This window comes from Eulemur rufifrons, chromosome 30 (assembly GCF_041146395.1).
Source record: "Eulemur rufifrons isolate Redbay chromosome 30, OSU_ERuf_1, whole genome shotgun sequence".
Classification (NCBI taxonomy): domain Eukaryota; kingdom Metazoa; phylum Chordata; class Mammalia; order Primates; family Lemuridae; genus Eulemur; species Eulemur rufifrons.
The window spans coordinates 82,699,468-82,771,556 of record NC_091012.1 but is presented as its reverse complement, the minus strand read 5'-3'; positions in this window follow the sequence as shown (position 1 = coordinate 82,771,556).

The window sequence follows — 72,089 nt, the reverse complement described above, 5'->3', positions numbered from 1 at the left end:
GATTTGTGGGTATTGATTTTGTATCCTGAGACTTTACTGAATTCATTTATCAATTCTAGGGGTCTCTTGGTTGAATACTTGGGGTTTTCTAGATATAATATTGTGTCATTGGCAAAGAGCAAGAGTTTGATCTCATCTTCCTCCATTAGGGCACCCTTAATTTCCCTCTCTTGTCTAATTGTTCTAGCAAGGATTTCCAGTACTATGTTCAATAGAAGTGGAGATAGTGGGCAACCTTGTCTCATTCCGGATCTAAGTGGGAATGGTTTCAATTTTTCCCTATTGGGTATGATATTGGCCATGAGTTTATCATAAATGGACTTGATAATTTCAAGGTATGACCAATCTATGCTTATTTTGTTAAGACTTTTTATCATAAAGGTGTGCTGGACTTTGTCAAATGCTTTTTCTACATCTATTGAGAGAATCATATGGTCTTTGTTCTTGCTTTTATTTATGAGGTGAATTGCATTTATAGATTTGTGCATGTTGAACCAGCCTTTTCCTCCCTGGAATAAAGCCCACCTGGCCATGGTCAATTATTATTTTGATGTGATGCTGAATTCAACTTGCTAAAATTTTGTTGAGGATTTTTGCATCTATATTTATGAGGGATATTGGTCTGTAGTTTTCGTTTTTTGTTGTGTCCTTTCCTGCCTTTGGTATCAAGGTGATATTGGCTTCGTAGAATAAGTTAGGAAGGATACCATCTTTCTCAATGTTGTGGAATAATTTCTGCAGTATAGGTATGAGTTCTTCTCTGTAAAACTCTGAAGTGTAGCCATATAGTCCTGTACTTTTCGTTTTGGGAGGTTCTTAATTGCTGCTCCAATTTCTGAGCTTGACATTGGTCTGTTAGGAAATTGTATTACCTCCTGGGTGAACTAAGAAGGTTGTATGTTTCCAGGGAGTTGTCTGTTTCCTCCTGATTATGTAGTTTTGGGTCATATGGGTTTTTATAGTAATCAAAACTAATGCTTTGTATTTCCATAGTGTCTGTTATGACCACTCCTTTTTCATTTCTAATTGAGTTTATTAGAGTCCTTTCCCTTCGAATTTCTGTCAATCTAGCAAGAGGGCTGTGAATTTCGTTTATCTTTTCAAAAAACTGGCTTTTGGTTTTGTTGATCTTCCAGATAGTTCTCTGGTATCAGTCTACCAGATGTCAAGCTGTACTTCAAGGCGATAGTAACTAAAACACCATGGTACTGGCACCAGAACAGAGACATAGACCTTTGGAACAGGATTGAAAATCCAGAGATGAAAACATGCATAGAGGGTAATCCAGTATTTGACAAAACAGACAAAAATATAAACTGGAGAAAAGAATATTTTTTCAATAATTGGTTCTGGGAAAACTGGATAACTGCATGCAGAATATTGAAACTGGATCCCCGCCTCTCACCTCACAAAAATCTATTGAGGATGGATAACAGATTTAAATCTAAGGCATGAAAAATTAAGAATTCTACATGAAGATGTTCAGAAGACCCTTTCAGACATCAGCCTAGGCAAAGAATTTTTGAGGAAGACTCCCAGAGCAATCACAGCAGCAAAAAAATAAATAAATGGGATCTGATCAAATTAAAAAAACTTTTGCACTGCCAAGGAAATTACTATTACAGCAAATAGACAGCCTACAGAATGGGAGAAAATATTTGATCTCTACACATCCAATAAAGGACTGATAACAAGAATCTATCTAGAACTTAAAAAAAATTAATAAGAAAAAATCAAACAACCCCATCAATAAACGGGCAAAGGACATCAACAGAAACTTTTCAAAAGAAGACAGAATAATGGCCAGCAAACATATAAAAAATGCTCAACATCTCTAATCATTAGAGAAATGGAAATCAAAACCACAGTGAGATATCACCTAACCCCAGGGAGATTGGCCTCTATCAGAAAGTCCCAAAACAGCAAATGCTGGTGAGGATGTGGAGAGACAGGAGCACTCTTACACTGCTGGTGGGACTGAAAATTAGTGCAACCTCTGTGGAAAAGAATTTGGAGATACCTCAAAGAGCTAAAAATAGAAATACCATTCTATCCAGCAATAGTACTATTAGGCATCTACCCAAAAGAGCAAAAGGCATTCTGTAATAAAGACATCTGCACCCGGATGTTTATGGCAGCACAATTCACTATTGCAAGGATGTGGAAACAACCCAAGTGCCCGTCGATTCATGAATGGATTATTAAAATTTGGTATATGTATGCAATGGCATATTACTCAATTGTGAGAATCGACAGTGATCTAGAACCTCTTATATTCTCCTGGATAGAGCTTGAGAGCATCCTCCTATGTGAGGTATCACAAGATCAGAAGACTAGGCTTCACATGTACTCGTCATCAAATTGGCACTAACTAATCCACACTATGGTGCTCACATGGTAGTAATATTCTCCAGGGATTAGGGGGCTGGGGAGGTAAACTCACAACTCTTGGACATGGTGAGCATTGTAGAGGGGAAGGGCATGCCTCTAATCCTCACTTGGGTGAGGCAAAGTCATAAAATGTAACCAAAATGTTTGTACCCTCATAATATCCTGAAATAAAAATAAAAATGTAAAAAATAAAATTCAGATTTAAAGTTTTTACTGTCCTCCATTGGCTGAGTATACCTCTGAGTGTGGGATGGAGGAGAGAAGTAGACTTGGTGTGAAACCTAGCCTTTTTCCTTATGAGTAGATGTACTTTCTTTAGTATGATTCAACTTCAAAGAACTGAGAATGTAGAAGATGAAAGCAGTGAATATAAGAGGATCGTAGCTCAACAAAGATCACATTTTCCAGTAAGATTTCTACACCTTTACCAGTATTTCATAAACCAGGATGGATGTGCCCTCTTCATTTCAGCTACATTTAATTTGGCATTCTAAAATAATGCTGAAATGAAAATAAAATTGCCTGACTTTAAAGTGCCACTATTTCCCTTGCCCTTTTCTGGTGCTCTTTTTCTGTCTTTGCATTCTAGTTTCCTCTTGTTTCTTTCTGTTCAATGCATACTGTATGGCACTTCTCTCTCCAGATGAAGAATAATTCTTAAATTTTCCTCTTCCTTCCCTCTATTCCTGGCCCCAGACTTTTATATTCACTCCTTTTTATGTGTTTTTCTACTGGACTTCATATATCTAATTAAACAGACTAGGCCTCATTTCCTTTATGTGTATTATAACAAGATTTCAAGAACCTCTAATAAAGAACTTTCTACCACCATCAGTCAAGAAATGAGAGGGGGAGGTTTTTTTCAGCTATAACTTTGAATATATCATTCTGCCCTTTTCCTCTCTGGCGAGTCCAAGTTTTCTCACATAGTATCAGCTCCCTGGAATGCAGTATATCTTTATTGCAGTGTGGATGATCTCAAAGTGCAAAGTGTACTATTATTCTCAATGTGAAATTCCAGCCCATTTCTGAGCCTGACTTTTTGCATCCTCACAAGTTCCTAAGTTCCATTGACCACCAGTTATTCTCTAAGCCATGGTTATTTTTTAATTTTTATTTCAGGATATTATGAGGGTCAGACATTTTTGTTACATTTTATAACTTTGCCTCACCCAAGCGAGGATTAGAGGCATGCCCTTCCCCTCTACAATGCTCACCATGTCCAAGAGTTGTGAGTTTACCCTCTCAACCCCCTAATATCTGGAGAATGTTACTACCATGTGAGCACCATAGTGTGGATTAGTTAGTGCCAATTTGATGGTGAGTACATGTGAAGCCTAGTCTTCTGATCTTGTGATACCTTACTTAGGAAGATGCGCTCAAGCTCTATCCAGGAGAATGTAAGAGGTTCTAGATCACTGTCAATTCTCACAATTGAGTAATATGCCATTGCATACATATACCAAATTTTAATAATCCATTCATGAATCGACGGGCACTTGGGTTGTTTCCACATCCTTGCAATAGTGAATTGTGCTGCCATAAACATCCGGGTGCAGATGTCTTTATTACAGAATGCCTTTTGCTCTTTTGGGTAGATGCCTAATAGTACTATTGCTGGATAGAATGGTATTTCTATTTTTAGCTCTTTGAGGTATCTCCAAATTCTTTTCCACAGAGGTTGCACTAATTTTCAGTCCCACCAGCAGTGTAAGAGTGTTCCTGTCTCTCCACATCCTCACCAGCATTTGCTGTTTTGGGACTTTCTGATAGAGGCCAATCTCCCTGGGGTTAGGTGATATCTCACTGTGGTTTTGATTTCCATTTCTCTAATGATTAGAGATGTTGAGCATTTTTTATATGTTTGCTGGCCATTATTCTGTCTTCTTTTGAAAAGTTTCTGTTGATGTCCTTTGCCCATTTGTTGATGGGGTTGTTTGATTTTTTTCTTGTTGATTTTTTTAAGTTCTAGATAGATTCTTGTTATCAGTCCTTTATTGGATGTGTAGAGATCAAATATTTTCTCCCATTCTGTAGGCTGTCTATTCTCTCTAATGATAGTTTTCTTGGCTGTGCAAAAGCTTTTTAATTTGATCAGGTCCCTAATGCATGGGTCTTGAGAAAACAAGCCAGACTCATGATAGTTTAACAGAGTAGTCAGATATTAGGAGATGTTAGTCTCAGACATCTCTTTTGGCTGACATGTGATTATAAAATTTCACTTAATTAAAACTTCAGAATATTACTGGCTTTTCATGAACACTAAGAATTTTTTTTTTTCAATTTTAGGCACATATCCTCACATGGCAACAATCAGCTGGGGCTGGTTTTTGGTTCTCCAGATTTATCAACATAACACCAAGTTTGCATTATTCATTTATGTTGCCCTCCAGGCTCATCTTTTCTAGGCCTTTGGTTTTCAACCAGTTGTTTGCTCTAAATCCTCTCCTTCGGGAATCCCCGGACTCCCAAATGGCAGTCCTATCCTACCTAATTATAGTGCACAGAGTTTTCTTGAAGTGTATTTTTCTAGGGCTCTGCTCCAGGCTTCCTTTGTCAAAGTCACACTTTCCAGCTCTTCCTTTTTATTGAGCACAAGCTTTTTCCTCTATCAACAATATCTCCATCATCTTCCCTTTTTTCCCTAGTGATTTCTTTATACTTTCCCAGGCCTTCAGCCACATAAGCAACATATTTTCTCTGTTATCGTTTATCATTTAGCTTTTGGCTCATGTGCTGTTATCATTTATCATTCAGCTTCTGGCTCTTGAAAATGTAAGCATTTATTTAACCCATAATGATAAGATGTAAGCTTTGTCTCCATTGAAAGAGGATTCCAGCTAATGAAAGGTGTCTGTTCATTACATTAGCATGATCACTGTTTGTTTACTTCTCTAGACTTCTGCCCATTTTACATTCTCAATATGAAGGCAATTAAAATTTTCCTCTGTTTGAGCAAACATAATTATCCCAGAATATTATTCTGACAGGTACTAGAAGAAATTTAAAGTCGGGCAAACACAGAGTTAATACAGTTATACTCCAACACTCTATTAACAGACATCTCTTCTGTATGCCTATGGCATTCATTTCTCTTTCTGACAACAGTACCTCAATCTTCCTTTAGGGAATCACAGCCCTACTCAACTCTCAATTCATATGGCTTAGGTGAGATTACCTCTATCCTCAAACAGAAGGTATACATATGACCCTGGCCCAGTTGATCAATACATTCCATCTCTATGACAATAGTGATGGATTCAGGATTGGGCATGTGGCCAAACACAGTTCATTAAGTCTCAGTCTCAGGATTTTTCCTGGATGCGTTCTATTCACTGGTAGTTATTAATGTAGTAGGATGTAAACTTGAATATTCGGAGGAAAGACACTTTAGACACTTTGGAATAACTTAACTAAGAATGGAGCAAACACAGAGGAGTAAGAGAAGGGGAAAGTGATGGACAGAGAGAGAGATAGAGAGAGAGACATAGATATATGATGAAGTATCAACACAAATGTCATTTTTATTTAAGCCAGTCTTAGCAAAGTTATGTCATTTGTAAATCTTAGATACATGATTAATAAATACACAATTTGATAAATGAATAAGCCCTTCCAGTCTATTATACTATGTCAATTTTTTTCAAACATTAATAGGAAAAAGGTAGAATATATTTGAAGTATCGCAAGAATGGAAAAATAAACACCACATGTACTCACCATCAAATTGGTTTCACTGAACATCACCTAAGAGCACATTTAGGAATAATAGTAATCAGATGTCGGGCAGATGTGGCAGGGGAGGGGATGGGAGTATACATACATAATGAGTGTAAGGTGCACTGTCTAGGGGATGGATATGCTTGAAGCTCTGATTGGGGGGAAGGGGGGGCAAGGGCAACATATGTAACCTAAACTTTTGTACCCCCATAATATGCTGAAATAAAACAAAAAAACTAAAAGAAAGAAAATATTTATTTAATAAACACAAGTCCTAAATTTAAAAAAAAAAAACAAATTGAGGATATTCTTTCAAGATAACTCCCTTATACAACCGTAAATTCCCAACCCTTTGTTTGTTCAGGAACTTGGTCTATTTCATCGTTTATCCTTTAATCTTGAATTCTTTTCCTCTAACATGTACTGTCAGTTTCACATTTTATCACCATGTTCTCTCTCCAGTAAGTCACCTCCCTCCCCAAATTACTTTAGAGCACTTCTGACAGAAGTATTTCTGTGTAATATCTCTGGCTACTCAGTGATTACTTTGCTTTTGACACAGTGTCAAAATCTCCAATATTTTCTGTAATATCCAATACTAATTAAGAAGTCCTTGTCTCTCTGGATCCTGTTATGTAGGGCTTTGCCTGGGACCTCAATCTCAGTGAATGCACATAATAATTCTGAAGGGGAAGGGGTTCAACTTCAAGAAATTAAATGTGACAAACAGAGGTATAAAAATAGAGAGCAGAGAGTATAACCTCTACTATCCAACAGGCCTGTACTATTAATATTTCCACCTTGACTGCTATAATCCATTTACTGATTCACTTCCCTGTGTGTGAGCATGTCATATTATTTCCTTTTATGTTTATGGCTAGTCAGCCTTACTCACACGTTCCCAATCTTGTCTGCCCTATAATTGATCATTTATTTGTTTTCTGTATCAAATATCCAAGGTGACACCCTTTTATTCCAGACTCTTGATCACCTCTTTCTATCTAGTTTGCCTGAGAAAATGTTCTTTAACCACATTTCTGTTCTTGACAGTTCCATCATCTCTGCAAGCTGGAAGTTTGTCATCTCTTCTTTACATATGCCCTTTGATTCTTAGTTCCAACCTTAAAAGCTGTCTCTGATTCACAATACCAAAAATCAATGGCTTAGTACTTTACTAATTGACAGCCCCCATATTCTTATAAGATGCCTCTTAGGCAGTTTTGTCTCAGTTTTGCCTTAAAAGCAACAATGGTTGCAATATAGTTTAGCTATCATTTCATAACTTTTAATATCAATTTTTTAATTTTTCTTTTTTCCCTGTGGCAACAAGTAAATGGTTTAGCCAATTTTTTTCAGGTACATGTGATTATTTCTCTACTTGCACATAGTCTGTGGATAACTACACATTAGTACACACTCACTGTTTTGACATCACAATTCTAAGTTAAGGTTACTTTGCTGTGATCATGTGATCACTGCACTCATTAGTGGCTGATAATACATTAATTGATAATAGGGAGCTGCTAGGTGTTTGGGAAACCTGAAAAAATAACAAATTGTACATATATGTTTTTGTTGTTGTTGTTCTAAAAGCAAGTTTTTTAAACTCTCTTTTTTCCATTACCTGTTCTTTGGTGTTCAGCACATCAAACATTTGGTAGATGCCCTAATGTTCCAATGTAGCCCCACTCTCTTAAGTAGATAACTGATAAACACTGGATATACTTGAAGAGAGGACTGATATGGTTTCAGTTTTGAAACATTTCTCACCAAGCATCTGCTGTTGACACAGAAAGTTATTTGGATCATTAAGCAGAACCTGGGAAAATATATAACTATGTGTGTGACTCCAACAAAGGACATACATGACAAACTTGTTTCTGGTCAGGATCACATACCAATATTCACGTTCCATAGAAGCAAAATATTTGCTTCCAGGACTGAATTGCTTAGCGATTATATTTATCTTCAGTAAAAATACCTGGAAAATCATTGGCATAGGCAAGTTTTAGGGATTTCTTTTTCTTTATTTTATTTTATTTTATTTTATTTCAGCTTATTATGGTGGTACAAAAGTTCAGATTATGTATATTGCCCATGCCCCTCCATCCCCCCGAGTCAGAGCTTCAAGTGTGTCCATTCCCCAGACAGTGTGCATCACACTCTCATGTAGGTATACATCCATCCCCTCCCCCACCCCCTAACAACAAAAAAAGTATTCTATTGGTAGGTAATATCTAGGGATCACTTAATGATTTCATTATATCATCAGCTACTTTTATTTTGCTTCTCTCTCATTCTTAACGTATATGTGATTTCTAGATTCAAATTGAATCATGATCACTATGATATTGCTGAAGTTGTAGCCAACGTAGTCACAATCCAAGTAGCAGGAAGGATTAGGGCAAGAATAACAGCATCTATTAGCTGAGTCAGATACTATTCCTCTTTTAAGGAACTTTCACATAATATCTACTTACATCTCATTGGCCACTTCTATCTATAAAACAGCTAAAAAGTATATATTTTCATTGGGTCAGTATCATCCCCTAAAAAAACAGGATCCTGTTATTAATGAAGAAGATAAGAATGGATATTTGTAGGCAATTATCAGTCTTTTCCATAAGGATAGTGTTCAATACTAGAGTCATGCAATGACTTCGAGAAAGTTTTATAGCTTGCCTTACCTTATTCACCAGAAAGTAGTGCTATTAGCCATTATGTTAATCTGTCTTATGCCCTCTAAATAAAGCTCTTCACTTTTAAAAACTCTTATATCTATTTGAATTGCTAACTAACAGTTAGTATCTAAACACCAACCCCAGCTATGGAAGCAATTTTGTTAAAACCGTTACATATTTGGATACATTCTGAATTTAAGGTCAAAATCATGGCATTTTGCAAAACTACAATTATGTTCATGTTAATAGATAAGAAAAGACAAAGAGTAGTTAAATAACTAAATAAGGTCCCACAGATTGTCTTCAGCAACCCTGAGGACCAAGAATGGTTAATCACAGTCCAGCAAGTTCTTTTTTTTTAATTTCAAAATATTAAAGGGGTACAAATATTTTTGTCACATAGATACATAGTATAATGCTAAAGTTAAGACTTTTGTGTGCTCATATCCAAATAGTGTTCATTGTACACGATAGGTAAGTTTTTATCCCTCACCCTCTTATACTCTCCCTTTTTGGTTTTGAATGTCCTTTATATCACTTTGTGTCTGTGTATACCCATCATTTACTTCCCACGTATTAGTGAGAATATATTGTGTTTGTTTTTCCTTTCCTGATATATTTCACTTAGGATAATCATCACCAGTTCCATCCAAGTTGCTACAAAAGGTATCATTTCATTCTTTTTATGGTTGAGTGGTAGTGCATGGTGTATATATACCACATTTTCTTTATCCACTCATGTATTTATGGGCACTTAGGTTGATTCCACATCTTTGTAATTGTGAATTGTGCTGCAATAAACATTCAAGTGCAGGTGTCTTTTTCATAAAATGACCTCTTTTCCTTTAGTTAGATATCCAGTAATGGGATTGATTGATCAAATGGTAAATCTACATTTATTTCTTTGAGGAATCTCCATGTTGTTTTCCCTACAGGTTGTGCTAAATTGCAATCCCACCAATAGTGATGAAGTGATTCTTTCTCTCTGTATCCACTCCAGTATCTTTGTTTTTTACATCTTAATAATGGCCATTCTGACAGGGGTGAGATGGTATCTCATTGTGGTTTTAATTTGCATTTCCCTGATGATTACTGATGTTGAGCAGTTTTCATATGTTTGTGGCCGTTTGTCTATCTTCTTTTGAAAAACTTTTGTTTATATATTTTGCCCACTTTTTGAAGGAGTTGTTTGATTTCTTCTTGCTTATTTGTTTGAGTTCTTTATAGATTCTAGATATTACTCCTTTGTTGGATATATAATTTGTGAATATTTTCTCCCTTTCTGTATGTTTTCCATTTACTCTGCTGTTTATTTCCTTTGCTGTGTAGAAGCCTTTTAATTTGATTAAGTCCCATTTATTAATTTTTGTTGTTGTTGTATTTGCCTTTGTGATCTTAGTCATAAATTCTTTGCCTAGACCTATGACAAGAAGATATTTTCCTCATTTCCTCATTTTCTTCTACAATTTTTATGGTTTCATGCATTATATTTAAGTCTTTAATCCATCTGGAATTAATTTTTGCATGTGGCTAGAGATAGGGTCCAGTTTCATCCTTTTGCAGGTGGCTATCCAATTTGCCCACCACCATTTATTGAATAGGGCATCCTTAAATCAGTGTATGTTTTTATGTGCTTTTTTAAAAAATCAGTTGGACAAAGTCAACTCATGGTGGATAACAGACTTAAACCTAAAGCATGAAGCCCATAAGAATTCTAGAAGAAAATATTGGAAAAACTCTTATAGACATTGCTCAAGGCAAAGAATTTATGAAGAATACCCCAAAGGCAATCACAGCAACAACAAAAATAAATAAATTGGACCTGATAAAATTAAAAAGCTTCTGCACAGCCAAGGAAACTATCACAAGAGAAAGCAGACAACCCACAGAATGGGAGAAAATATTCGCATCGTACACATCTGATAAAGGGCTGATAACTAGAATCTATTTAGAACTCAGGAAAATAAGCAAGAAAAAAATCAAACAACCCTATCAAAAAGTGGGCAAAGGACATGAACAGAAACTTTCAAAAGAAGACAGAAGAATGGCCAATAATCTTATGAAAAAATGTTCAACATCTCTAATCATCAGGGAAATGCAAATCAAAACCACAATGAGATATCACTTACCCCCAGTGAGAATGGCCTTTATCAAAAAGTCCCAAAACAATAAATGCTGGCGTGGATGTGGAGAGATACTGCTGGTGAGACTGCAAACTAGTACAGCCTCTATGGAAAGCGATATGGAGATACTTCAAAGAGATACAAGTAGAACTACCATTTGATCCAGCAGTCCCATTACTGGACATGTACCCAAAAGAACAAAAGATATTCTATAAAAAAGACATCTGCACTTGAATGTTTATAGCAGTACAATTCACAATTGCAAAGGTGTGGAGACAACCCAAGTGCCCATCAATATATGAGTGGATTAATAAAATGTGGTATATGTATACCATGGAGTTCTACTCAGCCACAAAAAACAATGTTGATACAGCACCTTTTATATTATCCTGGATAGAACTGGAACCCATTCTACTATGTGAAGTATCCCAAGAATGGAAAAAAAAAAACACCACATATACTCACCATCAAATTAGTATTAACTGATCAACACTTAAGTGCATATGTAGTAATCATATTCATCCGGTGTTGGACAGATGAGAGAGAGGTGGAGGGGATGGATATATACACATGTAATGGGTGTGGTGTGCACCATCCAGGGGATGGACACACTTGAACCTCTGACAGGGAGGGGGGCAAAGGCAATATACATAACCTAAACTTTTGTAACCCTGTAATATGCTGAAATGAAATAATAAAATAAAATGATATGATAGTTGTCAGACTGATTCATTTTTTATATTTTCATTAAACATATAGGAAAATTTGATTATAATCATTTCTGATTTTTAAATATTTAATTCTTGTGTATTTAAAAAAATGAATATCCCAAAGGCAATCATAACAACAACAAAAATTTTCAAATGCTGATGGAAAAACAGACCACCGGGGCTTAGAGTCCCCATTTCTGAGGCCATGGGAGGAGAGGAGGTGAAGGAATGCTGCCTGAGCAGGAGCCGGACATAAGGGCAGAAGTTAACTGCCTAGTTGCGGGACATTCCAGCAATCTGGGAGTACAGCAAAGCAGACTCCCAACTTAAAGCGTGAGGGGTCTCATACCTAAAAAGTCGTGGAGAGGCTTGACATGAAAGCCACCCACAGCTGTAGAGGAAGATTGCAAATTGTAAGCCCGGTAGAAGGGACATCAGGCTCCAATTCTTAAAAAACACCAGGTTGAGTTCCTTCTCTCCCCTTTTTCAGTACAACACCTCAGTTAAAGGGGAGCTATCCTCCCAATAAGAAGTACTAATCTCTGTTCCTCAATCTAATAGGCCACAGTTTCTGAGTTCAGAGATACTACCTATACATATCTTAAGGTGTGGCTGTGCTTAGTAATGAGCTGTGTGTTCCTGCTTCTATAGATAAAAGAAAAATTAGCTAAGAAATATTGTGACTTTCAGGGGAGATTTGAAACTTCTACACATTGTGACCCATGAACTTTTCGTGTGAAATCATTGTAATGTACAGCATAAAAAAGAGAATAAAAACGGGTGCTAGATTTCAGTCAGTACCACATAGCTCACAGGAATTCTGGTGGTTCCCTGACTTCCCCACACCCTTTCATGTTACTTTTTGTGTCTGTGTCTTTGTCTCTCCCATCTCTTGAGGTGCACACTGCCTGGGGACCTGGTTATATCGGGGGCATCACGAACCCCCAATAAAATGCAACTTGATACGATTAAAAAGCTTCTAGACAGCCAAGGAAACCTTCAGCAGAGTAAACAGACCATCTACATAATGTGAGAAAATATTAGCATGCTATAAAGACCATAAAGAGCTGATAACCAGAATCTACAAGGAACTCGAAGAAAACAGCAAGAAAAAAATGAAAAAAAAAACCATAAAAAACTGGGTAAAAGACATGAACAGATGCGTTTCCAAAGAAGATAGACTAATGGCAATAAATATATGAAAAAAATACTCAATGTCTCTAATCGTCAGAAAAATGCAAATTAAAACCACAAAGAGATATCACCTAACTCCAATGAGAATGGCTATAATCAAAAAGTCCCCAAACAACAGAGGCTGCCATGGATGTAGAGAGAAGGGAACATGTGTACAATGTTGGTGGAATCTCAATCTAGTACAACCTCTATAAAAAATAATATGGAGATGTCTCCAAGAACTAAAAGTAGACCTACCATTTGATCCAGCAATCCTACTATGGATATTTACCCAAAGGAACACAAAAAAAATCTTTTTTTTTTTTTATTTCAGCTCATTGTGGGGGTACAAAAGTTCAGGTTATATATAATTCCCATGCCCCCCCCATCTCCCTGAGTCTGAGCTTCAAGGGTGTCCATTCCCTAGACAATGCACATTGCACTCATCATGTAGGTATGCACCCATCCCCTCCCCCCACCCCATCCCCCCCAGTCAGAACTTCAAGCGTGTCCATTCCCCAGGCCGTGCCCATCGCACTCATCAAGTAGGTATACACCCATCCCTTCCCCCCAGCCCCCACCTCTGTCCCATACCCAATTGGTGTTATTCCCAAATGTGCACTTAGGTGATGATCAGGGAAACCAGTTTCCTGGTGAGTACATGTGGTGCTTATTTTTCCATTCTTGGGATACTTCTCTTAATAGAATGGGTTCCAACTCTCTCCAGGAGAAGCAAAGAGATGCCATATCACCATTATTTCTAATAGCTGAGTAATATTCCATGGTATACATATACCACATTTTGCTAATCCATTCATGAATTGATGGGCATTTGGGTTGTTTCCACATCTTTGCAGTTGTGAATTGTGCTGCTATAAACATTCGGGTGCAGGTGTCTTTTTTATAGAATGACTTTTGTTCTTCTGGGTAGATGCTCAATAATGGGATTACTTTCTTCTCATCAGCTCATGGGACATTCTCCAATATTGACCATATCCTAGGACATAAAGCATGTCTTAAAAAATTTAAAAAAAATAGAAATTATACCATGCATCTTCTCAGATCACAGTGGAATAAAAGTAACAATGAACCCTAACAGAAATTCTCATTTCTACTCAAAGTCATGGAAGCTAAACAACCTTCTCCTGAATGATCATTTTATAAATGAAGAAATCAAGACAGAAATCAAAAGTTTCTTTGAATTAAATGACAAAGGAGACATAACTTATCAAAATCCGTGGGACACAGCTAAAGCAGTCCTGAGAGGAAAATTTATTTCCATAAATGCCTATACCAAAAAGACAGAAAACTTACAAATAGACAATCTAATGAATAGACTCAAAGAGCTGGAGAAGGAAGAACAGACCGACCCCAAACCCAGCAGAAGGAGAGAAATTATTAAGATTAAATCAGAACTAAATGAAAAAAAACAAACCATAAGGGAGATTAATAAAACAAAAAGTTGGTTCTTTGAAAAAATAAACAAAATTGACACGCCTCTGGCTAGACTAACCAAGAGCAGAAAAGAAAAAAACTCTTATAACCTCCATCAGGAACATGAAAGGAGAAATCACGACTGATGCCACAGAGATACATGATATCACCTATGAATTCTACAAAAATCTTTATGCACACAAATTAGAAAACGTGGAGGAAATGGACAAATTTTTAGAAACACACAGACTTCCCAGGCTCAACCAGGAAGAAACAGAATTCCTGAATATACCGATATCTAGATCTGAAATTGAAGCAGCAATAAAAAACCTTCCCAAAAAGAAAAGCCCTGGACCAGATGGGTTCACACCTGAATTTTACCATACCTACAAAGAAGAACTGGTGCCCATCCTACATAAACTATTCTCCAAAATCAAGAAGGATGGGATTCTTCCCAACACTTTTTACCAAGCCAACATAATCTTGATACCAAAACCAGGAAAGGATGCAAAAAAAAAATCTTATCACAAACATATGAGCACTAAAATGTTTACAGCAGCACAGTTCACAATTGCAAAGATGTGGAGACAACCCAAGTGCCCATCAATACATGAGTGGATTAGTAAAATGTGGTATATATACTATGGGGTACTACTCATCCATAAAATAATGGTAAACTAATACCTTTTGTAACAACCTGGATGGAACTAGGCAGCATTCTTCTAAGCGAAGTACTGTAAAAATGGAAAAACAAATACCACATGTACTCATTATTAAATTGAAACTAATTGATCAACACCAATGTGCACATATGGTAGCACTCACTAGAAACCTAGTAAATTGTGGGGGGGATGAGAGAATGGGTTAATTCATGCCTAATGGGTACAATGCATGCTATGTTGGTACTGAGCATACATATAACTTTGACTCAAACTGAACAAAATCAAATAATATTACCAAAACCTTTGTACTCCTCAGTATTCTGAAATAAAAATATTATGCATTAAAAAAAATCCATCTACTATAGCACCAAAAAAATAAAATATTTATACATGAGTTTAAAAAATAAATTAGCCCATTAGAAATCACCATTTTATACCCCTCTTTCCCTGTCCTTTTTAGCCTCTGGTAACTATCATTCCACTCTCTATCTTTGTGAGTTCAATTTTTTTAACTCCAACATAGAATAAATAATATTTAACATACAGTAGCAAAATAGAGTGAAGTTAACAATAATTTATTATTTATTTAAAAATAACTAAAAAAGTGGAAATGGAATAGTTCTAACCCGAAGAAATGATCAGTGCTTGAGGTGATGGATACCCCAATTACTCTGATTTGATCATTATACATGATCATCTATGCATGTATCAAAATATTACATATACTCCACAAATATATACAATTATTATGTACCATAATAATGAAACATAAGAACATTAAAAAATATGAATGACATGTGCACCAAAATGTACAAAATATTATTGAAAAAAATTAAATATATCTAAATAAATGAAAATATAACCTATTATGGACTGGAAGAATTAATATTGTCAAGATGGCAACATTCTTCAGACTGATCTACCGATTTGATGCAACCCCATCAAAATCTCAGATGGCTATTTTCTTCAAAAATTAGCAAGCTGATCCTAAAATTCATATGCAAATTCCAAAAGTACCAGAATGACCAAAACAATCATGAAACTGAGCAATGTTATAGGACTCACACTTCTCAATTTCAAAACTTACTACAGAATTACAATATTCAAAATAGTGCAATGCTGACATAAATATAGAAATGTATTAGGTCATTAAATATTGAATGCCCAATTTCCAATATGAAGGTAGTTTATTATATTGCAAACAAGCAGTACAATTAATTAAAGTATGTACCTAAACTATTGACACAATTTTGCCATCATAAGGGTAGCTTGTTTATGACAGCAGCAAAGAAGCCTAGAGTGTGAGGGACAATGAAATTGCCAAAGGCATTTTCCACAGCTTGTGGTGAATTGAATATTTTTCCTTACAAGAAGTGGTCCAAAGCCTGGAAGAAGTGGTAGTCAGTTGGTGCGAGGTCTGATGAATATAGTGGATGACAGAGAGTTTCCAAGTCCAGCTTCTGTAGTTTGGGAAGCAGAGCTTTTGCAATATGTGGTCGAACATTGTCTTGCAAGAGGATTGGCCTGCTGCTATTGACTAATCTTGGCTGCTTAATCACAAGCATCCTGATCATTTCATCCAATTGGTTGCAATAGACATCTGCTGTAATCGATTGGCTAGGTGTCATGAAGCTATAGTGGATAATACCAGCACTGGACCACCAAACAGAAACTATTACCTTTTTTATGAATATTAAGTTTGAGACTCTGTTTAGACAATTCATCTTTATCCAACCATTGTGCCAAACACTAGCAACTGTCAAAAAGATTCAATTTTTCATCACACATAATATGGTGTAGAAATAGTTCTCCTTTATGTCATGACAGCAATGAAAGGTAAGCTTCTCTTCTGACCCTCGTTTAATCTATCCAGCTTCTTTACTTTGTTAATTTGTTCCAAATGGTCCAATACTGTTGGAATAGTAACGTCAAACCTTGCTGCTAATTAATGTATAGGTTGAAATGGATCACTTGCACTCCAGCTTTCAGCTTATCATTATCCACCTTGGTCTCAGGTCGCACATGTGGCTCATTTTCAAGATTAAAATTACCACAGTGGAACTTCTCAAACTATCAACATACTGTGAGTTCATTAGCCACATCCTTCCCAAACACTTTGTCGAAATTTTGAGCTGTCTTTGCTGCACTGGTTTCACCAACGGAAGTCATATTCAGAAATAGCACGAATTTTTGACTATTCACGGTTTCATAAAAACTGTTCTAAAAAATTGAAAGATAATCACAAGAAAAAACATGCGTTTGAAAGACTGAGGATATATCTTCACAATAAAAATAAAACAAGAAATGTCAAAGTGAAATGTCAGAGATATCAACTGTCAAAAGTAGTACTTAAATAAATCAGGCATCTCTTACTTATTAACCTAATAAATAGAATATAACTGAGACTACAGCAATAACCTCACATTTACGGTCAATTGATTTTTGACAAGGATACCAGGATGATTCAATAGAGAAAGAAGAGTCTTGTAAACAAATGGTGCTGGGACAACTGGGTGTCCACATATATAAGAATAAAATTGTACCTCTGTCATATACAATACACAAAACTTAAAGCAGATGGCATCAGAATGATGTCACAGTAGGAGATACCAGCCTTCCTCTCCCACAGGGAAAAAAAATGGAAAGTTATCCACAAATTATAATAGCCTTGGAAGGGTTCAAGAGTCTATTTCACAACTTGACAACAACACAGTGGGGCAAAAACATGGAGAATGAATTCACAGAAAGGACTGTTGGGGACATCAGCATACTTGAGACATCTGGAGATAAAAATGAACAAAGGGTAGAGACTATGAGTATCAGTCATATCGTGGGTACCAATATAGTCCCCAGTTTCCTTCTCTTCAGGGAACACAGACATCTTTTGCCACAGAAGTAACAAACATCCATCCCTACTGTAGATCCCTCAGCTAAGGAGAAGTTTCTATGACTCCAACAAAGAAGGAGTCACTGTTGTGCCACCCTGGAACTGCAGCCACCACCTCTCAAAAGCCCACATGTGTCGCTGACTCCAGAGCCTCAGCCACTTTGTGTGCACCTACAATCCAACCCCTGTTCTGAAGCCACTCCATAAATGCATACTCCAGCTCTGCAGTCACATCCTGAATACTGTAGCCTCAAACACTGGAGCCACTGCTGCTATGAGTTAGCTCTGCTTCTGCCCACAGAGCCACAGTTGCTTGGCATGCACCCACACTACAGAGTTCAGCTCCACTGCTGATCCAAGGGCCCATGGCTCTGACATCTGATCAACCATCACAGCAAACTAGTCCACTCTCTGGACCCTAAAGCTACTATAGTTCCTCCTATATCTATATTTCAGATTCAAGTTAGATGACTGTACTGCATGTATTCACACCTCAGACAGCAGAGCCACCAATGCCATGGTCAAGTCTACAACTCAGGCCCCAGAACCACAGTTTTTCTGCCACTCACCCAGGTTCTTCTGCCATAGTGAGCTACCCTATGTCACAGATCCTGGAGGCACGGTAGCTCTGTTCACACCTACACTTTAGTCCCTAGCTCCCTGATTGCTACACAAGCGCCCACACCTCACACATCATTACTAATGCAGCAAAAATAGTGCCTTTTCCAGAGGCACCTGTGCTACCATCACACATGAATGCAGAGCCATATCCATCCATACATGTCCATACTTCAGACCTTGACTTTATGTTTGCTCCACAGGCACCATGCATCAGTGTGTTAGTCACTATGAGTATGCCTGCAAGCAAAGTCCAGCACCAAAAGAGATCTCAGCTATGACTTCCCCAGTGGGACAAAAAGATACTGAAGACTCCAGCAATGTTCAACATAAAAGACTCGAATATCTCTTGCCACTACTGTAGATATCCACAGACCTGACCACTGAAGAACACTGCCATCTTCAACTATGCTGACCTCAGCTAACAGAACTACATGGTGACTCTCCTGTAGTCCACTCACTGCATCCAGAACCACCACACTCCACCCAACTGGTGCCCTTTTATTCACCTTCATGGAAAGGTCTTTACTTACTAAAACCTTAAATACAGTCCATAAATACAGGAAGAGGCAATTGCTCCAACAAATGTGAATACAATTAATGTAAAGCACCAAGAAACATAAGAAAACAAGTAAATATAACACCACCAAAAGAAAATAATTAATTTTATACCAACTGACCCCAAAGAAATAGAGATCTGTGAACTCTTGGCCAAAGAATTCAAAATAATTGTTTTAAAGATTCTCAGAAAGCTACCAGAGAATACAGAGAGATAATTCAATGAGATCAGGAAAAAATACATGAAGAAAACTTGAAGTTTAACAGAGAGAACTTGCCATCAAACTGGCACTGACTGATCAACACTAAGGTGCTCAAACAGTAGTAATATTCTTTGGGGGTAGGGGACTTCAGGTGGGTAAATTCACAACTAATGGGCAAGGTGAGCTTGTAGGGGGGAAGGACACATATCACATCATGGTTTGGATGTTTCAAAGTCATAACATGTAACCCAAATGGTTGTATCCCAATAATTTCCTGAAATAAAAAAAGAACAAAACAGAAATTATGAAGCTGGATAATATAATGAATGAAATAATAATAATAATAAAAAACTACTAAGAGCATCAATGGCAGGGTTGATCAAGCAGAAGAAAAAGTCCATAAATTCAAGGACAGATTATTTGAAAATAAAGAGTCAGAGGAGAACAAAGAAAAAATAAAGAATGAAAATAAATAAATGAAGTCTATAGAATGTACAAGACAGCATCAAGAGCATTAACTTTAGCATTATACTGGCCATTTAAGGAGAAGAGAAATAGAAAGAGACAGAAATTTTATTTTAAGAACTAATGGCTAAAAACCTCCCAAATATAAGGAAAAGTATAAACATCTAGGAATAGTAAATTCAAATCTCTCTAATAAGTTTCAACCCGAGGAAGACTATTCAAATACATAATAAAACTGTAAAAAATAAAAGATAAAGACAGACTCTTGAAAGAATAAAGGGAAAATAAGATTCTTAAATACACACAAACTTTGGAAGGCTATTGACAGATTTCTCAGCAGAAACTTTGCAGGCCAAGAGAGAGTAGGATGCTATAGTTGAATAGCTCAAAGAAGAAAAACAAACAAACAAACAAACAAAATAAACAAAAAAACCCAATACTTTTTCCAGAAAACCTGAGGGAGTTCATTACCACTATATCTGCATTAAAAAAAATGTTAAACAGAGTTTTCCAAGCTAAAACAAAAGATTTATGATTAGTAACATGAAAAAGTATGGAAGCATAATACTTGCTGATAAAGATAAACATACAGTCAAATTCAGATTACTCTAATGGTAGTGTGTAAATCACTAATATATATTGTATAAAGGTTGAAAGACAAAACAATTAAAAATGACTGAAATCAAAATATTTTGTTAAGTGGCAAACAATATGAAATTTAAATTTTGACATAAAAACCATATGTGTGGTGAAGTGAGTAACAGTGTAGAGAATTTGTATATAATCAAACTTAAGTTGTTAACAGCTTAAAATAGCATCTAATAACAATAAGACATTTTTGTAAGCTCCATGGTAACCACAAAGCAAAAATGTATGGTACATACAAAAACTATAAAGAGAAAGAAATCAAAATATACCACTACAGAAAATCATGAAATCTCAAAAGCAGACATCAAAAGAAGAAGAAATACACAAATAATCAACATAATAACCATAAACACTAAAACATGGTGATTAATAACTCCTTATTTATTATTAATTACCTTAAATTTAAATGGAGTAAATTATGCGATCAAAAGATATAGAGTGGCTGAATGAATAAAACATGTAAAAATGTCAATTATTTTCTACCTGTAAGTGACTCAGTTTAACTTTGAGTCACTAAAAGTGAAGGGATAGAAAAAGATACATATTCCATATAAATGTAAACAAAAAGACAATAAGGTTGCTATATTTATATCAAACAAATATACTTTAAGTCAAAAACAGTCATAAGAGAAAACAAAAGTCATTATATGATAGATTTATTAATTCTATAACAGAATATAAAAATGTAAATAAATATGTACCTAACATCAGAGCACTATAGAGAGTGAATATTAACAGACCAAAAGGAAGTGATAGACATCAATAGATAATATTAGTCATCTTTACCCCATTTTCATGAACAAATCAATCATCCACACAGGAAATCAATAAGGAAACATTGAAATTCAACTAGATTTTAGACCAAATGCACATAATAGACATATGCATATAACGAGCAGAATACACATTCTTTTCAAGCATGCATGGAAAGTTCCTAAAATATGTCATGTATTAGTTCACAAACCAGTCTTGACAAACTAAGAAGATTGAAATCATATCAAGCATTTTTTTACAAACACAGTGGTATGAAACTAAAAATCAACAAGATAAATCTTTAAAAATTCAAAAATATATGCAATTTAAACAAGTCACTCTTGAACAACAAATAGGCTAAAGAAGGGATCAAAGATGGCGGAGTGGTGGTGACGGCCTGAATCTGCGCTCCCGGGAAGGAAGGCATTGATCCGGACCTGCCACAACGCTAGAAGACTGCTCCCACACAGGAACAGCGGTGTGAATCCATGGAGAATCAGCGTGGGACAAACAGAGCGAGTGAAGTCTGAGGTGAACGAAAATTGGGAACGCGGGACAGACAATAGCCAGTGGAGCGCGGGTCGGATATACCCGCCCCCAGCCGGGGTGGGTGCAGCCTCTCGGGAAAGCGGCTAGCCCTCCGCTCCCAATTGAATAGAGCCCTGACCCAGGCCAGCGCAGAATCACTGAGGGATACGTGGCGCATTGGAGACAGGAGGCTTTTTTGCGAAATTACCTTAGAACCTGGGGGATCTCAGCTGAGACAGCGCTTGGCGAGGAGGGATGGATCTGCCCCAGGGCAGAAAAACACAAAAGACTCCCGGACAGCAAATAGCGTCGTACCCCATGCTGCCTTTTTCGGCAGTTCTCCAGCTGGTCACCCCCGGTGCGTGTCCTTGCTGGCCAGCCCCTGGGCAGTGGCGGTCTCTGCCTGCCGGGGAGCCGGTCCCCTCCAGCCCTGGAGCTCGGCAGGCACCATCTTGAAAGGGAGGGCGAAACGGCTTGGGAGCCATAAAGTGCCCAGCGGCTCTTTCTGCCCGTGCTGCCTTTTTCGGCGGTTCTCCAGCCAGTGACCCCCCGGTGCGTGTCCTTGCTCGCCAGCCCCCGGGCAGTGGCGGTCTCTGCCTGCCGGGGAGCCGGTCTCCTCCAGCCCCGGAGCTCTGCAGGCGCCATCTTGAAAGCGAGGGCGAAACCGCTCGGGAGCCATAAAGTGCCGAGCGGCTCTCTCTGCCCGGCGCCTTCCGCTGGTCTCTGAATCAACTCCAGGAGTGCGGGATATGCCAGGGCCACGCTTGGGGTGAAGGGGCAGAGCTGCGCTAAGGCAAAAAAAAAAAAAAAAAAAAAACGAACAAGAAGAATAGGCTCGCCGAACTGTATATTTTATTCTTGGTAAATTTCTTCTGGGTTTTGTTTGTTTGTGTTTGTGTTTGTGTTTTTTTTTTTTTTTTTTTCCTTTTCTTTTCTTTTTCTTTTTTTTCCGGCGGCTCACGAGCCGGACAGCCTCGGCGGGCACCTTTGCCCTCTGGGCCTCTGGCTGCTGCGCCTTTTTGAGCGGGGAGGTTGGATCCCCACCACCCTCGGAGCTGTGCGGGCGCGCAGAGGCCATCTTGAAATCCACTGCGAAACCGCCCAGGACCCAGCCGGGCGGGCATGAAGGGGCGGAGCTGTGCTAAGGCGTAAAAACAAAAACATTTAATGGCCGCTCCGGACCCAGCCAAGCGGAAGTGAAGGGGCGGAGCTGTGCTAAGGCGTAAAAACAAAAACATCTAATGGCCGCTCCGGACCCAGCCGAGCGGAAGTGAAGGGGCGGAGCTGTGCTAAGGCGTAAAACAAACAAACAAACAAAAAAACATTGAGTCACTGAATTATATACTTCAGATTTGTGTATCTTTCTGCCTTGCGGTGTGGTGAGGTGCTATGTAGTTTGTTTTTGTTCATTTTTGTTGGCGTTTTTGGTGTGTTTTGGTTTGGCTTTTTGCGTTTCTTTTCTTTTTTTTTTTTTCTTTTTCTTTCTTTCTTTTTCTTCTTTTTTTTCTTTTCTCTTTCATTTTCTCCTCTTTCTTTTCTTTCTTTCTTTTCTTTTTTCTTTTTTTTTTTCTTCTCTTTCTCCTCTCTTTTCGCCTTCTAACTGGGGACCCACGGTGAGCTTCGGAACGGGCCAGGTCCCTGGCTCTGGTACATACCTGATCCTGAGCAGTCACCCCCAGGGCAGGAGATCTGCGGGCACGCAATCGCCATTCTAGGGCCCACAGCCAAGTCACTGTGGAGCAATAGGGTACCAAGAGACTCCTTGGACGGCCCTCTCCCCTGGTCCACGGACCTTATATAGGATCCCCGCCCAAGTATAAACACTGAATACTTCTCCAGAAGCGAGAGTGTGGAACCTGATCCCTGGGGACATTGGGCCAAGACAGACTTTTGCCCGTGGGAGCTACAGCAACTGGGGCGCTGAGCAAGCGAGGTCACCGTCCTCTCCCCATAGCTAGTATCTTGCCTGGAGATACAGTCAGAAACCTCCCCTATAGAGGAAGAACCAAAGGGAAACAAACAAACAAAGAGAATTTCGGTCTACTATTAGTGAGGACCCTGCCTGCCTTCTGAAAGACCACAACACAGTGTTCTAACTCACCAAAGCGGTCTTGGATCACTCCAATCCTCTAGGATTGGACCCATCGGAAGCAGTCCCCCAACGGAAACAGAAAAATCTCTAAACAATACACAACAGTCTCCCCCTCTTGCCAAAAGAAGCAACATACCTAGACTGTTTCACAGCCTAAGAATAGAGCACAAAGAGTCCTATTAACCAGACTAAATCTATAAGTAAAGATCCAACGATAAATCTAGATGGGAAGGGCCCAGCGAAAAAACACGGAGAGCACAAAGAATCAAATGGAAAGCTCATCCCCAAAGAGAAATACCAGCTCCCAATCATTTGACACAAACCAGACTCAAAACACCAACATGTCACAGGAAGAATTCCAATTATGGATTATAAACAAGCTGAATAATATACAAGAATCAATGGATAAACAACACAAGGAAAACACAAAAAAAATACAGGATTTGGAGGAAAAATTCACTAAAGAAATTGAAATATTAAAGAAAAACCAAACTGAACTCCTAGAAGTGAAGAATTCACTCAGAGAGCTACAAAACACTGTGGAAAGTCTCAAGAGCAGGGTAGATCAAACAGAGGAAAGAATCTCAGAAATTGAAGATAACTCCTTCCAACTAAATAAGTCAGTCACAGAGATAGATCGAAAAAGTAAGAGAAATGATCTGAGTCTTGAAGAAATGTGGGATTATGTGAAGAAACCTAACTTGAGAGTTATTGGCATTCCTGAAGGTGAAGAAGATAATAAGCAAGGGTTGGACAAGCTATTTGAAGACATAATGGAGGAAAATTTTCCAGGCCTTGCCAATACTCTAGACATACAGATTCAAGAAGCTCAAAGGACCCCTGGGAGATTCATAGCAAATAGGAAAACACCACGCCACGTAGTCATCAGGTGACCAAAATATCCACTAAAGAGTCACTTCTCCGAGCTGTAAGGAGAAAGAAACAAGTAACTTACAAAGGAAACCCCATCAGAATTACGCCAGATTTCTCAGCTGAAACCTTACAAGCAAGAAGAGGGTGGGGCCCCATTTTCACGTTTCTGAAACAGAATAATGCCCAGCCTAGAATCTTGTACCCAGCTAAGCTAAGTTTTCTATACGAAGGAGAAATCAAGACATTCTAAGATAAACAAAGGTTGAGGGAATTCACCAAGACAAGACCAGCCCTCCAAGAAGTACTCAAAAGAGAATTACACACGGATCAGCACAAGAAAGATCCACGAATGTAAAACTACTCAAGAGCTAAAGATCAAATTCCAGATACCACAATGGCCCAGGAGAGAAAACATCACAATGAAGTTCTACCCAACAAGCTGAACAAAAAACTGTCTCACTTATCAGTTTTCTCAATAAATGTGAATGGCTTGAACTCCCCACTCAAGAGACATAGACTGGCCCAATGGATAAAAAAATACAATCGAAGTATCTGCTGTCTTCAAGAAACTCACCTAACCTGCAAAGATGCATGTGGACTGAAAATAAAAGGATGGAAATCAATATTTCAAGCAAATGGTAACCAAAACAAAGCTGGTGTGGCAATCTTAATTTCCAATAACTTAGCTTTCAAACCAACAAAAATAATAAAAGACAAAGATGGCTACTACATACTGATTAAAGGCACAATTCATCAAGAAGCCATGACTATACTCAATATATATGCACCCAACCTAGGTGCACCTAGATTCATAAAGCAAACCCTACTAGGTCTCAACCAAATGATAGATAACAATACTGTAATAGCTGGAGACTTTAACACCCCACTGACAGTACAGGACAGATCCTCTAAACAGAAAATGAACAAAGACATAATGGACCTAAATAGAATGCTAGAACAAATGGGCATGGCTGACATCTATAGGACATTCTACCCAAAGTCCACAGAATATACATTCTTCTCATCAGCTCACGGGACATTCTCTAAGATTGACCATGTCCTAGGACATAAATCATGTCTTAAAAAATTCAAAAAAATAGAAATTATACCATGCATCTTCTCAGATCACAGCGGAATAAAAGTAACAATGATCACAAACAGAAACCCTCACTCTTACTCAAAGTCATGGAAGCTAAATAACCTTCTCCTGAATAATTATTCTATAAAAGAAGAAATCAAGATGGAAATAAAAAATTTCTTTGAATTAAATGACAATGGAGATACAACTTATCAAAATCTATGGGATGCAGCTAAAGCAGTCCTGAGAGGAAAATTCATATCCATAAATGCCTATATCAAAAAGACAGAAAACATGCAAATAGACAACCTAACGAATAGACTCAAAGAGCTAGAGAAAGAAGAACAGAACGATCCCAAACCCAGCAGAAGGCGAGAAATTACTAAGATCAAATCAGAACTAAATGAAAAGGACAACAAAGAAACTATAAGGGAAATTAATAAAACAAAAAGTTGGTTCTTTGAAAAGATAAACAAAATAGACACACCTCTGGCTAGACTAACCAAGAGCACAAAACTAAAATCTCTAATAAACTCCATTAGGAACATGAAAGGAGAAATCACAACCGATGCTACAGAGATACAAGATAACATCTATGAATTCTACAAAAATCTTTATGCACACAAACTGGAGAACGTGGAGGAAATGGACAAATTTTTAGAAACACATAGTCTTCCCAGGCTCAACCAGGAAGAAATAGAGTACCTGAACAGACCAATATCAAGAACTGAAATCGAAACAGCAATAAAAAAACCTTCCCAAAAAGAAAAGCCCTGGTCCAGATGGGTTCACACCTGAATTTTACCATACATACAAAGAAGAACTGGTGCCCATCCTACATAAACTATTCTCCAATATTGAGAAGGATGGAGTTCTCCCCAACACGTTCTACCAAGCCAATATAACATTAATACCAAAACCTGGAAAGGACACAACAAAAATAGAGAACTACAGACCAATTTCCCTCATGAATATAGATGCACAAATTTTCAATAAAATACTAGCAAATCGAATCCAAGTACTTATCAAAAAAGTAATCCACCACGACCAAGTGGGCTTCATCCCCGAGATGCAGGGGTGGTTCAACATACGTAAATCTATAAATGTAATCCACCACATAAATAGAAGCAAAAACAAAAACCATATGATACTCTCATTAGATGCAGAAAAAGCATTTGACAAAATTCAACACCCTTTTATGATAAAAACGCTTAACAAAATAGGCATTGATGGAACCTACCTAAAACTGATACAAGCCATATATGACAAACCCACAGCCAACATCATACTGAATGGGGAAAAACTGAAAGCACTCCCACTTAGAACTGGAACCAGACAGGGCTGCCCATTGTCTCCATTACTTTTCAACATAGTATTGGAAGTCCTTGCGAGAGCTATCAGGCAAGAGAGCAGAATCAAGGGAGTCCAAATAGGGAAGGAAGAGATCAAACTCTCACTTTTTGCTGATGATATGATGTTATATCTGGAAAACCCCCAGGATTCAACTAAGAGACTCCTGGAATTGATTAACGAATACAGCAAAGTCTCAGGCTACAAAATTAATATACACAAATCAGAGGCATTTATATATGCCAATAACAGTCAATCGGAAAACCAAATTAAAGACTCAATACCCTTCAAAATAGCAACAAAGAAAATAACATATCTAGGTATATATCTAACTAAAGAGGTAAAGGACCTCTATAAGGAAAACTATGAAACACTGAGAAAAGAAATAGCAGAACTTGCAAATAGATGGAAAAATATACCATGCTCGTGGATCGGAAGAATCAACATTGTTAAAATGTCTATACTACCCAAAGTGATCTACAGATTCAATGCAATCCCTATTAAATTACCAACATCATTCTTTACAGACATAGAGAAAATAATTATACACTTTGTATGGAATCAAAGAAGTCCCCGTATAGCAAAGCAATTTTAAGCAACAAAAACAAAATGGGAGGTATTAATTTGCCAGACCTCAAACAATACTACAAGGCCATGGTTCTTAAAACAGCCTGGTATTGGCACAAGTGCAGGGACACAGACCAGTGGAACACAACAGAAAATCCAAATATAGAACCATCCTCATATAGTCACCTAATTTTTGACAAAGTGGGAAAGAATATACTCTGGGGACAAGAATCCCTATTCAACAAATGGTGCTGGGAGAATTGGTTAGCCACTTGTAGAAGACTGAAACAGGACCCACAGCTTTCACCTCTCACAAAATTATTCCATTTTTAAATCAAACAAAATAACCATGTACCCTAGTTGTGTTTTAGATGCTATACACAGATGTTTATTACAGAAACTTATCACATATTCATAAGGACTGCTTGAGAGTGGAATCTGTCATAATTAATAACCAGCATCACCAAACACCAAAGCACTTGAAAGTGTCCATAAGTACTCATAAGAATTTTCCCAGAAGAGTTTCACTCCCTCCTCACCTTTGTTACATCCAGAAGTTAACATTTCTATACTAAAGATCATATGTAATAGCACAATAAAACCACAATGATGAAGGGTACAAAGCAGCAGAATTTTTTTGTAAACAAATTCTACATAGTAAAAATTAAACACATACAAATATGAAAAGATTTAGCTCCTTGGCACACCAACTGAAGTTCTCTGTTAGCCAAAGAAAAAGGGGATTTTAGTCAGAGAAAAGAGGGCTCACAAGATTTGCCACTTATGTTTAAGGTTGGACAATCTATAACTTCTCTGAGCCTCAGTTTCAACTTCACATATGTAGAGATAGTTTTGTCATTTGCTCATATTATTAGCTCTTTTCACTTCCCTCTGAAGAAATAACATTTTTTTCAGATAAATTAGGACATTCTATGAATAATTACATGCAATTTAGACCCTAAGATTCCACTTTATCTTAGCCAAAAGGACGAGAAGTGATAGACATTCAAACTCAAAGTTTACTACCCAGGAGAAAAATCAGCAGAAAAATTCCCAACTCATTTACATCATCATCACCACCACCACCACCACCATACCACCACCACCTCACTTTTAACCATAATACTAGACTGCCCCTTTATACAAAATGCCTCAGGCTCAAATATTAAAGCATTTTATAAAACCAACACCTATGCCTACATTGAATGGTCATAAACACTCAAGGTTATATTCAGCCACAGATGTATTTCATTATATAATACATAATATATATTTATTTACAGAAATATATATTTTTTAAAAAATAAATGCATTTAGGTGAGGAAAGTTCTCTACTTTCTTTTCCAAGTTCTATAACTTTTATCCACAATCAGCTTCTTCACATATTTATGTCACCTGGATGGCTCCTGGAAGACAACTTGAGTGAACAAACTGATCACCTGCCGTTTTTGCACTTTTAACTTGCTCATACAGAGTTTACATTCTTTCAAGCTCAGCTGAGTGTTATATACACTTTAACACATGATCAGTCCTGAAAACATAGTCATGTCTTTTACCATCTCCTGAGCAATATTAGTCTTCCCCTCTGGATTTGATTCCAACTTTATCTGATAATTTCTCAGAAACAACCTAGCACCCACTCTATATACTTTCAGGGCTGGCCTCACCAATACCTTGGATGGTGCCACCAGTGTCCACCATAGGACAGTCATGTTGTAATCTAATGTGCCTTTCCAAAGTTGTGGCATTCAAGACATGTAAAACAATATTTCATATCTCTTGTTGTCCCTCTTATTATTATTTTGGTGCTGTTTAAATGGTAATATTCTGGGAGGATCATTGACTTCTCTGGTTTCACTGCAAATAACCAATATTTCTGTTTCTGTAAGCTGATCTGACACTATAAGCATTTTGTAAATTTCAGTATATTATGGGGGTGCAAATATTTTGGTTACATGTTATGACTTTGCCAACCCAAACCATGATTTGAGGCGTGACTTTTTCCCCCTACAACGCTCATCACATCCATTAGTTGTGAGTTTATCCACCCCCAATGATATAAGCACTTTTTCAACTGTTCTTAAGTTCAAGACTATTAGTTTAAATAACAAATTTTGGGTATGACTATACATTGGAAAAAGATTATATTGATTTTATTAATTTTTTTAAATATGGAAATGGATAAAATAATCATGTTCCTCAGTTATAACTAACTTTTTGAGAAAAGCTAATTATGTGGTGTATTTGGAAGAGTAATTTAGTGGAGTACTCTTACCTATATTATCAACTCTTGAGCCAGCATTTTACCATTGTATCTTCACTTTTTTGGATTTGGAAGGCTTATTTTTTTATTAAAGAGGTCACCATACAAATTTAAATAAAGTGGATGGTCTTAAGTCTTAGCAGATAACAACGTTAGATAAGGGTGGTAGACAGAACTCTAAGAATCACTCCCTATTGCCTTCATCCTTGCCAGTGCCCTCCCGTTTGAGTGTGTATGGTACTGTGAATATGAAATTATAACACTAACATGATTAATTTTTGTTATATGACAAAGAGACACTATCTGGCTGGGACTAATTTAGAAATATGAGCCTTTAGTTATTTTTTTTTTTATTTTTTTATTTCAGCATATTATGGGGGTAGAAAAGTTTAGGTTGCATATATTACCCTTGCTCCCCACCCCAAGTTAGAGCTTCAAGTGTGTCCATCCCCTAGACGGTGCACATCACACTCATTATGTATGTATACATCCATCCCCTCACCCCCAAATCTGCTCGACACCCCATTAATGTTATTCCTATATATGCTCTTAGGTGATGATCAGTGAAACCAATTTGATGGGGAGTACATGTCATGCTTATTTCTCCATTCTTGGGATACTTCACTTAGTAGAATGGGTTCCAGCTCTATCCAGGAAAATATAAGTGGTGCTATATCCCCATTATTTCTTATAGCTGAGTAGTACTGCATGGTATACATATATCACATTTTATTAATCCACTCATGCATTGATGGGCATTTGGGTTGTTTCCACATCTTTGCAATTGTGAATTGTACTGTTATAAACATTCGGGTGCCGATGTCATTTTTATAGAATGTCTTCTGTTCTTTTTGGTAGATGCCCAGTAATGGGATCGTTGGATCAAATGGTAGTTCTACTTCTATATGTTTAAGGTATCTTCAGATGGCTTTCCACAGAGGTTGCACTAGTTTGCAGTCCCACCAGCAGTGTATGAATGTTTCAGTCTCTCTGCATCCACACCAACATTTATTGTTATGGGACTTTTTGATAAAGGCCATACTCACTGGAGTTAAGTTATATCTCATTGTGGTTTTGATTTGCATTTCCCTGATGATTAGAGATGTTGAGGATTTTTTCATATGTTTGTTGGCCATTCTTCTGTCTTCTTTTGAAAAATTTCTATTCATGTCCTTTGCCCACTTTTTGATAGTGTTGCTTGATTTTTTCTTAATGATTTTCCTGAGTTCCTATGCATTTCAACATAGTTCTGGAAGTCCTTGCAAGAGCTATCAGGCAAGAGAGCCAGAATCAAGGGTGTCCAAATAGGGACAGAAGACATCAAACTCTCACTCTTTCCTGATGATATGATATTGTATCTAGAAAACTCCAAAGATTCAACCAAGAGACTCCTGTAATTGATGAATAAATTCAGTAGAGTCTCTGGATAAAAAATCTATACACATAAATCAGAGGCATTCATATATGCCAATAACAGTCAAACGAAGAACAAAATTAAAGACTCAATACCCTTCACAATAGCAACAAAGGAAATAAAGTACCTAGGAATATATTTAACTAAGGAGGTAAAAGACCTCTACAGGCAGAACTATGAAACACTGAGGAAGGAATGGCAGAGCATGTAAATAGGTGGAAAACCATACCATGCTCATGGATTGGAAGAATCAACATTGTTAAAATGTCTATACTACCCAAAGTGATCTACAGATTCAATGAAATCCCTATTAAATTACCAACATCATTTTTCACAGATATAGAAAAAATAATTTTATGCTTTGTATGGAACCAGAGAAGAACCTGTTTAGCAAAAGCAATTTTAGGCAATAAGAACAAAATGGGAGGTATTTATATACTAGACTTAAAACTATACTACAAGGCTGTGGTTTTTAAAACTGCTTGGTATTGACACAAGAACAGGGACACATACCAGTGGAACAGAACTGAGAATCCAGATATAAAACCATCCTCATGTAGCCATCTAATCTTTGATAAAGGAGACAAAAACATACTCTGGGGAAAAGAATCCTTATTCAATAAATGTTGCTGGGAAAATTGGATAGCCACATGTAGAAGACTGAAACAAGACCCACACCTTTCACCTCTCACAAAGACCAAATCACAGTGGATAACAGACTTAAACCTAAGGTGTGAAACTATTAGAATTCTAGAAGAAAATGTGGGAAAAACTCTTATAGACATTGGCCTAGGCAAAGAATTTATGAGGAAGACCCCAAAGGCAATCACAGCAACAACAAAAATAAATAAACGGGACCTGATTAAATTCAAAAGCTTCTGCACAGCCAAGGAAACTGTCACGAGAGCAAACAGACAACCTATAGAATGGGAAAAAAATTTCGCATGTTACGCATCCGATAAAGGACTGAGCCCTTTAAAAGTATAGTTTTCTCCAGCTGGTGGGCAGAAGAGAAAGAGATTTGAAAGAGAAGAAAAATCTGACACACTATATCTTGCTTGGAAGGTGGAGAAGACTATATGTGAAGGAATGCAGGTTGCCTTAAAGAGATAAGAGATAGCCCTTACAAACAGTGAGCAAGGAAACAGTGACATCAGACCTACAACCACGAGAAGCCAAATTCCTCAACAATCTGAATGAACTTGGAAATAGATTCCTCCCAGAATATTCAGATGAGAGCCTAGCACAACCAATACCTTGATTTCAGTCTTCTGAGAACTTGATCAAAGAACCTACCTAAGCCAGCCAGGACTTCTGACCTAAAAAATCTCTGAACTAGTAAATGGGTGATGTTTAAACTGCTAATTTGTGATAATTTGTTATTTATTGTTAACTACTTACCAGAAGCAAGGAAAGCAGAGGTTGGTGAAATAGAGAGAAGATAGGTATCAGAGGCAAACTTAATTTCATACTGTTTTACTGAGGTACAATCCTAACCACTGCTATATCAATTACCTTAAATTACAACAGATTGAAGTTGTTAGTTTGGCCTAGTCAATTGTTTTCAGTAGCTTTTAAGTCTGATTCTCAAGTCAGCAGGTATTTCCTATAACTATTAGAAATAAATTCGACAAAACCTTTCAAAAAGATTGATACACCACAAAACCAAGAATAAAGGATCATTATCAATTCAACTTACTATTGTCATCCTCCACCCCATTGTTGCAGGTTGCACATCATCTGTATACTAATTAATCATCTTTCCAGAGATTAACTAGTAACATTTGCATTTTGACCTCCAGTTGGTAAAATTTTATAATGATTTCTTCCAAACAATTATTTCAGCATGCATCTTCCAAGATTGAGCAAAGGAAGTCACTCAAAGTTTGGCAAATGTATCTTATTTTTTTAATTTTTATTTTTGTCATTATAATAGTGCGATCATGATACAATATGTACAACATATATTAGTTTTTATTTTTTTTTATTTCAGCATACTATGGGGGTACAAATGTTTAGGTTACACATATTGTCTTTGCTGCACCAGAGTCAAAGCTTCAAGCACATTCACCCCCCAGACGGTGGACACTGCATCCATTAGGTGTGTATATACCCATCCCCTCCTCCCCCCTCCCATCTGCCCAACACCCGATGAATGTTGTTACTATATGTGCACTTAAGTGTTGATTAGTAAATACCAATTTGACGGCGAGTACATGTGGTGCTTGTTTTTCCATTCGTGTGATACTTCACTTAGTAGAATGGGCTCCAGCTCTACCCAGGATAATACAAGAGGTGCTAGATCACCATTGATTTGTGTGGCTAAGTAGACCTCCACAGTATACATATACCACATTTTATTAATGCATTCATGTATTGATGGGCGCTAGGGTTGTTTCCACATCTTTGCAGTTGTGCTGCTGCTATAAACATTCTAGTGTAGATGTATTTTTTACAAAATGCCTTTTGTTCTTTTGGGTAGGTGCCCAGTAATGGGACTGCTAGATCGAATGGTAGTTCTACTTGTAGCTCTTTGAGGTATCTCCATGTTACTTTCCACAGAAGTTGTACTAATTTGCAGTCCCACCAGCAGTGTATAAGCATTTCTATCCCTCCACATCCATGCCAAAATTTATTCTTTGGGACTCTTTGATAAAGGCCGTTCTCAATGGAAATAAGTGATATCTCATTGTGGTTTTGATTTGCATTTCCCTGATGATTAGAGATGTTGAGCATTTTTTCAAATGTTTCTTGGCCATTAGTCTACCTTCTTTTGAAAAGTTTCTGTTCATGTCCTTTGCCCACTTCTTGATAGGGTTGTTTGATTTTTCTTGCTGATCAGACAAGAGAAGGAAATCAAGGGCATCCAAATCGGGGAAGAAGAGGTCAAACTACCAGTCTTTGCTGACCATATGATCTTATATCTAGAAAACCCCAAATATTCTGCCATGAGACTACTGGAATCGATAATCAAATTCAGCAATGTCTCAGGTTGCAAAATCAATGTACAGAAATCAACAGTGTTCCTATACACCAACAACAGTCAAACTGAGAACCAACTCAAAGACTGAATACGCTTCACAATAGCAACAAATAATATAAAGTACCTAGGGATATATTTAACTAAGGAGACACAAGACCTCTACAGGAAGAACTAGGAAACACTGAGGAAGGAAATAGCAGAGGATGTAAACAGGTAGAAAACTATACCATGCTCATGGGGCAGCAGAATCAACATTGTTAAAATGTCTGTACTACCCAAAGTGATCTACAGATTCAATGCAATTCCTATTAAGATACCATCATCATGTTTTTGCAGATCTACAGAAAATAGTTCTGTTTCATATGGAACCAGAAAAGACCCTGTATAGCCAAAGCAAACTTAACCAAAAAGAACAAATTAGGAGGCATCAAAAAGAGAGAAAGCAATAAAGCATATCCAAATCGGGAAAGAGGTTCGTCAAACTATCACTTTTCATTAATGATATGACCTTGAATCGAGAAAATTCCAAGCACTTTAACAAGAGACTGCTAAAATTGATAAATTCGGCAAAGTCTCAGGTTACAAAATCAATATACACAATAATTAGCATTTCTATATACCAATAACAGTCAAGCTGAGAGTCAAATCAAAGGAAATGCCATTCACAATTACTAAAAAGAAAATAAAATACTTAGGAATATACTTTAAAAAGGTGCTGAAAGATCTTTCCAAGGAAAACTACAAAACACTAAGGAAAGGAGACACAAATAAATGGAAAAATGTACCATGCTCATGAATCAGTAGAATCAATATTTTTAAAAATGATCATACTGCCCAAAGTTATTTACAAATTCAGTACAATCACTATCAAAATACCAACCTCATATTTTCCAGATCTATAGAATAAAATTCTATGCTTTGTTTGAAATCAGAAAAGACCCTGAATAGCCAAAGAAATCTTAAGCAAAAATAACAACTCTGGAGACATCACTTACCAGACTTCAAACTATACTACAAAGCTATGGTAAACACAACAGCATGATATTGGTACAAAAATACATACATAGACCAAGGAAACAGAACAGAAGACTCAGATTTAATACCATCTAACTACAATCAACTGATCTTCAACAAAGCAGACAACAACACATAATGAGGAAAAGAAGCCCTTTTCAATAAATGGTTCTGGGAAAACTATATAACTACTGCAAGAGCATGAGATAAAACCATTATCTCTCACCATTTACAAAAATTAATCCAATATGTACATAAGAGCTAAATTCAAGGCACAAAAACATAAAAACTCTAGAAAAAATGTAGGAAAAACTCATAAAGGAATTGGTCTAGGCAAAAATTTTATGACTAAAACCCCAAAGGCAATTTTAATAACAACAATATTAAATAAATGGGACTTGATTAAATTAAAAAGCTTCTGCACAGCATACAAAGTAATCAACAGAGCAAATATACAACCTACAAAACAGGAGAAATATTTGCAAACTATACCTCTCATCAAGGGCTTATTTCCAGAATCTGCAAAGAACTCATATAAATCAGTAAGAAAAAAACAAACAACCCTATTAAAAAGTGGAAAATATCATGAACAGAAGATTTTCAAAAGAATTTAGACAAATCACCAATAACCATATGAAAAATGCTTAACATCATTAATCATCAGTTTAATCATGCAAATTAAAACTACAGTGAAATATCACCTTACCGTGTCAGAATAGCTCTTATTAAAAAGTTCAAAAACAATAAATTATGACATGAATACAGAGAGATAGGAATGCTTATACACTGTGGGTGGGACTGCAAATTAGTACAATGTCTATGTTACACAATATGGAGATTTCTCAAAGAACTAAAAGTAGTCTTACTGTTTGATCCAGCAATCTCACTACTGGGTATCTACCCAAAGTCTAAGAAGTCATTTTATGAAAAAGACACCAGCACTTGAATGTTTATTGCAGCACAATTCACAATTGCAAACATTTGGAATTGACCCAAGTGCTCATCAATTCATGAGTGGGTTAACAGCAACAACAACAAGAAACACATATATATATATATATATATATATATATATATATATATAAAAATGGAGTACTAATCAGCCATAAAAAGGGACGAGTTAATGTCTGTTGCAGCAATTTGGGATGGAACTGGGGAATATTATTCTAAGTGAGGTGTCTGAAGAATGGAAAAAGAAACACCATATATACTCCCTAATAATTTGGAACTAATTGATGGGCACACATTGCCACAGAAATAAGTAAAAATCATTGCAAATCGAGAAGGGGGCAGGGAGTGGTGGAAGGGCTAAAAACCTACCTAACATATGCAATGAACAATATTCAGGTGATAGGCACACTTATAGTTCTGACTAAAACATTATAAATGCTATCCATGTAACAAAAATAGTTTTACCCCTTAATATTTTGAAATGAAAACATAATTTAAAAATTAATATAGATAGATAGATAGATAGATCCATTTCAATTATATTGCACTTTATGGCTGCGGGTCAATATATTGTGAGATCTTTTTTCACTGCACATTTTCAGTTGCTTATCTGGCTTAGCATCAGCAGGCTATTTAGCCTGTCTAGAGAATAATTTTCATCCCTTGGAGCAAGGGCTTTCAAAACACTGCATTTCCCAGTTATGGAATTGTGTTTCAATTTCTGTTTGGAAAGTGTCATCTGTTTTGGCATTTAAACTAAGTGTATGATATGTCTAATTGCTTATGCAGTCAAATGCTCTGTTTTTAATGTCCCCTTCTTTCTTTTATAAAACCTTGAGACTTTTCTCAGTGGCAGCACAAGATGCACATATTGTTGCTCGCTATTTGTTTTTGGTCTTGTTTTTAATAACTTGGAACAAACCTACCCTCCTCCACCCAAATTTCTGCAAGTTAGGAGTTGCCTTTTTTTAAAATCTATTATCAAAGTGCTTCACTTGCTAAGATTAGATAGATGTCTCTGAGATGCACAGAAGCCAGTTATCTTCTGCCTTCAACCTCCAGCCCCTATCCCAAAGGCTTATGTTAATGAGATGTTCTGCACCTAAGGTCATCTTGTCAAGGAACATTTCCCTGGAAAAATAAATAAAATGTAGTATGTGCTTTTACTGCGCACTGTTGACTGCTGCAGGCATGGTTTAAAGGACATTATTATAAATATCATAGGTGGCTGATGAAAATAATGGAGAAACCATAGGTCAATCACAGCATAATAAATATAACACATATTTCTCAAGGCTAGAAACAGTAGAAATTGGAATTGGAATTTCACTATTAAATTATTGGTCTTAGAAAGCACCATGATACCCAACAGACTGCTCCCAAGAAGCTTTGTCAACCATTTCTTAGGAACACATCTCATCTTGCCAAAATCACAGAACTTTTTAATAAAATATGTTGTTGAAAATATATTCTGTTATGTTATTCATTGACCCTTGTACAAAGATTTACTAATAATTAACTTTTAGAATTCAGTTCCAGAGAAAATTTCCCTCTCCAAGTGAGCTGGCCTTTTTTCTTCTATTAGGCTACCCATATTATTTATCTTAATCTGTGGCTGGCATGACTCTCAGAGCTAAAATTATAGCTCAGATACTTTATATTAACTTAGTCATTTGTTATGTTTGTATTCCTTCATTTTGGCTTTTTATAAATTTTATGCTTATTAAAAAATATTGACTTCTCACACTTTGTAAGACTGCTTTTATCTGTTATTAAACCAAAGATAATATTAGACAGAAATAGATAAGACTTTCATGAATTTTTTTGAAGGGATGATTGGGGGATAGATTGAGATTAGGTAATAGGCAAGAAGGAGATTAATACTCTCCCCCAAAATACCAGAAATCACCCTACTGCATCTTAGCTAACATATTGTAGAGGTCTAGATAGAGACATTATTTCACTATTCCATTTTTCTTTTTGCTACATTTATACACATCAACTCACTTGTTATGGCCTAATACCTTTGTTGTTTTTGTTGTTAATCTTGGGCTCTGACAGGAGAGATTCTAAAATCCCATGCCTAATTGTACTTGTCAATTTCACTATTAATATTTCCCTAGTTTTTTTTTTCTTAATTTTTATGATATACACATTTTTACTGTTATTTCATTTTAACAAGTTTTACAGACTAGTGATCTCAGCATTTGCAAGGAAGAACATAATTTTTAGGATTTGTTTTTTCTTGGTTGGGCTCTCTTTTGTTCCAAATATCTAAAAATAAGTAGAGGCCAGACACAGTGGCTTATGCCTATAATCCCAGGACTTCGGGAGGCCTAGGTGGGAGGATAGCTTGAGACTAAGAATTCAACACCATCCTGGACAGCATAGCAAGACCCTATTTCTAGATAAAAATTCAAAAATAAAACAGCCAGGCATAGTGGTGTGCATTTGTTGTCCCAGATGCTCAGGAAGCTGAGGCTGGTGGATTGCCTGAATCCCAGGAATTCAAGGCTGCAGTGAGGTATGATCATGCCACCACATTCTATCATGGGTGACAGAGTGAGACCTTGTCCCTAAATAAATAAATTATAAAAATGAGTAGAAAGCAATGAAATATGTCACATTAATTAATTCATTTAGCTAATAATTTTGAGAATCTACTATGAGTAAGGCTGCATGCTAGGTGTTGATGCTATGGTTGTAAATTAGAAAATCAAAGTCTTTACTCTCATAGACCTTGCATTCTATTGTAATGAAGATACTAAATATCTAAACAGATAAATAAATATTTTCTCACAGGAAAAAATACTAAACAGAAAAAATAAGTCAATATATTGAGATAGCAACATAGGAAGTTATTTGAATTGAGATTTGAAATACATAATATTAAATACCTATGCATATTTATATGTCCATTCATTGAACAAATAGTTATTGTATTTCACCTATTGTTAGGCACTATGGTAAAAAGAAGTAAACACAACTGACATATCTTGTGGAAATTGATAAATAGTGTGAGGTACTGGTAAATAATTGATGATAACTAAAATCAATGTAAAAGTATATATGCTATCAAATAAAGTATGAGGGTTCTATGAAAGCATGTAATAAGGGGAACTTTTCAAGTCATGGAAATGTTAATGGAGCTGAAATATGAAGGATTAGTAGAAATTGTTTTAAGAACAGAATGGAGAGAAGAACATTCCAATCATAGGAAAGAGCATGTACAAAGTCTCTACACTGCATGAAGCTAGGACATTTTGAGAAACCAAAAGACAAATATATGGTCAAGAATGGAAGGAAATTACTTTGTTTCTTTAATTTTTTATTGATTCATAATATTTGTACATATTCATGGAGTACATGTTATATTTTGCTACAAGCATATAACATATTATGATCAAATCAGGGTAATTGGGACATGATTCACATGAAACATTTATCATTGCTTTATGTTGGGAACATCTGAAAACTTCTAGCTATTCTGAAATATAATAAATTATTAACTATAGTTGCCCTATTGCACTATTGAACACTAGAACTTTTTCCTTCTATTTAACAGAATTACCCCTTCACTAACACCTCTTCACTACCCCTTCCCACCACCCTTACCAATGTCTAGTAGCCACCATTCTATTCACTACCTCCTTGAGATCAATTATTTTTAGGTCCCATATATGAATGTGAAAATACAATATTTGTCTTTCTGTGCCTGGTTAATTTCACTTAAAATAATGTCCTCCAGATCCATCCATGTTTCTGCAAATGACAACATTTTCTTCTTTTTCATGGCTAAATAATATTCCATTGTGTACATACACCACATAATGAATTTCTTGATATAAGATGGGCTAGAGAGACGCTGGATGAAGACCAATGCAGGACATTGTAACAATGTTAAGAACTTTATTTTGTATTCTAAGAACAACTGAGAGCTATCAAAGGTTTTTGAAGCAGGAAAGAGAAAATGAGACATGTGTTTCTGAAAGAAAGCTCTATAAGAAAGTTCTGTAAGAATAAAAAGTTTGTGAGGAAAAAGAGTAGATATAGGGAGACTAGTTCAAAAAGCTATTGCAGTTGTCTTGGTCAAGATAATTTTTTTGTGTGTGTGATGATAGTTGTGGTAGAGATATGGAGGAAAGACCCATTTCAGTTACATTTGGGAGAAAATTCACAGATTTGATTGATGGAAATGAAGGAAAGTGGTGCCTATTATGATTTCTAAGTTCCTAGCTTCTTAGTTGAATGGATGGTCATGCTGTTGACCAAGATGGAGAACACTTTTGGATATGTTTTGTTTCATATCTGAGCAGACACCCTCTCAGTTTAAGGAATGATAATCTTGGCAACCTCACAATTGTCATATTTTTCCCTAAACTTCTAAAATGTGACCCTAATGAATAAGCTTGAGTTTTGTAAAGTATAATGAAATTCAAATAAATTGGATAATTTGTACTCAGCTGCAAAGTTTAATTGTCTTCTTTCCTCATACCTGTTAGATTTATATATTAATAGAAATAAATCACAATTTAGAAAAATATATTCTATTTCAAATGTTGCAACAAAATTTTAAAAGCTGGCTCAATTAAATAAAAGTGCTTTTCATGAAGAGTATCAAGATTGCTGAGTAGTCTATACTTAGATAAATTGGAAAAGATATTTACACCCATTAGTTTCATAGTGCCTTTGTGAGGACTGTCAGCAAAAAAATTAATATGACAGTCCTGTATTTTAAGCTCACACTTTGGGATACACTTTCAGGTCTTTTTCAGCATGGGAACTGAAACATTGTAATGGCAGTTAAATAATGTATAATTGACATGTAAAGATCAGAACATATTTTTCCACTAATCCTTTAAGGATAGAACATATTTGATTCTAATAATCTGTTGAGTATGATGCTAGCAATTAGCTAACAGTGAACACATGAGCATTTTTATGATGAAAGTGTGCTGAATTTTGTCAAATTTTTTTTGCATCAATAAGATAATTATATAATTATATACTTTGCTCTGTTAATATGCTGTATTCCAGTGATTTATTTGCATATGTTAAAGGATCCTTGCATCTCAGGAGTAAATTCTACTTGGTCATGGTGTATGATCATTTTAATGTCCTGTTGGATTCATTTTTCTAATATTTTGCTGAGTCTTTTCCATCTATATCTATTGGGGATATTGACCTGTAATTTTCTTTTCTTGTAGTGTCCTTGTGTGGTTTTGGTGGGAAGATAATGCTGGCCTTTTAAAATGACTTTGGAAGTGTTCTCTGTTCTTCAATGTTTTGGAAGAATTTGAGAAAGATTGGCCTTAATAATTCTTCAAAATTTTGGTAGAATTTACCAGTGAAACCCCCTGACCCTGGACTTTTCTGTGTTGGGAGGGTTTTGGCTACTGATTCAATCTCCTTACTATCCTTACTAGTTGTAGATATGTTCAGATTTTCTATTTCTTTATAATTCAGTCTTGGTATGTTTTTTATTTCTAGGAATTTATGCATTTTTTCTAGGTTATCTAATTTGTTGTCATATAATTGTTCACTATAGCCACTTATGATGCTTTATATTTCTGTGCCATCAGTTGTAGATCTTCTCTTTCACTTTTAATTTTATTTATTTGAGTGTTTTCTTATTCTTTCTTAGTTTTACAAAAGATTTGTTGATTTTTTTTGATTATTTTTCTAAAAACTAACCCTTAGTTCCATTGACTTTTTAAAAAATATTGTTTATTGTAGTCTCCATTTTGTTTATTTCTGCTCTAATATTTATTATATCTTTCCTTTGTCTAACTTTGGGCTTAGTTTTTTTTTTTGTTCTTTTGTTTTTAGTTCCTTGAGATATAAAATTAGAGTGTTTATTCGAGATCTTTCTTTTTAATGCATATATTTATCACTATAAAGTTTCCTTTGGTATTGTTTTTGTTGTATCCCCAAATGTCTGTGTATTGTGTTTTTATTTTCCTTTGTGTCACAATATTTTCTGATTTTCCTTTTGATGTCTACTTTGACCCATTGGTTGTTTAAGAGTGTGCTACTTAACTTCTACATATTTGTGAATTTTCCCATTTTCCTTCTCTTATCGATCTTTAGTTTTGTATCTTGTAGTAAGAAAACATATTTCATATGATTTCAGTCTTCTTCAATTTGGTAAGACTTCTTTTGTGGCCTAACATGTGATCTATCCTGGTGAATATTCCATGTGCATTTCACAAGACTGGGTGTTCTCTTGCTGTTGGATGAAATATTTTATATATATCTGTTAGTTCCATTTGTTCTGTAATATTATTCAAGTCTACTCTTTCCTCATTGATTTTCTGTTTAGCTGTTATAGCCATTGCTCAAAGTGATGTATTGAAGTCCTCTCCTAATATTGTACTGATGTCTTTTTATCCCTTCAATTGTGTTAATCTTTGCTTTATATATTTTGGCATTCTTTTTATGTCAATGTATATATTCATAGTTGTTATATCTTTCTGAAAAATTGATCCTTTTTTTCATTATATAAAGTATTTCTTTGTCCTCCATTATACTTTTTAACTTAAAGTCTATTTTATCTGATATAAGTATAGATAATTGTGCTGTCTTGTTTACCATTTGCATGGGATATCTTTTTCCTTTCTTTCACTTTCATCCTATGTTTTCTCTTCAATCTAAGTGAATTTCTTGTAGAGTTAGGTCTTGTTTTTATAGCCATTCTACTACTCTATATCTTTGTACTAAGCATCTTAATTCATTTACATTTAACATAATTATGGATAGTGAAAGACTTATTATTGCCATTTGGTTAATTGAGTTCTGTTTGTCTTGTAGTTTTTTATTCCTCTTTTTCTCTCTTATTGTCTTCTTTTCTATGTTTATTTTTTGTAGTGATATGCTTATATTACTTTCTTTTTTGTACTTATGTCATCTCTATGTGTTTTCTTATGATTCCCATGAGGCTTATATGAAACATCTTATAGTTAGGACAGTCTATTTTAAACTAATAACAACTAAAGTTTAGCAGCATATACACTTATCCTTCCCCCACACACAATTTGTGTTGCTGATGTCACAATTTACTTTTTTAAAATATTTTGTCTATTAACAGATTTTTGTAGTTATAACTGTTAGGTTTGTTCCAGGTGGGAACTTGAAAGTATGGATAGGGTTGAATGTGGTTAATGGAAAACCCAGGTTTGTGAAACAATAGCCACAGGAGTCTGGAGAGTCCCTGGAAGTTGTAAAATCTAACAGACAGCTGCAGATACCAGCATTTCTACCCCCGTGATAAGGACAGAACTACACCCCTCCCTTATCTCTACAGGATGAGATTGACCTAGGGGTTCCAGAAATTTTTTGTTTAAAAAAAATATTACAGCAGCTGTTCTGGCCCAGGTACTCACTCCCCCCCCCCCCCGAGAAACCCTCTATAAAACCCAAGTCTTTCACGTCGCTCAAGGTGGATGCTCTTTGTCCTCCACCCATCTGCATCCAGATGCTCGAATAAAAGGCAACTTTGCTCCACCTGAGGCTTTGTGTATCTCCCTGTCAGCTCCAGACCTAACTATAACTATTTTAATAATTTTATGTTTTAATTTTATACTAGAAATTAAGAGTGATTTACTTACTACCATTACAGTATTATAGTGTTGTTTCGTTTATATAATTACCTTTATATAATGAGTTTTTTTACTTTCATATGCTTCAGTGTTCCTTTAGCATTCTTCCATTTTAACTTAAAGAATTCCCATTAGCATTTCTTTTTAGGCAGATCTAGTGGTAATGAATTCCTTCAGCTTTTGTTCTATGGGTAAGCCTTTATCTTACCTTTCTTTTTAAAGGACAAGTTTGCTATCCACTTTCTCATACCACTTTCTTATGGACTGGCAGATTTCTGCTGAGAAATCTGCTATAGTCTTATGAAGTCACCCTTGTATATGGTGAGTCATTTTACTCCTGTTGCCTTCAGTATTCTCTTTGTTTTTGAATTTGAGAATTTGATTATAATGTCTCTCAATGTAGACTTCTTTGAGTTTACCTTACTTGAGGCCCTTTCAGTTTTACAAACCTGAATGCCCACTTATCTTTCGAGATTTGGAAAGTTTTTGGTCTTTATTTCTTAAAAAATAAATAAATCAATAAAGACACACTTTCTACCCCTATCTTTCTCTTTTCCCTCTGTAAATCCCCTACTGTGTGTGTGTGTGTGTGTGTGCGCGCATGTGTATATCTGTATACATTTTTTTTCTCTCAGGAAATTATGGGTGTACAAACATTTTGGTTACATGCTATGACTTTGCCATATCCCAGCCATGATTTCAGACGTGCCCTTTCCCCCTGTAGAATGGTCACCACGTACATTAGTTGTGAGTTTGTTTACCCACTACCAACTCCCTTACCCCCAAAGAATATTACTACTGTGTGAGCACCTTAGTGTTGATCAGTGCCAGTTTGATGGTGACTATATGTGGTACTTATTCTTCCATTCTTGTGATACCTCACTTTGGAGGATGGGCTCAATCTCTATCCAGGAAAATATAAGAGGTTCTAGATCACCATCACGTTTTATAATTGAATAGTATTCCATTGTATACATATACCACATTTTATTAATACACTCATGGATTGATGGGCACTTGAGTTGATTCCACATCCTTGCTATAGTAAATTGTGCTGCCATAAACATTCGAGTGCAGATGTCTTTATTATAGAATGACTTTTGTTCCTTTGGGTAGATGCCTAATAGTGCTATTGCTGGTTCAAATGGTAGTTCTACTTGTAGCTCTTTGAGGTATCTCCAAATTCTTTTCCACAGAGGTTGCACTAATTTGCAGTCCCACCAGCAGTGTAAGAGTGTTCCTATTTCTCCACATCCTCACCAGCATTTGTTGCTTTGGGTATTTTTTGATAAAGGCCAATCTTACTGGAGTTAGGTGATATCTCATTGTGGTTTTGATTTGTATTTCCCTAATGGTTAGAGATGTTAAGCATATTTTTATATGTTTTTTGGCCATTATTCTGTTTTATTTTGAAAAGTTTCTATTCATGTCCTTTGCCCATTTATTGATGGGGCTCTTTTATTTTTTTCTTGTTGAGTTTTTTGAGTTCTAGATAGATTTTTGTTATCAGCCCTTTATCAGATTTGTAGAGGGAAAATATTTTCTCCCATTCTGTAGGTTGTCTATTCACTCTAATGATAGTTTCCTTGGCTTTACAAAGGCTTTTTAAATTGATCAGGTCCCACTTATTTATTTTTGTAGCTGCTGTGATTGCTTTGGGGGTCTTCGTCATAAATTCTTTGCCTAGGCCAATGTCTGAAAGAGTCTTCCCTACATTTCTTCTAGGATTTTTAAGGTTTCATGCCTTTGGTTTAAGAATGTTATCCATCTAGAATTGATTTTTGTAAGAGGTGAGAGGTGGGTATGCAGTTTCAATCTTCTGCATGTAGCTATCCAGTTTTCCCAGCACCATTTATTGAAAAGGGATTCTTTTCCCCAGTGTATATTTTTGTCTGCTTTGTCAAAGATTAGATGACAATATGCAGATGGTTTCACCTCTGGATTCTCAGTTCTGTTCCAAAGGTCTATGTCTCTATTGTTGTGCCAGTGCAATGCTGTTTTAGTTACAATAGCCTTGTAGTACAGCTTGAAGTCTAGTAGACTGATACCTCCTAGTTTGTTCTTTTTGCTTAGGATTGCTTAGGCTATACGAGGTCTTCTCTGGTTCCATACAAAGCATATAATTACTTTTTTTCTAAATCTGTAAGGAATGATAATGATATTTTGATAATGATTAAATTAATTCTGTAGATCACTGTAGGTAGTATGGACATTTTAACAATGTTGATTCTACCAATCCATGAGCAAGGTTGATTTTTCCATCTGTTTACATCTTCTACAATTTCTTTTGTTAGTGTTTCATAGTTCTCTCTGTATATGTCTCTCACCCCTTTGGTGAAATACATACCTAAATATTTGATTTTCCTTGAGGCTATTTTAAAAGTTACTGCATTTTTTGTTTGAATTTCAGCTTCACTGTTATTGGTGTATTAGAATGCCTCTGATTTCTGTGTATTAATTTTGTGTCCTGGGACTTTGCTGAATTCATTTATCAAGTCCTGGAGTCTCTTGGTTGAATCCTTTAGGTTTTCTAGATATAATATCATATCATGAGCAAAGAGTGAGAGTTTGATCTCTTCTGCCCCATTTGGACATCCTTAATTCCCCTCTTGTGGGGAGTTAGCTACACTCCCAGCAAAGAATCGGGTCACTCAGGTAGGGGTCATTGCAAAGGATGAGAAAATAATAGAAAATAGAATATGGTAATAAAACAATACACATGGAGCAAGAATACAGTTTATAAAGAATAGATTTATGAAAATAGATATAGCAGAGGTACTTGGGTGTCCCCAAAGTATTCCCGTGAATTTTAGGGCCAAGACTGAAATTTTACATCAATATTCATAGGTACAATGATCAGTTGCCAGGGGTAACAGATTTACATAATAACAGGTAGTTCCTTTTAGGTTCAAAGTCTCCCACAAGGCTTCCATAGATCCCTTAATTAACTCTATCTATGTGAACAAACAGTTACAAAACCTTTCTAGAAGAAAATTCTAAGATAAAACTGTCAGTCTAGCAGAAAAGTTCAACAGAGACATAGTGGCTCCATCCTTCTTTATCTAGTTATTGTGAATTGAGACAGGTAGTCTGAAGTCAAGCAAGAGCTGTCCCTTGGGCTAACTGCTTTTAGCTGTCCCTTGGGCTAACAGACACCACAGGTGTCTGTCTCTCGGGTGGGCACACTATTTGATCATCTCCCATCCCGTGGCTCCATGCAAACCTGCTTTGTGGTTCAAAGCAGGTGAAAACCACAGGCTTGAGACTGCAACATCACCTTGGAAAGTAGCTGCTACTGGCCATTGAGATACCTTCCTGAGGGAGACAGCTTTTGATATGCAAACTAACACATTCACATATTCCTTCAGGGCAAAGCCTTCCAAAACTCCTGAAATCATTTCTGTCTCTAATATAGTAATATTAATTTATTGGCTGACACCCTCTCTTGTCTACTTGCTCTAGAAAGGACTTTGAGGACTATGTTGAATAGAAGTGGGAATAGTGGGCATCCTTGTCTGGTTCCAGATCTAAGTGGGAATGGTTTCAATTTTTCCCCTTTCAGAATTATATTGGCTGTGGGTTTATCATTTATGGCTTTGATAATTTTAAGGTATGTCCCTTCTATGCTTATTTTGCTAAGCAGACTTAATGTATATATTGATTTTCCTAATGGTCTCTCCATAAGTTCCTTAGGCTTTCTTCACTTGTTTTTTTCTTCTTTGATAAGATAATTTTAAATGACCTGTCTTCAAGTTTATTGATTCTTTCTTATACTTCATGAAGTCTGTTGTTGATATTCTTCACTGAAGTTTGCAGTTCAGTTATTTTATTCTTTAGCTCCAGCATATCTATTTAGTTCTTTTGTTATGGTTTCTATATCTTTGTTGATATTTTTACTTTGTTCATGTATTATTTTCTTGATTCTTATTTAGTTGTCTATCTTCTTTCTCTTGTAGCTCACTGAGCTCCTTTCAGACAATTATTTTTAATTTGTTGTCAGGTAACACATGGATCTACATATCTTTAGAGTTCATTACTAGAGATTTATTTTATTCCATTGGTAGTGCACTTTCATATTTTCATGATTTTTCATGTCCTTTGAAGCCTTGTATTGGTGTCTGTGTATTTGAAGATGCAACCACCTTCAGCAAGGAAATACTTCCTCCTTTAATGCAGCTAAACATTCTGAGAGACTCTCAAACTTTTTCAATCGGATGTTTTACACTCCATAGCTCTCCCTCATTTCTGGGGAAACAGTCTCAGGATTCTTCACTTTCTCACAATCCTGCAGAGCCATTCTGAGTATTAAGAGCCACCCAAACCTTTTTCCTAAGGCAGTGTACTGTGATTCTAGGACATTGACTGCAAGATTCCCTTTTTTCAATTGTGATTTTTTTCTCTACCTTCTGAAACAGAATTCTCAGGATTTTGTGCCTTCTCCCAATCCTATTGACCTGTTCTAGCTGCTGAGATCTACACTCTCAGTTTTCAGCTGAAATCTGTGCCACCTGCTTATAGCCACAGTGCAGTTGTTCCAGCTGTTGAGATCCATGCCATCTGCTGAAATCCATGTCAGCAGCTGGGATCTGTGTTAGGTTCTGGGAGACACATTCATCAGATGACAGCTGTGACATATGCTGAGATCCATGCTGGCTGCTGAGATCTGCATTGGCTGCTGAAGTCCACACTACTGCTGAGATCCATGCCGTCTACTAAGCTGTTGAGATCTGTGTCATAGACTGAGCCATGGCAGATGCCCCCTGTCACTCCAATTATGCTGGGTTCCTTCAGTGCTCTGGGTGAGGTGAGACAGAAGCAGGTCTTTAGGGTAGAGGCCCCAAATGCTGAGGATGCTGGATGTACACTTTGTTCTTCATTTCTTTCATGGGATAAATCTCATGGGTTAAAGGAATCTCTATCTGCACTGAGCTGTGGTGGATTAGGAAAGGGCATGACATGGGCAATGTGAAAATTTTTCTCTTACCTCTTCTTACTCTTCTGCTCCTTTAGGGTGCTATTACTTCTTAACTGAATTCTAGAGTTCTCATACAGATATTTTGGTATATATATGGTTTTCAAATTGATTTTTTCTCTGGGAGAAGTGGGCTGGGATTTCCTATTCTTTCATATTGCTGATATCACTCAACATTTATTTACAAAATTACTTGAATAACACTCTGAGGATCATATTATAACTATCTTAGCAACAAAATTTTATGAAAATTGACACTATTTCTTGCTCAGCTCCCATTTTCCTTTATTTATGAGACCTAAATGAATTGTACAGTTGATACTATTAAAAATATTGTGTCTAGTTAAAGGGATCAAAAATACATTAGAAAAGATGATTAAACTCTTCTGGTCTCAATATCTCAGATTTTTATTGAATTATTTTCTATTGGATTGTACAAATTTTTCTAAGCTTTAGTAGTTTGAATTCTGATAGCAAAATCTAACAAATTTACACAGGTAACTCCTCCATTATGTTCCTTAATATCTCAGGGGAATTTAGTCACAGCTCACTATAGAAATAAAACAATATTGCTAGACAATCACAAGTTCACAAGAAGGCAAGAAAATGGTACAACATATTTATATATCTTTCCGTTTGTATCAGTTTTTTTTATTGCTGCATAACAAATTACCACACACTTAGTAGCTATACTCATTTATCACTCATAATTTTATAGGCCAGAAATCCAGGTACATTTGAATGGGTTCTCTTGCTCATAAGATCACAAGGCTGAAATTAAGGCATTCACCAGGCTGGAATCTTATATGGAGTATATGGGAATGTGTTTTTTTATAAGATGACCCAAGTCATTGGCAGAATCCAGAATAAAGTCCCTGTTTTTGATGGCTATCAGCCAGGGCTTTTTCTCATCTTCTAGAGGCCATACTTTGGTTTTGTCCTGTGGCCTCCTTAATCTCAGAACCCACAAAAGCATGCTAAATCTTTCTCATACTTGGAATTGCTTTGATTTTCATTTTTGCTGCCAGCTAGAGACAATTTTTAAAGGGCTCATGTGATTAGATTAGGCTGATTGAATAATTTTCCTTTCTGATTAATAAGCCATCTGAAAAATCCCTTCTAGGTGGGACTGCAAACTAGTACTACTTGAGGAAATTTGCTACATCTGACTTGAAATCCTCCTCAAATATTTACTAGTTATGAGCCGCTTAACTTCTGTCTTTATATAACATGATTCCAAAAGCATCAACCAGGAGATATAGGCTTTTGTTGAAAGAAACTATAGCCAAATCATTCTGAATCTTTAATGATTCACATAACCAAGCTGAAACAATTCAGAAATTTCAGCATCAAAGAAATGAGCTATTGGAAGAACGGATTCTAGTGGCAGTATAACAAATCATAGTGTAGAAACTATTTACAGTTTTTGTCTCAGTTAAATTGTTTTTGATGAATTGAATTACATGTATCATAGGAAATTTGTTTAAATACTTTATTTGATATTATTTTTTTAGCTTTATGGTCTATTTTATTTACCCCAAATCCTTTGGGTTCTGATCCTTTTATACACTGTGTGTGCTCACTCATCCTCATGGCACATTGTTTCCCTGGGTACTTATAATGTTTTTTCAATGAATTTTCCCATACACGCTGGCACGCAGTGTGGAAGTGGTGTTACAGAGAAGTTTTGTATTTGTTACATCGAGGCATTCCCAAAGTAGCACTTATCTGAGATTGTTTTTGTTTTTATTTCAGCGTATTATTGGGGTACAAAAGTTTAGGTTACGTATATTGCCCTTCCCCCCCCCCAAGTCAGAGCTTCAAGCGTGTCCATACCCTAGACGGTGTGCATCACACTCATTATGTATGTATACACCCATCCCCTCACCTCCCACATCTGCCCGACACCCGATTACTGTTATTCCTAAATGTGCTCTTAGGTGATGATCAGTGAAACCAATTTGATGGTGAGTACATGTGGTGCTTATTTTTCCATTCGTGGGATACTTCACTTAGTAGAAGGGTTCCCGCCACTTAAAGGAAAGCATGGAATGAACTATGAACAATTTACAAAAATACAATATGGAATGTACACTACTGTGAATTTCAGCTCCATATTAACAAAAATAATGATAATTTGAAATAATAAAGCAATTCTTCCTAAAAAAATCTGTTGAAAATTTATTAAGTCACTTTAATTTGCTTACAAATTGTCTAGAAGTTAACTATGACAGAGATAGATTGCTGACCATCAAAGATTCATGTTTTTCTTCCATATAATAGCGTTTCTGCCAGGGACTATATTAAAAATTCTCCCTTGCATCTAGGTGAAGATACATGACTAGCTCTGTCTGACCCACTAATTGAGAATGCAACCTCTTTCTGTAACTTCCAATCCAAGGTAGTTAATTATCCATTGGGACTTCCTCATGCTCTCTTTTCTTTCCACAGTGACCTTGAAGGCCACGTGTTAAGGACAGCTATATCACCAAACAGAACCTCGATCTCTGACTCAACTTCTGGAGGAGAGATGTCAAGGTAGGCCATCTAATCAGGAATTTTTCATGTGGTAAAGGTAAAACTGATTGTGCTAAACCACTGAGTTTGGAGTTGTTACAGCAATGTAGTCTACCTTGCATAATACAGTGACTCAGGAGTGAGCAGGGAGATCAAAAGAGAAACTAGTTTGAAGTTTAAAATAGTAAATGAAATAATTAATGTAAAAGTGGTTTGAAACATAAAGTACTTAATAGATATGAAAGATTTACATTACCAATCCACAACACAACTAATGTTCTTGAATAATCAGATTGATATATGGGAACTTGATTTTCCTGGTATTTTCCCTAGATTTCATTGCAATTCTCTTTAAAAAACTTAATTTAAATTAATATAAAAAATAAGCTGCTAATGAAAAATAAGTAGTTCATTTGTGAACATTTAGCAAAAATAAAATAAATAACATTTTAAAAATATTTCTTTTGAACCCATTTAGTTCACCATTGTTAGTAAAGAAACTGTGCTACACTGAAAAGTAATACTAGACTGAGAAAATGGGGACAATGTAGAGAAAGTAATAATGGGTTCCTTTCCTGACTATGTAGTTTCCTTTAAAAAAATTAACAATACTATGTGGAGAGTTGGACAGATCTGGGTTTGATTCCAGCCTTGGCTCTTGACTAAGTCACCTTAGTCAATCTTCCATCTGGGTGTGTATTATTATCCGTGAAATAAACTGTTTAGACCAAATGTCCTCCAAGTTTCCTTCTAGTTCCAAAATGTTTATATTTATCCATCTATCATTCATACAGTTATCCATTGTTTTTGGAGAGAAATAAAGACAATGAGGTGGGTTTTCTGGTTGTTGTTTTTGTTTGTTTGTTTGTTTAAGAAGCATATGTATTCCCTGAGCTAAGTTATTTCTATAGAGAGGAAAGAATAACGAAAGAGGGAAAAGTCAGACTTTCCTTCCACATTTATTTTATTTCTTTGGTCTCAGGATGATATTCCAGCTCCCTGTCGCTAATAAAACATCTAGTACAGGTGGCCTATTATACAATTCTAATAATGAAGCTTATGAAAAAGATCACATTATAATCAATGCTATTTATTGTACACTTATGGTGTGTCAGGTGCTGTGCTAGGCATTCAAAAAATTATCTCATTTGATAACAGCAACCCAGTAAGGTGACTGCTATTATTATACTAGTTTTAGTAATGAGAAAACTGAGGTTTCAAAAGGTTATCTAAGATAATACAAAAATAGTGAGTGAGAGACAGAATTTAAATCCAAATTTCCCTAACTCTTATAAACAAAAACATATATAGAAAAGCTGATGTCCAATGTCCAGAATATATACAAATATATAGATATAGATATAAATATATAGACAGAGATATAAATAGACATTAATTTATAGACAAATATAGATATATTTGACAAAGAAGGATAAAGAAAAGCAGAACCACCTGGAAGTTTCTTTTGATACTTCTTCTTGCCCTAATTATGGATTTCTGGATGTTCAACACCCTATATGGGTATTTCATTCAAAATTTCAAATTACACACACAAATTTCCTGCCAAACATGGCTTAAGTGATGAGAAAAAAAGCCAAGACTTATGGGGAATTTTTCCTGGGGAATATGAACACTAGAATCTCTGTTGATTGGTACTGGCAAAATTATCTTTTTGATAGATAATATTATGATCATAGTGTACAGGGAATAATAGAACTGAGTTATGAAATCAAGATGGACTGAATTGAATGGAAATTGTCCATTGAGAAGAAGATAGCTAAACTGCTTGCTTATTCTGTCACTGGGGAAGTTCTCATGTATACACCTATGACTATGGTCAACAGTCTTAGTTGGTATGGAAGCTAGAGATCATTACCTCATCAAGCAATGAAAAACAAACTCTCCAGGGATTGTTTTTCCAAATTAATCTTTTTTCCCATCATAGTGCCACTCCTTGCCACCACAGGCATTCCATAACCTGGCCAAAAGTTTGCTAGAATGGATTAATAATAGTATGGCTACCATAAGCCATCATGTCATTATATCCTTTAGGTATTTTAAGTGATACTTTGAAATATGTATGAAAAATTCTTCTCAATACATAATACATTTAAACTCTAGGCAGGAAAAGACAATTCAAGAGAGTGATAATTCTCTGTAAGCTTAAGTAAAAAAGCAGAATGGCCACTTATATCTTCTGACATATCAATTTCTTGGCAAACATGAATGCTTAGAAAGTTTTATTCTCTGGTAAATCCATCTGATAATCCTTATTGTGGCTCAATTTTTAACAAATATGTTATATTGAAATAATTAAAGATTCATAGGAAGATGCAAAGAAATATACAGGGAGGGCCAGGCATGGTGGCTCACAACTGTAATCCTAGCACTCTGGGAGGCCAAGGCTGGAGGATCACTCTGAGCTCAGGAGTTCGAGACCAGCCTGAGAAAGAGTGAGATCCTGTCTCAAAAAAAAAAAAAAAAAAAAAGCAAAGAAAAAAAAACAACAACAAAAGGATATCCTATAAACACGTCACCTGGCCTCCTCCAATGACATCTTGCATACTTATAATACTATGTAAAAGTCAGAAAAAAAAAGTCAGGCAATTGACATTGGAAAAATCCTTGCACTTAGGTTTGACCAGTTATATATGTACTAATTTATTTCAGTGTGTTTTCACATATGTGTGTTTGTGTAGCTCTATGCAGTTTAACACATGCATAGCTTTATATTACCTCCACCACAATCCATATACTTAACAGAACCATCACCAGATAATTCCCAGGTGTTACTCTTTCATAATCACAACATTGAAATCTTTTTTTTTTTTTGCCTTCTATTTTTTTTTATTTCAAAGTATTAAGAGGGTAGAAATGTTTTTGCTTACATGAATTGCTTTAGTTATGATTGAGTCACAGCTATAAGTGTATGGCTTATTCTTTTTTATTTATTTCAGCTTATTATGGGGGTACAAAAGTTCAGGTTATATATATTGCCCATGCTCCGCCCATCCCCCTGAGTCAAAGCTTCAAGCGTGTCCATTCCCCAGACAGTGTGCATCACACTCATCATGTAGGTATAACCCCATCCCCTCCCCCACCCCCATCCCCCAGAGTCAGAAGACTCAAGCGTGTCCATTCCCCAGACAGTGCACATCACACTCATTATGTAGGTATACACCCATCCCCTCCCCACACCCTCCACTTCAGTCCGATACCCAATTGGTGTTATTCCCAAATGTGCACTTAGGTGATGATCAGGGAAACCAATTTGCTGGTGAGTACATGTGGTGCTTATTTTTCCATTCTTGGGATACTTCACTTAATAGAATAGGTTCCAACTCTCTCCAGGAGTACAAAAGGGATTCTATATCACCGTTATTTCTTATAGCTGAGTAATACTCCATGGTATACATATACCACGTTTTACTAATCCACTCATGAATTGATGGGCATTTGGTTTGTTTCCAAATCTTTGCAATTGTGAATTGTGCTGCTATGAACATTCGGGTACAGGTGTCTTTTTTATAGAATGACTTTTGTTCTTTTGGGTAGATGCCAAATAATGGGATTGTTGGATCGAATGGTAAGTCTACTGGAATCTGTTTAAGGTATCTCCATAATGCTTTCCACAGGGGTTGCACTAGTTTGCCGTCCCACAAGCAGTGTATGAGTGTTCCTGTTTCTCCACATCCACTCCAACATGTACTGTTTTGGGACTTTTTGATAAAGGCTATTCTCACTGGAGTTAAGTGATATCTCATTGTGGTTTTGATTTGTATTTCCCTGATGATTAGAGATGTTGAGCATGTTTTCATGTTTTTTGGCCATTATTGTGTCTTTTGAAAAGTTTCTGTTCATGTCCTTTGCCCACTTTTTGATAGGGTTGTTTGATTTTTTCTTGCTGATTTTCCTGAGTTCTAAATAGACTCTAGTTATCAGTACTTTATTAGATGTGTAGCATGCAAAATTTTTTTCCCAGTCTGTGGGTTGTCTCTTTACTCTCGTGACAGTTTCTTTGGCTGTGCAGAAGCTTTTTAATTTAATCAGGTCCCATTTATTTATTTTTGCTGTTGCTGTGATTGCCTTTGGGGTCTTGCTCATAAATTCTTTGCTTAGGCCAATGTCTATAAGAGTTTTTCCCACATTTTCTTCTAGAATTCTATTAGTTTCATTCCTAAGGTTTAAGTCTGTTAACCACCATGATTTGATTTTTGTGAGAGGTGAAATGTGTGTGGGTCCTGTTTCAGTCTTTTACATTTGGCTATCCAGTTTTCCCAGCACCATTTATTGAATAAGGATTCTTTTCGCAAGAGTATGTTTTTGTCTGCTTTGTCAAGGATTAGATGGCTGTATGAAGATGGTTTTATATCTGGATTCTCAATTCTGTTCCACTGGTCTGTGTCCCTGTTCTTGTGCCAATACCAAGCTGTTTTAATAACCACAGCCTTGTAGTATAGTTTGAAGTCTGGTAAGTTAATGCTTCCCATTTTGTTTCTCTTGTTTAAAATTGCTTTTGCTAAACGGGGTCTTCTCTGGTTCCATTCAAAGGGTAAAATTATTTTTTCTATATCTGTGAAAAATGATGTTGATAATTTAATAGGGATTGCATTCAATCTGTGGATCACTTTGGGTAGTATAGACATTTTAACAATGTTGATTCTTCTGATCCATGGGCATGGTATGGTTTTCCACCTGTTTACATGCTCTGTGATTTCCTTCTACAGTGTTTCATAGTTCTCCCTGTAGAGGTTTTTACCTCCTTAATTAAATGTATTTCTAGGTACTTTATTTTCTTTGTTGCTATTGTGAAAGGTATTGAGTCTTTGATTTGGTTCTCAGTTTGACTGTTATTGGCATATATGAATGCCTCTTATTTGTGTGTATTGATTTTGTATCCTGAGACTCTACTTAATTCATTTGTCAGTCCCAGGAGTCTCTTGGTTGAATCTTTGGGGTTTTCTAGATATAATGTCATATCATCAATAAAGAGTGAGAGTTTGATCTCTTCTCTCCCCATTTGGACACCCTTGATTCTGCTCTCTTGCCTGATTGCTCTCGCAAGGACCTCCAGCTCTATGTTGGATAGCATTGGGGACAGTGGGCAACCTTGTCTGGCCCACTTAGAACATTTACATTTAAAGTAATTACTTATGTGTTAACTTCAATGTATGTAACTATATTTTATTTTTGAACTATACCCCCAGCTTTACTGAGGTATAATTCACAAATAATAATTGTATAAATTGATGGTATACAATGAAATAATTTGATGTATGTTATGAAATTATTATCACAATAAAATTAATTAAAATATCTATTACTTCATATAGTTTCCATTTGTGTGTATGTGCATGTGTATGTGTAGTGAGTACACTTAAGATCTACTCAGCAAATTTCAAGTATATAATATGGTATTATTAAGGATATTCACCATGCTGTATGTAAGATCCCGAGAATTATTCATTTATAACTGAAAATTTTTACCCATTGACTAAAATCCCCCCATTGCTCTCACAGTCAAGCCATTAGCAGCCATTGTTCTACTCTCAGCTTCTATGAGTTTGGCTTTTTTTAGATTTCATGTATATATAAAAACATACTATATTTATCTTTCTGTGGCTTATTTCATTTGGCATAAAGACTTCCGGGTTCTTATAGCTGAATAATACTCCATGGTATACATACACCACATTTTACTAATCCACTCATGTATTGATGGGCATTTGGGCTGTTTCCACATCTTTGCAATTGCGAATTGTGCTGCTATAAACATTAGGGTGCAGATGACTTTTTTATAGAATGACTTTTGTTCTTTTGGGTAGATGCCCAATAATGAGATTGCTGGATTGAAGTATCCCAAGAATGGAAAAATATGCACCACATGCACTCACCAGCAAATTGATTTCCCTGATCATCACCTAAGTGCACATTTGTGAATAACACCAATTGGGTGTCGGACAGATGTGGGGGGTGGGGGAAGGGGATGGGTGTATACCCACATAATGAGTGTGATGCGCACTGTCTGGGGAATGGACATGCTTGAAGCTCTGAATCGGGAGGGGGACATTGGCAATATACATAACCTAAACTTTTGTACCCCCATAATAAGCTGAAATAAAAAAAAATATAGTAAACCAAATCCAACAATATATAAAAATAATAATAATAAAAAAAGACTTCCAGGTTCATCCAAATTATCCCAAATGGCAATATTTCTTTCATTTGTAGCTGAATATTCCATTATAATTTTATACACACACCCACATATCACGTTTTCTTTATTGATTTATCCATTAAGAGACACTTTGGGTGTTGGCATATCTTGGCAAACACGAATAATGCACAATGACCATGGGAGTGTAGATTTCTCTTCAAGATACTGATCTTATTATTGTTTTGGATATATAACAAGAAGTGGAATTTCTGTATTGTATGGTACTTATATTTTAATTTTTTTGAGAAACCGCCATACTACTTTCCAAAATGACTGCACCAATTTACAGTCCCACCAAGGGTGTACAAGTGTTATCATTTCTTCACACTCTAGCTAACACTTCTTATCTCTTATCTCTTTGATAATAACCATTTTAACAGGTATAAGGTAATATCTTATTAGACTTTTGATTTGCATTTCCCTGATGATTAGTGATGTTGAACATATTTTCATATACCTTTGGGACTTTGCATGTCCTTTTTCAAAAAACACCTATTTAGGTAATTTGCCTATATTTCAATTAGATTATTTGATGTTTTTGCGATTGATTTGTAAATGCCCATTATACATTTTGAATATTAAACCCTAACCAGATATATTGATTGCAAATATTTTCTCCAATTCCATAGGTTTCTTTTTCATTTTTTTTCCTTTTTTGATAATTTCCTTTGCTGGGAAGAAACTTTTTAATTTGGTGTAGTCCTACTTATTTATTTTTGCTTTTGTTGCCTGTGGTTTTTGTGTCATATCCAAAAAGTCATTGTCAAGACCAACATCAAGGAACTTTTTGTCAGTGTTTTCATCTAGAGGTTTTGTAGTTTAAGTTCTTACATTTAAGTCTTTAATCCATTTCAGTTTAATTTTTGTAAGTGGTGTAAAATAATGGTCTAATTTTATTCTTTTGCATGTAGATATTCAGTTTTCCCAGCACTATTTATTGAAAAAACTATCATTTCCTCATTGTATATTCTTGCTGCCCTTGTCAAAGATTAGTGGATCATATATGAGGGCTGTCTGAAAAGCATCTAGCCATTGTTAATATAACGAGAACAGTTTGCATGACATCTATGTAACCTGGCAGTCAAAGAGAGTGGACTGTAATACACATGCATGAATGATGACAACTTTACTGTACTAGTCAGTGGGGCGCTAGATACCCTTTAGTAAGCATGTGTACTGTGTGGCCATCACATTAAAAATGACTCAGCAAGTAGAGCAACAAATCTGCATTAAATTTTGTGTTAAGCTTGAACAATCCTCCACAGAAACTACTCAAATGATTCAGATGGCTTTTGGGGACAATGCAATGAGTGCAGTGCAAATAAAAGTGTGGCACAAACCCTTCAAACATGGTAGAAAATCTTTTGAAAGTGATTCACGTTCTGGAAGGCCTGTAAAAAGCAGAACACCTAAGAATGTTGAACGTGTATGGGTTAGGTTAAGACTGCTGGGAGAACTGTGTGAAGTTCCAAGGTGCCTACTTTCAAAGGGAATGACACATCACTGGCCTGTGTACAATGTTTCTTGTCTCTTGTATCTTCTCCAATAAATATCTGTATTTTTCATATTGTATGGCTCAATACTTTCTGGACAGCCCTCATGTGTGTAGGTTTATTTCTGGGCTCTCTATTCTGTTTCATTGGTCTACATATATGTTTTTATACCAGTACCATACTGTTTTGATTACTGTAGATTTGTAATACAGTTTGAAATGACGAAGTGTGATGGCTTCAGCATTGTTCTTTCTTAAGATTATTTTGGCTATTCCACGGTTTTTGTAGATATATAAATTTTAGGATTTTTTTTCTATTTCTGTGAAATATGAATTTTCAATTTTGAAAGGAACTACATTGAATCTGTAGATCTTCATGGGTAGTACCAACATTTTTAAAAATATTGATTCTTCAAATCTATGAACATGGGATATCTTTTCATTTATTGTGCCTTCATTTCTTTTATACATGTCTTATAGTTTTAGTTTACAGATCTTTCACCTCTTTGGTTATATTTATTCCTAAATTTTGATTTTTGAAGCTATTGTAAATTTAATTATTTTATTGATTTATTTTTGGGTAGTCTGTTATTAGTGTATAGAAACACAACTGATTTTTGTATGTTGATTTTGTATCCTAAATTTGTTTATTAGGTCCTAAATTTTTTGGCACAGTATTTAAGGTTTTTTTATATTTGAGATCATGTCATCTACAAATAGAAACAATTCAACTTCTTTCCTTCCAATTTTCATGCCTTTTATTCCTTTTTCTTGCCTAATTTTCTAGGAAGGACTTCCAGTACTATTTTGAATAGAAATATGTCTACAGTTTATTATTTATTTTCTGTTTGTTCTCTCTTTGTTCATTTACTCTTGGATTTCTTGATATTTTAAAATGCAATTTTGATACATTCATACTTTTTTGTACTTTGTGTTTATTACTTAGTGATTGCTCTAGGTGTTACCATGTACATATACAGATAATTTAACAGAGCCTACAGGTGTTGAAGTTTTACCACTTCAATTGAAGTATAGAACTTTTACTTCCATAAGGTCTCTTTACTCTCCCACTTTAAAAATACAATTTTCTTAAATATTTATTTTATGGATGATGAGTACCATCTCAGATAGTGTCACAACTTTTGTTTTAACTATGAATTATAATTAAAAAACATACAAGGTGAAGAATAATCCATTATATTCACCTGTATTTTTATCTGTTCCCTTATCCTCCTGGTATCTCTGAAGGTACTACCTTTCTTTATTTAATCTGTCCAATCTTCTCTTGTTATCATTTTATTTCTATTTAAAGAGATTTCTTTATGCATTGGCTGAGGATAGGTCTTCAGCAACAAATTCCCTTGGTTTTTCTTCTTCTGGAAAGTCTTTTTATTTCCCCTCCATACCTGAATGATAGTTTTGTTAGACATATAATTAATAATTAACAGTTCTTTTCTTTCAGTATTTAAAAAATATCATAATACTTCTGCCTCCATAATTTCATATAAAAAATCTACTGTAATTAGAGTTCTTGATCCTTTATAGATAATGCGTTATTTCTCTCTGGATCTTTTTAATGTTTTTTATTTGTCTTTAGTTTTCAGAAGTTAATTATGATGTGTCTGGGCATAGATTTCTTTGTGATTATGTCATTCGGGGTTCTCATTTCTTTAATCTGTAAGTTTATGTCTTTTGCCAAATTCAAATGTTTTAACCAAAAATTCTAATACTTTTTCATTCACATACATTTTTGCCTCTCCTTCTGGTACTCTGATAACAAGAATGTTAGATCATTTATAATTGTCAAAGAGATAACCATTCATTTTCTACTAGTCTATTTTCTTTGTGTTATTTTGATTGAGTAAATCTTACCAATACATTTCCTAGTTAACTGATTCTAGCCTCTGTGATTTCTTTTTTTTTTATTTCATATTATTATGGGGGATACAGAATTTCAGGTTACATACGTTGCCCATGTACCGCCTGTCCCCCCAAGTCAAAGCTCCAGGCGTGTCCATACCCCAGACAGTGCACATTGCACTCATCATGTAGGTATATACCCATCCCCTCCTCGCATCCCCCCCTCCTCGAGTCAGCACCTTCAAGCGTGACCATTCCCCAAACGGTGCGCAATGCACTCATCATGTAGGCATACACCCATCCCCTTCCCCAACCCCCCACTTCAGTCTGATATCCAATTGGTATCATTCCCAGATGTGAATTTAGGTGATGGTCAGAGAAACCAATTTTCCGGTGAGTACATGTGATGCTTGTTTTTCCATTCTTGGGATACTTCACTTAATATAATGGGTTCCAACTCTCTCCAGGAGAACCATAGAGATGTCATATCTCCATTATTTCTTATAGCTGAGTAATATTCCATGGTATACATATACCACAGTTTACTAATCCATTCATGTATTGATGGGCATTTGGGTTGTTTCCAAATCTTTGCAATTGTGAATTGTACTGCTATAAACATTCGAGTACATGTGTCTTAGTTATAGAATGACCTTTTTTCCTTTGGATATACGCCCAATAATGGGATTGCTGGATCAAATGATAGGTCTAATTGAATCTGTTTAAGATAGTTGCATAATGCTTTCCACAGGGGTTGCACTAGTTTACAGTCCCACCAGCAGTGTATGAGTGTTCCTGTCTCTCCACATCCACGCCAACATGTGTTGTTTTGGGACTTTTTGATAAAGGCCATTCTCACTGGAGTTAAGTGATATCTCATTGTGGTTTTGATTTGCATTTCCCTGATGATTAGGGATGTTGAGTATTTTTTCATATGTTTGTTAGCCATTCTTATATCTTCTTTTGAAAAATTTCTATTCATGTCGTTTGCACACTTTTTGATAGGGTTGTTTGATTTTTTCTTGCTGATTTTCCTGAGTTCTAAATAGACTCTTGTTATCAGTCCTTTATCTGATGTGTAGTATGCGAAAAATTTTCCCCATTCTGTAGGTGGTCTGTTTATTCTCCTGACTGTTTCATTGGCTGTGCAGAAGCTTTTTAATTTAATCAGGTCCCATTCGTTTATTTGTGTTGTTGCTGTGATTGCCTTAGGGGTCTTGTTCATAAATTCTTTGCCTAGGCCAATGTCTGTAAGAGTCTTTCCCATATTTTCTCCTGAAATTCTAATAGTTTCACACCTAAGGTTTAAGTTTGTTATCCACTGTGATTCGATTTTTGTGAGAGGTGAAAGCTGTGGGTCCTGTTTCAGTCTTCTACATGTGGCTATCCAATTTTCCCAGCACCATTTATTGAATAGGGATTTTTGTCCCCAGAGTATGTTCTTGCCTGCTTTGTCAAAGATTAGGTGTCTATATAAGTCTGGTTTTATGTTTGGATTATCTGTTTTGTTCCACTTGTCTGTGTCCCTGCACTTGTGCCAGTACCAGGCTGTTTTAAGAACCACAGCCTTGTAGTATAGTTTGAAGTCTGGCAAATTAATACCTCCCATTTTGTTTTAATTGCTTAAAATTGCTTTTGCTATATGGGGTCTTCTCTGATTCCATACAAAGTGTATAATTATTTTCTCTACGTCTGTGAAAAATGATGTTGGTAGTTTAATAGGGATTGCATTGAATTTGTAGATCACCTTGGCTTGCATAGACATTTTAACAATGTGGATTCTTCCGATCCATGAGCATGGCATAGTTTTCCACCTATTTGCAAGTTCTGCTATTTCTTTCCTCAGTGTTTCATAGTTTTCCTTATAGAGGTCCTTTACCTCTTTAGTTAGATATATTCTAGATATTTTATTTTCTTTGTTGCTATTTTGAAGGGTATTGAGTCTTTAATTTGGTTCTCCAATTGACTGTTATTGGCATATATGAATGTCTCTGATTTGTGTATATTGATATGGTAGCCTGAGACTTTGCTATATTCGTTAATCAATTCCAGGAGTCTCTTGGTTGAATCCTGGGGGTTTTCCAGATATAACATCATATCATCAGCAAAGAGTGAGAGTTTTATCTCTTCTTTCCCTATTTGGACTCCCTTGATTCTGCTCTCTTGCCTGATAGCTCTCGGAAGGACTTCCAATACTATGTTGAAAAGTAATGGGGACAGTGGTAAGCCCTATCTGGTTCCAGTTCTAAGTGGGAATGCTTTCAATTTTTTCCCATTCAGTATGATGTTGGCTGTGGGTTTGTCATATATGGCTTGTATCATTTTCAGGTAGGTTCCATCTATGCTGATTTTGTTAAGCCTTCTTATAATAAAAGGGTGTTGAATTTGTCAAATGCTTTTTCTGCATCTATGGAGAGGATCATATGGCTTTTATTTTTGCGTCTACTTATGTGGTGAATTACATTTATAGATTTACGTATGTTGAACCACCCTTGCATCCCTGAGATGAAGCCCACTTGGTCGTGGTGGATTATTTTTTGATAAGCACTTGGATTCGATTTGCTAGTATTTTATTGAGAATTTTTGCACCTATATTCATAAGAGAAATTGGTCTGTGGTTCTCTATTTTTGTTGCATCCTTTCCTGGTTTTGGTATCAATGTTATGTTGGCTTGGTAGAACATATTGGGGAGAATTCCATCCTTCTCGATATTGGAGAATAGTTTATGTAGGATGGGCACCAGTTCTTCTTTGTACGTGTGGTAAAATTCGGGTGTGAACCCATCTGGACAAGGGATTTTCTTTTTGTGAAGGTTTCTTGTTGTTTCGATTTCAGTTCTTGATATTGGTCTATTCAGGAACTCTATTTCTTCCTAGTGGAGCCTGGGAAGGCTATGTGTTTCTAAAAATTTGTCCATTTCCTCCACATTCTCCAGTTTGTGTGCAAAAGGTTCTTGTAGAATTCATAGATGATATCATGTATCTCTGTGGCATCGGTTGTGATTTCTCCTTTCATGTTCCTGATGGAGGTTATCAGAGATTTTTCTTTTCTGCTCTTGGTTAGTCTAGCCAGACGTGTGTCTATTTTGTTTATCTTTTCAAAGAACCAACTTTTTGTTTTATTCATTTCCCTTATGGTTTCTTTGTTGTCCTTTTCATTTAATTCTGATTTGATCTTGGTAATTTCTCGTCTTCTGCTGGGTTTGGGGTCAGTCTGTTCTTCTTTCTCCAGCTCTTTGAGTCTATTCATTAGGTTGTCTATTTGCAAGTTTTCTGTCTTTTTGATATAGGCATTTATGGAAATGAATTTTCCTCTCAGGACTGCTTTAGCTTTGTCTCATAGATTTTGATAAGTTGTTTCTCCATTGTCATTTAATTCAAAGAAACTTTTGATTTCCATCTTGATTTCTTCCTTTATAGAATAATTGTTCAGGAAAAAGTTGTTTAGCTTACATCACTTTGTGTAGGAATGAGGGTTTCTGTTTGAGTTCATTATTACTTTTATTCCACTGTGATCTGAGAAGATGCATGGTATAATTTCTATTTTGTTAAATTTTTTAAGACATGCTTTATGTCCTAGGATATGGTCAATCTTAGAGAATGTTCCATGAGCTGATGAGAAGAATGTTTGTTCTGTGGACTTTGGGTAGAATGTCCTGTAGATGTCAGTCAGGACCATTTGTTCTAGCATTCTATTTAAGTCCATTACGTCTTTGTTTATTTTCTGTTTAGAGGATCTGTCCTGTACTGTCAGTGGGGTGTTAAAGTCTCCAGCTATTACAGTGTTGTTATCTATCACTTGGTTCATATCAAGTAGGGTTTGCTTTATGAATCTGGGTGCACCTAAGTTGGCTGCATATATATTAACTATAGTCATGTCTTCTTGTTGAATTGTGCCTTTAACCAGTATATAGTAGCCATCTTTGTCTTTTATTACTTTTGTTGGTTTGAAAACTAAGTTATTGGAAATTAAGACTGCCACACCAGTTTTCTTTTGGCTACCGTTTGCTTGAAATATTGATTTCCATCCTTTTATTTTCAGTCTAAATGCATCTTTGCAGGTTAGGTAAGTTTCCTGAAGACAGCAGATACTTGGTTTGTATTTTTTTATCCATTGGGCCAGTCTATGTCTCTTGAGTGGGGAATTCAAGCCATTCACATTTATTGAGAGAAATGATAAGTGGGACAGATTTCTGTTCAGCTTGTTGGGTAGAACTTCATTGCTATGTTTTCTCTCTTGGGCCATTGTGGTAGCTGGAATTTGATCTTTAGCTCTTGAGTAGTTTTACATTCGTGGATCTTTCTTGTGCTGGTCCATGTGTAACTCTCTTTTGAGTACTTCTTGAGGGCTGATCTTGTCTTGGTGAATTCCCTCAGTCCTTGTTTATCTCAGAATGTCTTAATTTCTCCTTCCTATAGAAAACTTAGCTTAGCTGGGTACAAGATTCTAGGCTGGGCATTATTCTGTTTCAGAAGAATGAGAATGGGGCCCCAACCTCTTCTTGCTTGTAAGGTTTCAGTTGAGAAATCTGGCGTAATTCTGATGGGCTTTCCTTTGTATGTTACTTGTTTCTTTCTCCTTAAAGCTCAAAGAAGGGACTCTTTAGTGGATATTTTGGTCAGTCTGATGATTACGTGGTGTGGTGTTTTCCTATGTGCTGTGAATCTCCCAGGGGTCCTTTGAGCTTCTTGAACCTGTATGTCTAGAGTTTTAGCAAGACCTGGAAAATTTTCCTCAATTATGTCTTCAAATAGCTTGTCCAACCCTTGCTTATTATCTTCTTCACCCTCAGGAATGCCAATAACTCTCACATTAGGCTTCTTCACATAATCCCACATTTCATGTAGACTCTGATCATTTCCCTTATTTCTTTGATCTATCTCTGTGGCTGACTTATTTAATTGGAAAGAGTTATCTTCAATCTCTGAGATTCTTTCCTCTGTTTGATCTACCCTGCTCTTGAGACTTTCCACATTTTTTTGTAGCTCTCTGAGTGAATTCTTCATTTCTAGGCTCTGTTCTTAGACTGTGAAGCAGTCTAGGTATGTTGCTTCCTTTGTCAAGAGGGGGAGACTGTTGTATATTTTTTAGAGTTTTTTCTACCTCAATTGGGGCGCTGCTTCTGGTGGGTCCAGCCCTAGAGGATTGAAGTGCCCCAGGACTGCTTTGGTGGAGTTAAGTCACTGTGTTGTGGTCTTTCAGTAAGCAGGCAGGGTCCACACTAGTTGCAGGCAGTAATTCTCTCTGTTTTTTTTTCCTCCTTTGGTTCTTCCTCTATAGGGATGGTTTCTGTCTCTTCCCGCAGGAAAGATACTAGCTACAGGTAGTGGACGGTGCCCTCACTCGCTCAGCGCCCTAGCTGCTGCAGCTCCTACGGGCAAAAGTCTGCCCTGGCCCAATGTCCCCAGGGACCAGGCTCCACACTCTCGCATTTGGAGAAGTACTCAGTGTTTACACAAGGGCAGGGCCCCTATAGAGTGTCCGTGGACCAGGGGATGGAGCCACCCAGGGAGCCTCTTGGCACCCTATGGCTCCGCAGTGGCTAGGCTGTGGGCCCCAGTGCCCAGCCCCTGTGTGACCGTGCACCCGCAGAATGCCGGCACTGGGGGAGGGTTAATATTCCTGGTTCAGCAAGCACTATTGCCAGGGGCCTGGCAAGCAAAGACGCCCACCAGGTCTGTCCGGCTAGGAAACCGCCAAAAAAAAAAGCAGAAAAATGCAAAAAAACCAACACCACCACCTAAAAAAATGACATCTGTAGTTCGGCGATCCTTTGCTTTTTTTACGCCTTAACGCAGCTCCATCCCTCCTCGCCGAGTGTGGCCCTGGCTGAGATCCCCCAGGGTCCAAGCTGTTTTCCCAATAATGTCTCCTGTCCACCATGTTTATGTAAAGCCCACGCTCTTGGCATGGGTTCACGGATTAGTGGAGCGAACCGCCCAGGGAGCCGCTGGGCACCTTATGGCTCTGCAGTGGCTACTCTGTGGATTTCAAGATGGCACCCGCACACCCGCAGAACACCGACACTGGGGCGGATTAATGTTCCAGGTTCGGCAACCACCAGAACCGGGGGCCTGGTGAGCAAAGACGCCCACCAGGGCTGTCCAGCTAGTGAACTGCCAAAAAGAAGCAGAAAAATACAAAAACAAATCTATAGTTCGGTGACCCTATGGTTTTTTTTGCCTTAGCGCAGGTCTGTCCCTCCTCGCCGAGCGTGGCCCCAGCTGAGATGCCCCTGGGTCCAAGCTGTTTTCCCGGTAATGTCTCCTGTCCACCGTGTTTATGTAAAGGCCACGCTCTTGGAGTGGGTTCAGGGACTAGTGAAGGGAGCCACTTGGTATCCTATGGCTCCGCAGCGGCTACGCTGTGGGTTTCAAGATGGTGCCCACGCACCTGCAGAATGCCGGCACTGGTGGGGATTAACGTTCCGGGTTCGGCAAACACTGGAGCCGGGGGCCTGGCAAGCAAAGACGCTCACCAGGGGTCCCCGGCTGGAGAACCGCTGAAAAAAAAAAAAAAAAGCAAGGAAATACAAAGAAATCCATTGTTCGGGGACCCTTTGCAGCTTTCCGCCTTGGCGCAGCTCTGTCCCTCCTCGCCAAGTGCAGTCTCAGCTGAGATCCCCCAGGGTCTAAGCTGCTTTCCCGAAATTGCCTCCTGTCCACAAAGCCCCACATATCCCTTGGTGATTCTGCCCCGGCTTCAGGCAGGTCTCTAGTTAAGTGGGTGTGGAGGTCAGTGGGGAGAACAAGCTGCTTTCCTAAAGGCTGCCCCCGCCCCACTCGATGGTGAGGTGGGTGTAGCTGTCCCGCACTCCGCTGTCTATTGTCCGTCCCACACTCTCCAGAATTTCACAGACCTATTTCCCGTTCACCTCAGGCTTTTCTTGCTCTGTGTGTCCCATGTTGATTCTCCGTGGATTCACACCGCTGTTCTTATGGGGGAACAGTCCTCTAGCATTGTGGTAGGTCCAGATCCATGCCTTCCTCTCCAGGAGCACAAATCCAAGAGGTTAGCACCACTCTGCAATCACCGTTCCTCCTCTCTGTGATTTCTTATCTACTACTAAGCTCATCCAGCAAGTTTTATTTATTTATCTTATTGTAATTTCCCATTGTAAAATTCGTTTGGTTCTTTTTTATTTGTCGTTGCCATATTCTATTTTTGTCATTTGTTTCAAATTATTTATTGATTGTTGAAGCATTTTTATGATAGCTGCTTTAAAATCCTTGTCAGTTAATTCCATGATCGGATTCATCTCAATAGTTGCATTATGTGTGTGTGTGTGTGTGTGTGTGTGAATTTCTATTGCATACTGGACATTTTTGTTAATTTTGTTAAGAAACTCTTGATTCGCCTAAAGCTTCTATTTGAGCAAGCAATCAGTTAGGTTTGACATATAGGCTCTGCCCTAATTTTTGAAATTTAGTTCCAATGACAGTTTATTTTCTGAGCCCTTATGTTATTCTCATCTGTTTTATTCTTCTTCTGCTGCTGAAACTATCACTTAATTTCTGCTCATGCTGCTAGTGGGAATACAACATACTTTCCTGGCTTTCTGATCCCTGACTGACCATTTTCAGGTGGAAGAAGTGAAGCTACTGGGTTAGTATCTTTTTATGCCACTGAGAAAAGGGAAGGAAGACATAGATGTTTGATATTCCTACTTCTCCTGGTATATGAGACCACCCACCATTGTCTCAGTTGTGACAAAGTGCTTTGGATAATCAGTGGCATCACTGATGTCATGCTCGCTGAAGGTTAGATCATCAGCTCGAGTTCTGATTATGAAGTGGGCTTAGGAAGATCTGGGGCTTCCATGTGCCACTGCTGCCAGTGTATGAGACCACCTATGGGTACCCAGATTGTGGAGCAGGGATTGAGTGGTTATGGTTTTATTGCCAACTGCCAATGTGCTAGTTGTATAAGTAGGGGCAGGAGTTGGGAAATCCCACCAAATCTCTGTTTGACTTCTCCATTTTAGGTCCTTTGGCAAGGGAGAGAAGGATTTTCTCGCTTTTTATTCTTTGTCTGCAACTTTTAGCAGTTCTGGGTTGCAGGCCTCTCTCGTGTTCTATTCAGGGATATATGAGAGATAAGATGAAAAACCAGGGAACTCAATACTGAATAATACCTGAGGATGTGAGGTGTCTAGCCAATCTGCCTTCTTCTTTCCAGCTTACAAAGTCCTTTTGTCATTGTCTATTGAATAATTTTCAGAGTATTCAGCTGTATTTAAATAAGACAAAGGAAAAGTGAGTCTGCACCATCTTTTCATAAAACCAGAAGCTCCAGGTCAAATTTTTAAAATTTTGGAAACATTCAATTTGAATCCACTTTGTTTAGTTGACAAAAGCAAAAATAAAAAAGTCCTGGTATTGTTATTATTAACTGTGATTGGATGACTGCTGGCTCATATCTACAATCATGTGCATCAGCACAGAATGCACACCACATGTGAATGAGCCTACTCATTCTTCAGTTTCAGTAGGTAATATTCTTGTTGTTTTTCTGACAATTCACATAAATTTATTTTTGCAATAATCATTTAGTATAAGAAGCTTTTTAAAAATGCATTGAATTGGCATTAGATCAAAATGAAATAACCTGATTTCTAAAAATGCACTACATCAAATGCTTTCCCAGGCTTCCGTCAAAGCAGTCTGAGGTGTCTGCTTAGTAATTATGCAATTTTTTACTTCAGTTTATTTTTTGCTTTACTTGGAAAACTTACCACCATAATTTGCCAACACACTTTTTAAACCAGATTATTTTAAACCAGATTACTTTATCTAATGCTTAAGACTGAATGACAAGTGAGACAGAAGGGAAGGAGACTTTAATGCCAACTTGCCTGGGATTATGTTTTAGTAGGAAAATAGGACTGCTGAGGATATAACATAAGGCAGTTCTGGGGGATGGACACGCTTGAAGCTCTGACTCGGGTGGGACAAAGGAAATATATGTAACCTAAACATTTATTTCCCTGTAATATGCTGAAATTAAAAAAAAATAAAAAATAAAAGAAAAATATGGATTCCCAGAGTTCATCCCTTAAGGTTTTAATTCCTGAGATTTGGGATGGGACTCAGGAGTGTGTATTATTAAAAGCACTAATGAATTTTAGGATCGGGCCACAGTGGTGTTATGGAAAGAACACTGACCTAGTCGCAGTGTTCAAAACACCAGGGTTGCCACCTCTTCTGTGTGTCCTTACCCAAGTCATTTAATTTCACTAGGTCTATATTTCCTCAGTTGTAAAAGTAAAAAACAAAACAACAACAACAAAAAAAGATTTGGTTTTAGTCAATAAACTCTGCGAGGGTGGGAACCAGCCTGCCGCCTGGCACAGAACAGCTCTCCATTAGCATCTGCTGGCTAATTCACTATTTAGATGAGCTGGAAGGTTCCTTTTGGCTTTAAATCATATGACTCTAAAGCAAAGAAGTAATAAAACAATGCATTTGGTCCACTAGTCACAAAATAACAATTATTCTCAAAATGAAACAAAATGTAATCTGACGAAGGCCCCACTCTTTGTCCCTGGTCGCAGGGCTGCACTTCCATGGTGAGCATTTCAAAGGGTGCGCCTTGGTCATTGGATTTCACATCCTCACTGGGCGGTGACGATTCCAGGCAACACATTGGAAGCACTTAGCACCGTGTTTTGCTCACAGTAGATGTTCAGCACAAGCAAGTTGAATCAGGAAAACCCAGTAAATTCTGTGGAAAATGACACAGAAGAATACAAATTATCTTGCTACACAGACAGTCGTACTGTAGTCACAGCATAATTTTTAGGGCTTTTGTTACTTTAGTCCTAAAACATACTGTCAGGTAACAAAGCCAGAATTGTCAGAAACCTTCCCTGGCACGTGGAGATTCTACAGAAACAAGTATTTTTGAAACCGATTATGGAGGAAAAATAAATCTGGAAAACTCTACTTATAACATTTCAAATTTATTTTAAAACCAAATGCTCTTATTTATTTTTCAAAATTTATTTAATTACTCTATTTAAATACTTCCTTATGTTATGTATCTAATCTAACCTAGAGAAATGGTTCTCAAAGTGCAGTCCCCACCCTACAGCATCAGCATCACCTGGGAGTGTGTTATAAATGCAAATTCTCCAGTCCCGTCCCAGACATAATGAGTCAGAAACTCCGGGTGTGCGGTACAGAATCTGTGTTTTAACAAGCTCTCTGGGTGATTCTCATGGACACTAATGAATGAGAACCACTTGCTTAGGGTAAAAAATACTGGCATAAAAAGTGAATTCAAAGAAGGCTGAGGCCGGGCGCGGTGGCTCACGCCTGTAATCCTAGCTCTCTGGGAGGCCGAGGTGGGCGGATCGTTTGAGCTCAGGAGTTCGAGACCAGCCTGAGCAAGAGCGAGACCCCACCTCTAAAAATAGAAAGAAATTATATGGACAGCTAAAAATATATATAGAAAAAATTAGCCAGGCATGGTGGTGCATGCCTGTAGTCCCAGCTACTCGGGAGGCTGAGACAGGAGGATCGCTTGAGCCCAGGAGTTTGAGGTTGCTGTGAGCTAGGCTGACGCCACGGCACTCACTCTAGCCTGGGCAACAGAGTGAGACTCTGTCTCAAAAAAAAAAAAAAAAAAAAACAAAAAAAAAAAACAAAAAAAAACAAAGAAGGCTGAATTCAACTTTCCATATGCCTCCTACAGTGTATCAGAAATGAAAAGATCACACCAGGTATGTAGTCAACTGTTTATCGATACACTCCATTAGCAAACATACAACAAGCCATTTTTGTATAAAAAGTTAAGTTTCCTCCCTTTGAAAAAAATCTTGAAATACTGATCTTGAAGTTAAAAAAAAAAAAGTAAACCCCTGGCTTTTAGGATATTCAAGTCCTAATCTCTCAATTTTATAAGTAAAATATAATTTTAAATAAAAATATTACCAAACATTACCAAATCTAATTTTAAAATTATTAAAAACATGAGCAATAAAAAATGTGGCTATGGATATACAGTACAAAAATCACAAGGACTTTAATTTTTAATCCAAGTGGCAATTTTGATTTAGGACTCACAATGTACAAGATTTGTAATATAGATATTACAAATTTATGATTCTATGTTCTATGTAAGAAAAGCTCTTAGCTACAGAGTTCTGAACATCTTACAGTCACATCTTCTCAAGAATCAGCAAATTGGGAAGAGATTTTTAATATGAAGGCCCGGTAGACACACAGGTGCTGGTGAGAGACACCCACCCATATATTGTCACATCCTGAAGTCACAAGTTAAGGAATTTGATA